At 46.2% G+C, this 72,089-nt stretch overlaps 3 protein-coding genes across 5 annotated transcripts in view; 2 read left to right on the top strand and 1 right to left on the bottom strand.

Annotated features, from left to right (window-relative positions):
• Positions 1-2,259: 2,259 nt before the first annotated feature.
• LOC116942213 (chondroitin sulfate proteoglycan 4-like) lies at positions 2,260-35,701 on the bottom strand. The gene is made up of 11 exons (XM_032953912.2): positions 34,949-35,701; positions 29,126-29,289; positions 24,058-27,750; positions 23,307-23,507; positions 21,881-22,165; positions 21,286-21,462; positions 20,043-20,241; positions 19,170-19,301; positions 17,666-17,838; positions 16,634-16,814; positions 2,260-10,347 (listed from the first exon to the last, which is right to left on the bottom strand). The coding sequence occupies exons 1-11, from the start codon at positions 35,037-35,039 to the stop codon at positions 8,222-8,224; spliced, it is 7,422 nt and encodes a 2,473-aa protein (XP_032809803.1). The 5' UTR covers positions 35,040-35,701; the 3' UTR covers positions 2,260-8,221.
• A 4,487-nt stretch (positions 35,702-40,188) lies between these two features.
• CLK2 (CDC like kinase 2) lies at positions 40,189-52,677 on the top strand. Of its 2 annotated transcripts, XM_032953913.2 has the most exons (13): positions 40,189-40,349; positions 43,364-43,536; positions 43,853-44,090; positions 46,497-46,590; positions 47,532-47,598; positions 48,374-48,490; positions 48,692-48,858; positions 49,289-49,383; positions 49,721-49,850; positions 49,990-50,072; positions 50,165-50,244; positions 50,644-50,734; positions 51,921-52,677. In XM_032953913.2, exons 2-13 carry the CDS (start codon positions 43,364-43,366, stop codon positions 52,104-52,106), a joined length of 1,521 nt encoding a protein of 506 aa, XP_032809804.1. In that variant the 5' UTR covers positions 40,189-40,349; the 3' UTR covers positions 52,107-52,677. The 2 variants fall into 2 exon arrangements, with proteins under 2 accessions (XP_032809804.1, XP_032809805.1); XM_032953914.2 differs by lacking the exons at positions 40,189-40,349; positions 43,364-43,536; positions 46,497-46,590 and having other exon boundaries at positions 44,018-44,090.
• A 5,637-nt stretch (positions 52,678-58,314) lies between these two features.
• The window catches only part of LOC116942215 (uncharacterized), a 30,303-nt gene continuing 16,528 nt past the window's right edge, over positions 58,315-72,089 (top strand). For both annotated transcript variants that reach the window (XM_076066708.1, XM_076066709.1), the window contains exons 1-7: positions 58,315-64,551; positions 66,533-67,235; positions 67,728-67,841; positions 68,689-68,823; positions 69,376-69,510; positions 70,190-70,297; positions 70,930-71,141. In XM_076066708.1, coding sequence (XP_075922823.1) covers positions 62,632-64,551; positions 66,533-67,235; positions 67,728-67,841; positions 68,689-68,823; positions 69,376-69,510; positions 70,190-70,297; positions 70,930-71,141 — 3,327 coding nt within the window. In that variant the 5' untranslated portion in view covers positions 58,315-62,631. The remainder of the gene's footprint in view (positions 64,552-66,532; positions 67,236-67,727; positions 67,842-68,688; positions 68,824-69,375; positions 69,511-70,189; positions 70,298-70,929; positions 71,142-72,089) is intronic.

Raw genomic sequence — 72,089 nt, forward strand, 5'->3', positions numbered from 1 at the left:
GGTACGGCGGTGGATAATTAAAAAATTGAATTGACGGAAACGATTTAGCCGTGTTTCTGCATATTGTTTTAACATGCAGTGTTTTACAATGATAATGACATGTTCCTTTTTTACGTAATCGTGAGAAGCTGCATTTCTTTAACACGCGCCTCAGTAGAACGAGGATTTCTCCACAACTCTGGATGATGATGCTGGTTGTAATTACCGGCGAAACGTCACAGTACTTGAATTGCAAATGTTGTGGGGTTACTCTCCAACACACCGGTGTAGTGCTGTACTAGTAACGAATTGGCACGTTTTAGTTTACGCGACAAACATTACTAATTGGCTGTGTCGGGTGGTGGCGGGTTTAACAGCACATGTTTATATTTCCACGATCTAACCCAAAAACCTCTCTTATGGATAATATTGGTCGTGAAAGCCTACGTGTTAAACGAATATATGGATTATTCAAAGGGTTCCTTGAAAACATTTTCACATGCCCGCGGCCAATGGCGGAGCCAGGATTTTCAGGTTTGGGGGGGGCAACCCCTCCAGCAATGACACGTGATAGAGGAGTTGTTAGTAAGGACTTGTCCCTTGCTTTTTATTTGACGCGTGTGCGGCGATGGCACAGCCATCGATCGAGGGTCGAATTCGAACCGCGTTGTGTGATCGGCAGCACGCTCGCTGAAGGTGAATGCCTTCAGGGAAGTCGTGGACTCTGTATACGCAACTGCGCACAATTCTGAGTCAATTAGAACTTCTTTGCCGTTAATTATTGCCAATTATGGACTCAAACTATTGTCCTATCATCTCATAGAGTCCCTGGCACGTAGTAATATGCTACACAGTGGCAGTGGGGGTCGCAAAATGTCGATTTATTACTAAGAAACTCCAATGATCCTATCGAAATTATGGATTTTGATCGGATCATTGGGGGGGGGGGGGGGCACGTGCCACCCCCCCACTGGCTCCGCCTGCGGTGTGGACGAGTTGTTACGATTCAGGGAAATAATTCGATCATCTTCCTTTTCGTATAATTTGTACCACTTTGAATTGTCTCGTACCGTTTCGTTTGTAGTGCCTCGTTTGTTCAGTTTTTTTTTTATTCACTCCATAACCCCGAGTGTAACACGGCATCTAACTTGCATACACCTGTACAGATATTCGATTATTACGTGCACAATTAGATGCATGTACTGTGAGCATAAGAAATATATTTCAATCAATCAATGCTTTGTATTCAGTAGTAAAAGTGAGATTATATTAAGGACACGTACATGTTTTTTAAAAGATAAATATTTTGATATAAACATTTTACTTTATATTCAGAACGTAATGGTATAATTATGCCTTAACATGAGGAACACAGTGAACAAGTCAAATCCTCATTGCTTACAGAAGACACTGACCCAACGGAGCATCGTTCGGTCACCGCACTGCCACTTCTGAAAGTAACCCACAGCATGACCGAGGATCGATGCACTTCTGCTATCGGGACACCAACCTTAATACAGCATCTGCGGTACAACACAATTTACTGCAGTAACATCCGCAGATCGGTCAGATTTTGGACACGTGTTAATAATTTTGGTACCCATCACACACACCACGCGCACCTAATGATTATTCCACTTCAGACATTTATTTATTGCACAGCTTCATGGCCAATCCGCAATTCATCAGTGATGTCCCTGACTCCAGCTCGGTCACGCGGTTCTCCGCTCTCCAAGGGTCCGTTGGGATCACTCGCATAATGGGTCTGCTTCTCAGAGAACTATCAGCAATGTCTGTTTTTCTGCCCTTGAATCGTTTGGCCCACTCTCACACGCGAAGTCGTCCTTGTATCCAGGACACAAGATCCGATAAACCTCGGCAGCCTTAAATGCCAACGATCACTGTAACTTCGGGCGCAGCTTTCTGTCCGAACATATCCACTCACGACCGCCGGACCGCCTCCATAGGTGGCATTATTTGACACCGCTGTAAGCAAAATGCACTTTTATCAGCGTTATGGACTTTCCATAGCGCATACTGTGCTTGCACGTTGTATAAGAAAATATACCAAAAAGTTAATAATTTGCTTTGATAATTTCAAGACAGTGGTGACAATTGATAGTAAAGCACTTTACCAGATGTGATTGTTAAGTACATGTTTGTTCCATGTCAGAATCCACAACACCCGCGCAGACGGCAATGTGGGATCATGCCTCACAATCATAAGTCCAAGGAGTACCTCGGCTCATCACGCTCCAAAGCACTCATCCACAAAACATGTTTCTTCAAACCAAGTGTATTTATTAAACAATGTGTGTATATGGGGGTGGGGGAGGGGCGGGGGTGCTCATCTCCTCTAGCAGCCCTGAAACCAAGCGTGGAAATTCCACATTCCTTTGGTGAATAAAAGTCTCTGCATAGAACAACCAATGCTAAATAGCCACAAAGTGGTGTTTATTTTACACACCTTGAAAGACTGATGGGTGGAGTCGATGACCACCGAGTGGGACTTCAACTCTTGACCTTTCTATTGTGAGTAGACCACCTTGTCACAGAAACCCCTGGCCGGATATGATATGATTGTAATAAAAATAACAACCTGAAAATGTGGATACGACTTTTTATAAATATTTAGTTTCCCTAAAATGTTTAAAAGACATTATCTGCATTGCATAACGATTGCATAATACAGCACCGGTTATCGGAATCACACAAATGCCTTCATCGAGACTGGGCGGTGGTGCAGTGATTGGCGCACTGAATTCTGAACCGCATGACCCCCGAGTTCGATTCCCTGCCGGACACCCCCTCTCATCAACCCGAGCTGATGTGCCCGTGCGACGTACGGCCAAACAAGCTCCACAATCTCAAGCCATGTGAAGGGCCTCCATTTAGCAGTGTGTGGGTATTATACAGCAGGCCGTGCGTATGCCGTGAATACGTCGGTACGATCATTGTAACCGAGTGATAAAACTTAGCGATTGAACTCTGTTTCCCAAATGGAACTGCCTCGTTCTGTATATAGTGTCGGTGTCAAATGAGCATGCCCTTCTTTTTCGCGTACAATAACGTGGCACACCCGTCAATGGGGAAACGCACAAATTTAGAAACTTGGCTGTGACGGTTGCCAATAAATGGGACTTTGTGCAGCCCATGAACCCTTCTCTTCCGTTAACAGCACCCGGTAGGTAACCTCCCTTCTTGACGGACAGTTATAAAAAAAACACTGATTTCGACGACGAAAGAGTCACTTCAATTGAGCACCACTGTAAACTGGCTGCAAGCTTATTACCCCATAGCTTCCCGCTACCACCGATGCCAGCAAGCCATGGGTGAGTGAACCGGCGAGTGTGAAGCGGCAGTCTTAATCGCTGAATGACGACCTCACAACCGGCCCCGAGCGAACGAGCGGCAATTGGCAGCTGGTGTCGGGCCGTTTCCTTGGGCCGACTCGACCTGAATTTGAGTATCTGGCAGCCGGCGCGTGACACGCGCAAAGCAAAAAGAAAACAAATCAAACGTGTCGACAATGGCTGTTGAAACCACATTTTGAAGCCAATACAAGTCGTGGCAGAGACACCCAGGGGTTAACGCCAGCCCGAACGGGACAAGCACAGTGCAGTATGTGAAGATAGATGACGCCTCCATTCGTGCATTGAGCATCCTACTACGGCATATGCAATACAGATCCGTGCATAGTCGTGCTCTCTCCCTTAGTAGGGAACAACTAGTGGTATTATTGAAAGACATCTTAAATACTAATAATAAAAACACTGGTGCAACAAAGGAAACTCTCAAGGCATTCCGAGTGGAACGTAAGCGGTTGAAGAGAGCCTGGTTTTTATAACCCTTGAAATAATTCTGCACCGAACTAAACATTTCCTGCTGAGAGAAAAAAACATTGCGTCCCACTTCAATTCCGCCGGCCGTGGTGTTGCCTGGCCAACCACAGGTATATCTGCGGCTTAGAATAAAAGGGGCTTTGCTGGGTTTGATTTGTGGCTAGGGACAATGAGGCCACAAAAGTTGGTTCATCAACGACCAACAAATTTGTCATCGGCCCCTTTTTTGCGGGCGACTACACTCGGGCCCATATTCTTAGCCCGCCAAACATCCAGCCTAATGAAGGCAGGAAACCCCCGGCTGATGATGAGTCCGTCACCTACCCTACTATCCACATTGTTTTCCCGAAAAATATTTTCACGTAATCCGATTAGTCGAGTTGGAGTAATCGATCATTTACATAATCGGGATAGCTCAGCTGTAGTTCGATTCAAGAGTTTACCAGAGGACACGCGGCCACACGTTAGCCACTGCTGGATTATATACATCACCTGATAATTATATTCGTGTATATACAGCGAGCGCCTAATGGATAAACATTGACTCACTCACTACCTATTCAGAGGTTTTTTTTGGAACGTAGAGTATAATTTCAAATATGTATTGGCATAAACAAATACAGAAATGTATAAGCCTATTCATGTTTTCGTCTGTGGAGTTTCTTAAATTCTCAAAATGTGGGTATATAACATATACAAATCCAGATTAAATATTTAACACTTATTTTCTACAGCATGTGGATATGCTTGTCAAAGTAACTTTCTTATATCCCACCTAATTCTACTTGCCCACAAAATGTTTATTGGCATTATGTTGATGCATTAAACATTAAAATTGTATAGTACCATAAAACTGTATTGCGCATTTCAATTGTTAAAGAAACATCTTTGGAGGGGAGATTACTGAGACAGGTATGAGAGTGAGCACCCAGAGGCTGGAGACAAAGCATACGGTCTAAAGCCAGATCGTCGCATACTTTAAGAGTTGTGTATAACCACTGCAAGTGAAGTGTGATCTGTTGGAGAGAAGCAATGACAAGTCGTGGTGGTATCAACACCATTGGCCATGATGAACTCTTTTTTTTAATTAAGGCATCAATTTGTATCTCTTGCAGAGCAGTGCAACAACATCCCCATGGAAATGGATACCACAAAGCTACCTCTGAAATGTCTTCAAGTGACCTACAGTGAGGGAAAAAAGTATTAGATCCCCTGCTGATTTTGTACGTTTGCCCACTGACGAAGAAATGATCAGTCTATAATTTTAATGGTAGGTTTATTTGAACAGTGAGAGACAGAATAACAATAACAAAATCCAGAAAAACGCATGTCAAAAACGTTATAAATTGATTTGCATTTTAATGAGGAAAATAAGTATTTGACCCCTCTGCAAAACATGACTTAAAACTTGGTGGTAAAACCCTTGTTGGCAATCACAGAGGTCAGAGGTTTCTTGTACATAATAAACTGAGGTTTCTTGTAGTTGGCCACCAGGTTTGCACACATCTCAGGAGGGATTTTGTCCCACTCCTGTTTGCAGATCTTCTCCAAATCATTAAGGTTTCGAGCCTGACGTTTGGCAACTCGAACCTTCAGCTCCCTCCACAGATTTTCTATGGGATTAAGGTCTGGAGACTGGCTAGGCCACTCCAGGACCTTAATGTGCTTCTTCTTGAGCCACTCCTTTGTTGCCTTGGCCGTGTGTTTTGGGTCATTGTCATGCTGTAATATCCATCCACGACCCATTTTCAATGCCCTGGCTGAGGGAAGGAGGTTCTCACCCAAGATTTGACGGTACATGGCCCCGTCCATCGTCCCTTTGATGTGGTGAAGTTGTCCTGTCCCCTTAGCAGAAAAACACCCCCAAAGCATAATGTTTCCACCTCCATGTTTGACGGTGGGGATGGTGTTCTTGGGGTCATAGGCAGCATTCCTCCTCCTCCAAACACGGCGAGTTGAGTTGATGCCATAGAGCTCCATTTTGGTCTCATCTAGCCACAACACTTTCACCCAGTTGTCCTCTGAATCATTCAGATGTTCATTGGCAAACTTCAGACGGGCATGTATATGTGCTTTCTTGAGCAGGGGGACCTTTCGGGTGCTGCAGGATTAAAGTCCTTCACGGCGTAGTGTGTTACTAATTGTTTTCTTGGTGGCTATGGTCCCAGCTGCCTTGAGTTTATTGACAAGATCCTCCCGTGTAGTTCTGGGCTGATTCCTCACCGTTCTCATGATCACTGCAACTCCACGAGGTGAGATCTTGCATGGAGCCCCAGGCCAAGGGAGATTGAGAGTTATTTTGTGTTTCTTCCATTTGCGAATAATAGCACCAACTGTTGTCACCTTCTCACCAAGCTGCTTGGCAATGGTCTTGTAGCCCATTCCAGCCTTGTGTACATCTACAATCTTGTCCCTGACATCCTTGGAGAGCTCTTTGGTCTTGGCCATGGTGGAGAGTTTGGAATCAGATTGATTGATTGCTTCTGTGGACAGGTGTCTTTTATACAGGTAACAAGCTGAGATTAGGAGCACTCCCTTTAAGAGTGTGCTCCTAATCTCAGCTCGTTACCTGTATAAAAGACACCTGGGAGCCAGAAATCTTTCTGATTGAGAGGGGGTCAAATATTTATTTCCCTCATTAAAATGCAAATCAATTTATAACATTTTTGACATGCATTTTTCTGGATTTTGTTGTTGTTATTCTGTCTCTCACTGTTCAAATAAACCTACCATTAAAATTATAGACCGATGATTTCTTTGTCAGTGGGCAAACGTACAAAATCAGCAGGGGATCAAATACTTTTTCCCCTCACTGTATCGTCCATACGGTAGGAAGCAGAATTTTCCCACCTGTCTTCAACTAAGAGTAATGCTCATGAACCATCAACTCTCTACACTTGAAAAGCTGATTTAATCATAGGCCTGGAGTTGAACCCAATACCTCAGTGGTTGCCAGCTCAGTGCTCTGACCACTAAGCAATCCGGCCACCTCCGTTCATCGTGACCTCTTAACCTTGACGTTTGAAATCCACATGTAAAAATAGTAGTAAAAAAATTACGCTTTCACATGGGATGCGGTCGGTTAGCCCAAGACCACGATGACTGGCAGACCAAAATAACAACAAGAAGTCCAAGTTTATGTTTACGTTTCTCTTCTACAACGCTAGGTCAACAATAATGATGATGAGCAATCCGTTTTTGGGACAATATTGATGCGCAGTGATGCTAAAAACGATTCCAAATGTATTGTAAAATGCTCACACACGATACTCGGTATTTGCTGTATATTCTTATACTATCAGGTAGCATTAAACAGGCAACAACCTATATTCTTGGTTCTTTTGGTAAAGTCACGTAGAAGTGAAACAATAAAATAAAAAAATAATAAAACATAAAACTATTAAATTCTCACGACGTTTCGACTGCAACACAAGCAATCATCATCAGGTGTGAAAACCACAGCAAGAAAATTTGCTTTAAATATAAAACAATAAAATTCTCACAACGTTTCGACTGCAACACAAGCAATCATCATCAGGTGTGAAAACCACAGCCAGAAAATTTGCTGTGGTTTTCACACCTGATGATGATTGCTTGTGTTGCAGTCGAAACATCGTGAGAATTTTATTGTTTTATGTATATTTTATTGTTTCCCTTCTACGTGACTTTACCGAAAGAACGAAGAATATGAATCCCTGCAGTCACGAAAGCTTTAAATTAAAAGGCAACAACCTGTTGATGATACTCAGTAAAGCGAATCCTTGTGAGAGTCGGCCCGAACAACACTAATTTTACTGGGATGACATTGATCCATAAGGAGCTTTGTTTCGTTGAACACATGTTGCTTCATATCAGTAATTACGTTTGTCACAAATTCAAAAGGTGGCACCTATCATTTAAGCCACTGATAACACTGCTCAAATTATAACGCATTTCTTTCTCTCCTGCCCTTTTTATCGGCCGTATTTTTGGCAACCACTGATCGCTAAACGCGCTTTGCACAACGTTTATATATGTGTAAAAACAAAAGATAAATGATACCAACGAGATATGAACGCAGACACAGCAAAAAAAAAGCACAAACACAGGCTTCGTCCTAATATGCGGCCGTCGTAATGCCGCTGGCTTGGTTGGCTCCAGCCAACCGCAACGCAGCAGTCCTTTAGGCAGAAGGCCCACCGGCATGTGTTTGGGTCAATTTACACGAGAAAAAAAAACGGAGCGGACGCAATCGCCCATTCTCAACGGCCCGCGAGAAAACACGGCGGTGGCGGTGGGGGGGTGAGCGACCTCCACGGGACCACCTCGGTCGAGCCCCCGTGACAGGGGGGGTCATACGGGGGTGAACGCCGCGACCCCGCATTCCGCCCCCCCGAAACGGAACGCTCCGCCTTCCCGTGTCACACCCAGTACTGGTTCTTGCGCAGCGAGGGACTTGTGGTTCGGCAGTACTGCAGCATGTCGGCGTTGAAGTGGCACCAGGCGTACGGGAGGGCGGTGGGACTCGGGGGTGGCGACGGGTTTGCCCGGGCATCCGCCACCATGGCTGCCACGATGTCGGCCTCCGCGCACGGCGATCCTCCGCCGCCGAGCGCCGTCACGGTGACGGTGGGCACCGTGGGGCTCCTCTCCGTGTGGCCCGCTGCGGCCAGGCGGCTCGGGCCCAGGTTGTTGGGCTTGAGAGCCCGGAAGCCCTTCGCGACGTCGCGGCTCCTCCTCCTGGCGATCGCCAGCAAGGCCAGCGCCGCGATGATCGCGAGCGCGACGGCTGCGACGACGACGGGGACGATGACGTTCAGGTTTCCGCCGCCGCCTTCGTCCACCGACTCCGCCGCCGCCCAGTCCGGATCGGGCGACCACGACGGGCTGGGATCGAGGGTGTCGTCGGGGTCGGCACTGCTGTTTTTGTTGCGATTGCCCCAGCGGTCCGAAATTTTGTTCCTCCATCGGGGTGCAGGCCTTCTGGCCGGAGCCTCGCTGTACGGGGACACGGTAGCATTGAATGGCGCCGCCGCCTCCTCCGTGGCCACGTTCGAGCCCACGGCAGTAGCGCCTCCCGTGACAGGGGGGGTTACCGACGAATCGTGTTCTGAAAGTGCTTCGAGGTGCGACGTTATATTGGGCACCGCGGAAGGGTCGAGAGGCACTATGCTGTACGCAAACTCACCCGCCGCTGGCTGGACCCCCTCTGCTCTCAGCACAAACCTAAAGGAATCATTTGCTTGACGCGCATCCGTTAGGTTTACGTCTCCGACTTCCAGGAGGACAAGCCCCATCTCGACGTCGCTCTGGGTGAAACGCGTGACCCCCCGTGCGTCCCGCTTGCCGCGGAGCGAGCGGTGCGCAAGCCGGCCATGCCGCGGCTGCCGTAACACCTCGTAGTGTGGCATGTGACCCGTCAGGTTCGCCAGCTCTCGCGCGTCCAGCATATCCAGACTCACGGGGGTGGCCGTTCCGGCGGGTAGTGCCAGGTCCGCCGGAATCTTAACCAGGGGCATCACCGCAATCTTGGCAACCAAGCCCGTGACGTTGCTCTCGGCGGTAAGGGCACTGAACTCGAAGTCGTCCTCGGATGCCGACATGTTGGTCATGCGGTAGGCCAGCGAGCCCGCGTCGATTTCGGTTTGCGGGAAGGTGTCCACCCTGCTGCCGTTGAGCAGCAAGAGGCCGGCCTGCGGGCCGCGCGTGACCCGGTACGTAATCTCGGCGCTCTGCCCGTTGGTCTCGCCCGCGAGGTGGCCGTGCGTCACCACGATCGTCGCTTGGCCCTGCACGAGCTCCACCACGCTGTGGTTCACCAACCGGACGGACAGCGGCTCCACCGCCAGGTTAAAGAGGGTGAAGAGCGGGCGGTGGACTCCGTCCGTCACGCGGAAGTAAAAGACGCCGGACGCGGGACTTCCGTCCTGCACGAACACCACGCGGCCCGCGTCCACGTCCGCCTGCGTGAACTCGCTCACGGCGACGCTCGGGCTGTCGTTGAACGCGACGCGCCCGTTGTTCGGTCCGCTGATGATCGTAAACTGTAATTCGCGCGCCGGATTGTCCAGGTCGACGACTTTCAGGTTGCGCTCGGCTATCGTGGCGGTGAAGCCCTGCACGACGCTCAAGCCCGGCGTCTTGGTCTTGAGCTCCGGCGCCTGGTCGTTGACGGGCAGCACGTCGATGAGGAAGACTTCCTCGACGACGAGCGAGTCGCCGACGTCACCGCTGCCATCCGGTCGGCCGGCGCGTTTGTTTTTGGGGTTGGGAAACGCGACGAAGGTGAAGTTGTCGCGGGCGTCCTCCGAGCCGTCGTGCCGATAGCGCAAGCCGTGGCGGTCGAGGTTCGCCTGGGAAACGTACGGCTTCTCCTTGGTCACGTTGAAGCTGCCGAGCCACAGGAAGCCGTGTCGGGGCAGGACGGTGACCTGCAGGTACACCTCGTGCGAGCCGCGCTGCTCCTTCGCGAGCTTGGCCAGCAGGTTCGAGGCGTCCAGGTTCGACTTGTTTATCGCCACTTCTTGGCCCTCCACCACCGTCGCTCCTGTCAACACGTGGACAACGAGGGACGTGATGTCAAAGGGAGCGTAAGAACACACGGGTATATTGGGAAACACATTTCCGTGGGGAAACACGCCGATAGAGCACTTGAGTAGTCACGGTTGCTCCGACAAGCGTCCCTCGATGGTTTACGTGAACGTTACGTAGCTCAAGAGAGGCGGATGCGACACCTTAGTCACAGGCAGCACGAAAGTGTTGGCTGTGGAACGTTACACCGTTTACAGGTTTTACGTTCGGAGTACGTGGATGTATGCGTGCGTGTGTTTACGGCACGCGTTTATAGTGCCAGCACACTACGCCACGTATTTGGACGCCTACGTTAAGGTCCTGGCCAGGGCAAATGTCAGTGGGTAAAGTAGTGTCTGGGACTCCCCTAGGTTGACTCAGTCTTAAACGGTGTGTAAACAGCACTGGGAAGACGAAGGAAGTCAGCGCATTGTAGACTGCACCGTCAGACAGGCAGTAATAGCTGCTAGTTACTCGCAATTGCCCTCCAGTCTATAAGGCTCAACAGGGGAGCTGTTTTGTGTATAAATTAACGAGGTTTTATGGATGGTTGAAGTCACTCGCCATTGTCCAAGTAATACACGTAACATATGCCTGTACTCCGTCACAAATATGGTTCCGCAAGCTGTTTCCAATCTACAGGAAAACAGCTGAAAATAGTCGTGCTCTGTGTAAACACGTGCAATCCAGCGTGACACGATCGCAAAGTAAAGTACAGTTACATACGTGGCCTAACCCAAAAAAATCTATTATGAATCCCATATCTTCCATTTACAATGATACTCACAAACATTCTCTGTGCACTGCGGACGTACAGCTATATTACTTATAATGTTTCTAACATTTCAATGTACGTTACATTTAAATCTAAACATAAGTGTTTTATTTCCACCCGACCTCGTCGTTGGTGGATTAAGATTGAAAAATTAACAGGAGGAGTGAGGCGACTCGTGTCTTACACGTTTAAAATGTTCCCCAACGAAGCGCACCATCGTATGCACGTGTTAAGGTGGGATGCCGTGCTCAAGGCAGTTTGGGACAGCTTACATAATTCAGCGGTTGCAGCAGAAGGTGTAACAGGACTCTCGATCGTCCGGATAAAGGTCGGTTACTCTCCCGCAAGGAACGACACCGCGCCAGTGGTCCAGCGCTTCGTAGAATTCGTCGCTGCCTCATCTCTGCCTTTGTAAACCACAACAGGCAGGAGATATTCTCAAACAGCAGAGGATGCTGGTTGAGGATGATATTTGCGATCTACGATCTTGCTTCTCGGCTACAATATCGGTTGAATTATGTGCTGCAAAATAAACCCTCTTTCCGGTGAACTTATTAAATCACCTTTTTGGTTCTTTCGGTAATGTCACGTAGAATGGAAATAAAATAATAAAAATAAAACATTATCAAATAAAATTCTCACGACGTTTTGGCCACAACACAAGTAGCCTTGTTTTGGCAAGTAGCCTTGTGTTGTGGCCAAAATGTCGTGAGAAATTTATTTTATTGTGTTTTATATTTATTATTTCATTTCCATTCTACGTGACTTTACCGAAAGAACCAAAACGATGAATCCCTGCAGTCACGAAAGCTTTAAATCGAAAATTATTAAATCACAACAACTGACGCAATCAAATAAACTCTGCTGCCATTCTCTCCCCCCACCCTTGCTAGCTATGTCATGAACCTCGTTCTCCGCCTCCATAAAGGACCCGCACTGAATGGTCTCACACCTATCTGGATTGTTTTGGTCTCACACCTACCAGGATTGTTTTGGTCTCACACCTACCAGGATTGTTTTGGTCTCACACCTATCAGGATTGTTTTGGGCTCACACCTATCAGGATTGTTTTGGTCTCACACCTATCTGGATTGTTTTGGTCTCACACCTATCAGGATTGTTTTGGTCTCACACCTATCAGGATTGTTTTAGTCTCACACCTATCTGGATTGTTTTGGTCTCACACCTATCAGGATTGTTTTGGTCTCACACCTATCTGGATTGTTTTGGTCTCACACCTATCAGGATTGTTTTGGTCTCACACCTATCTGGATTGTTTTGGTCTCACACCTATCAGGATTGTTTTGGTCTCACACCTATCAGGATTGTTTTGGTCTCACACCTATCTGGATTGTTTTGGTCTCACACCTACCTGGATTGTTTTGGTCCCACACCTATCTGGATTGTTTTGGTCTCACACCTATCTGGATTGCTTTGGTCTCACACCTATCTGGATTGTTTTGGTCTCACACCTATCTGGATTGTTTTGGTCTCACACCTATCTGGATTGTTTTGGTCTCACACCTATCAAGATTGTTTTGGTCTCACACCTATCTGGATTGTTTTGGTCTCACACCTATCTGGATTGTTTTGGTCTCACACCTACCAGGATTGTTTTGGTCTCACACCTATCAGGATTGTTTTGGTCTCACACCTATCTGGATTGTTTTGGTCTCACACCTATCAGGATTGTTTTGGTCTCACACCTATCAGGATTGTTTTGGTCTCACACCTATCTGGATTGTCTTGGTCTCACACCTATCTGGATTGTTTTGGTCTCACACCTATCTGGATTGTTTTGGTCTCACACCTATCTGGATTGTTTTGGTCTCACACTTTCACACCTATCTGGATTGTTTTGGGCTCACACCTATCTGGATTGTTTTGGTCTGCGAGAAGAGGTTTGGTATTTATTTTCAGCCGCTGGATTTTCTGTTTGCACAGTCACGTAGTCACTTTAAGATGTTTTCTTGTTCATGTTCATGTTTTTGTTTTTTGTTGCGGTTGCACCCGATTCAAGAGCCGAATGGCTCACAGGGCTATACCAAATAAATGTAACTATGAACTATGAACTAAATAGGCCCAACAATTTTCTGCGCACGAAGGCCCGTTTTTTTCTTTGCCTTCATTTGGCATTGGCGTTACTCTCGCGACTGACGACCTCGTTCATATTATTATTTACCATGACGCACATATATGTATAGTTGTTTATAATATACAAATGAAAGACAATTGTAGCTGTGAATTAGTATGTTGTATTTGGTGACGTGCAGAAGTTAAAATCACGAGCATATGAAGTTTTAACGTAACTGAGATCAAATATATTCCCAATTTCCGTCATCAACATTACAGAAATCTGTGTATTTGCTGTGGGACAGCGCCACACGCTGCTAGATCTCGGGAAGTGATCGCTGCGAGCCACATGAAGCGGATAGCCAATCCTGAAATTACTGCTAGAACTATTATTGTTCGTTCATATTCTTGGTTCTTTCGGTAACCAAGAATATGAATCCCTGCAGTCACTAAAGCTTTATATCAAAATTTATCGTTCGTTCGTTTCTCAGTTCGTTTGTCTGGTGAGGGTCACGGCGGCAGTGCGTTAAGTAGTGGCGGTCCACACCTCCCTTGCCCTGGCGACAGACTCCAGCACTATACACTACACTATACACTACTACACTATACACTACTACACTATACACTACTACACTATACACTACACTATACACTACTACACTATACACTACGTACTATACACTACTACACTACACTATACACTACTACACTATACACTACTACACTATACACTACTACACTATACACTACACTATACACTACTACACACTATACACTACGTACTATACACTACTACACTACACTATACACTATACACTACTACACTATACACTACACACTATACACTACTACACTATACACTACTACACTATACACTACTACATTATACACTACTACACTATACACTACTACACTATACACTACTACACTATACACTACTACACTATTATACACTACTGCACTATACACTACTACACTATACACTACGTACTATACACTACTACACTATACACTACTACACTTTACACTATTATACACTACACTATACACTACTACACTATACACTACGTACTATACACTACTACACTATACACTATTATACACTACTGCACTATACACTACTACACTATACACTACGTACTATACACTACTACACTATACACTACTACACTTTTATACACTACTATACACTACTACACTATTATACACTGCTACACTATACAATACTATACACAACTACACTATACACTACTACACTAGACACTACTAGACTTTACACTATTATACACTACTATACACTACTACACTATACACTGCGTACTATACACTACTACACTTTACACTATTATACACTACTATACACTATTATACACTGCTACACTATACACTACTATACACTACTACACTATACACTAGACACTACTAGACTTTACACAATTATACACTATACACTACTACACTATACAAAGGAAAGAAATGTATCAAGGATCCAAAGAGTAGTTGTAGAAATGTCCCAAGCCACTTGTAATGGCTTCCTTTGCTTAAGAGCTAGTGATCACAACCGCACATTAAGATCTCTGACGACAGTTCCACATCTTGCGACTGTGTGTGCTTATGTCCCTGTCGCCTGCGCTCTACACCATTTAACGCACTACGGCGCCGTCGATTTTTTTCTACGCGCAAGTAGAAATTTTTGCCAACGTGCACCCAGCGGTTGCGCTTAGACGAGGAAAATAACACAGGATGCAGAACACAATGCGGTCTGCATGACAAAGGCGACGCTTGGCACAAAGTGTCCCGACAAAAAACAAGCACGATGCAAAAAGCTGTCCCGCACACTTTCTGTCGTAGCGTCTCGTAAACAAAAATCAACGATGACAAGGATTTGCCCTCTCTGGAGAGAGACACAAGTAAAGCTAGATGTGTCCTTACAAGGATTCAAACGGATGGACGTGATGTAATTAATTGGCCACGTTCTGTTTACGTGACAACCCTTACTAGTCGGCTGTGTCGGGTGGTGGCGGGTTTTAACGACACATTTTTATATTTACACGATCTAACCCATGATACCTCTATTGTGAATTTAACATGAGTTCCACTGTGTGGCCCCACATACAGATAGTCCCCGAGTTACGATATTTCGATCTTACGATGGCAATACGACAAAATTGTAAAATATTTATATTTCGCGCGGCAGGCAAACGTTGAGACGCTGCCGGGATGTACGCATCTCCCGCCTTGTGCGGTGATGCCTCACTCTCACCAGCGGTCGACGGAGTTAAGTTGTCTCGGTGTTAGCGCGTGTATTTTTTTTCTCCTGGGTAGGCTAGGGCCATCTTCGACTTACGATATTTTTGACTAACGATGAGGTCGTCGTAACGCATCTCCATCGTAAGTAGAGGACTGTACTTTACAGAGGGTGTTTCTGTGTTGCAGAGGCTTCACTGATGGATGTTGGAAAATGTATCTCTCTATTCTTCACCCAATTTTTGTTTTTGTTAATCCTTGGGGCTCCACAGAGGGAACATTTTACGAGCCTCTGGCCCCGGTCTACAATGGGAAAGTAAAATGACAGCTTAAGGAGACTTTCACGCGACTGAGTAGCTGTGTAAATCAAATTGTCCAAACTCAGTGGTGTAATGTGCCACCTACGAGGATATGCAGCCACCTAGAAAGGGGAGGCCTTTACAAAGCAGTCGATTGACCATGGCTAAAGAAGACTGATGATGATAGAAAGTGAAAATCTGCTGCATATATTATCAGAGCATGTTTTTTTGCATGTTCACCACAAGTTCTGCGTGTGATTAATGCAGACTTGATGCCTTGCAAAAGGTATCAAATTGGTGTTTGAGCATCTTAACACCTGCTTTATTGCTTTATAGAAGGGGTGGGAAACGTTCGGCCCACGGGCCTTATACGGCCCGCAAAATCATTTGGTGTGGCCCTGCCAAGGCAACCGCAGGTGGGACTCGAAATTCAATAAATCTAGGAGCAAACCCGGAAAAACAGTTGCAAGTAGCAACATCATCAATACCAGCTAACATCACACACGCCTCACCAAAGAGAAGCAGTTCCAGCCATCACATTAGGGGTGAGTTAATTAAATGTTTGACCAAATATAACGGGCTAATTTTTAAGTTGATAATTTTGTATGGCCCGCGAATGATGTTATAAATATCCAAATGGCCCTTGGCAGAAAAAAAAGGTTCCCCACCCCTGCTCTATAGGGTAAAACCTATTATTATTTTTCATACTTTGATATTTGCGAAAAGGTCCCATAGAGATCAAACTGAATATTATTTATTGTTCCGATGATACCGAAATATGCCCCCGCTAATGAGACACAACGGCGGCGGATCGTTCAGTGGTCGGTGTGTGTTCGCGTGAACGTGCTGTTATCTCCGCGCACACTCACCTGTGTTGGCGAGCAGCACGCCGCTCCTCCCGGCCGCGTTGTCGAAGGACACGCTGATGTGGAAGGTCTGTGCGGGCAGCTTGGAGGGCATTGACGAAGCCTGGAAGACGAAGGAATCTGTGGTGCTCCACTGCCCCATGTCGCCTCCCCGATGCTCGTACGCAATCAGTCCCTCCGCCACCTGGCCAATCACAAACGCAGCTCCGATCAGCGCGGTTGGCTACGCACGGTGCGAAAGAAGTTCAACATACATGCATATATAAGTTGCACTTTGGCTACCGCTAGATGGATCGGGGCGTTATCACACCTTTCCGCAGAATGAAAGCTGAACAAACTGCCACGTGGTTACGAGACATTTTACCCACAACGAACTAAAGGTGCAGCCCTGAAATGTCTTTGCTCACACCACTGCGGGCAGAAGGGCCTCCAAGATAGAGAGGCTCTAGAGGGCCCCTGATAGAGCGTTTGCTGACCTACTCTTTGACGCTCGTCAGAAACCTCGGAGGAAGGTGGTGGCAGCACGCACGCTTTAACTCGCATCACGTGACGCGACTGTTTGTGCACACATTGATATGGATGTGTGTATGCGGGTGGGGGGGAGGGGCATTTAAGAAACTTCCCCATTGTTTCAGTGGGAGATCGAACCGGCGACATCACCTCTAAATTGTGAGTTCGGTGTGCACACCCGATACACTGGCGGCAGCATCCCCGTATTTTTTCCAAAGTATTTTATGAACAAAACGATATCAGGTGCACAACACAGAGGATATGAACGGGGGGTTGACACCAGCACCAAGCACATTTCGGATTACAGTGCAATGGAAACCGGTCTGACCCGCATGTTTCAATAAACTGCTTCAATAAACTCTACAATCCCGTGGTGTCTTCCTAAGCTCCTCTGTAGAAGAAGAAGAAAAAAAAGGGAGGGGGGGAGTGCCTAAATGCCTTCATGAATGCCCTTAATGCAGCGTCCCCATAATTTAAAGAGACATTTTGAATGGCCAATAGTTATGCCCCTAAAGGCGCCCGCACCTCCGCTTGGGTGAAGCTGTCTACGGCGGCCGTGGCGTTGTTGGCTCCAGTCCGCACGATGCGGCCCAACCCGGGCTTGTCGATCACGGAGTAGACGACGGAGCGGTTGCTGGGGAACTTGTCGTCGTTGGTGACCACCTTGAGGTCCTGCTCAGTGATAGGGTGCAGGGTCCCTGGACGAGGAGTGCCGCACACGCAGAGAAGCAGAGGCACGCACAGAGCATCTCGTGACTTGAGTTTACAAATCTCTGGAACGTGCAGCTCGATAGCTCTGCTGTGTGGGCTTTACCTGATGAGATGAAACAATTGTTTAGTTGTATTTGTATATTTTTAAGTCATTTGTTCACATAATGGGATCTCCTTTGCCAGTACCAAAATATAATAGGGCTTTCCCCTTTTTTTCTGGCAACAAACAGGTGTTAACATGTCAAAACACCAAACTGAAACCTTTTACAAGGAATCATGTCTGCATTAACCACAATGCTTGTGGTCAGAATGCAAACAAAAAACATACTCTGATAATATGCATTGTCCTTGAAACTGATTGGTCCACACTAAAGACAGCTTTCTTTTGAGCCTCGTCTCAAACGGTGTTAGACCAGAGGACGCCAAAAGGCGTATTGTGCTCCTATCGTGTTTTTGTACTGTTTGTTGTTGTAACGTTCTGACCCCGTGTCCCGACTGGACATCTGTGAAAAAGAGCTTTATAGCTCATCGAATTCCTCTAGGATACATAATATTCTGATTCTGATGTGTTCATCTAATCTCATTGAAAAAAAGAACGTAAGACTTGTTTTGTATTTCAGAATTGGCGAGCTGTTTGTTATGGTCAAAGGCTCTTGTTGGGAACAGAGAGAGTAGACATGTTGATCGAGTTATAGTTGGGAGTTGCACTCTACAGACATCAGTGTAAAGTGTGACCTTCAATATGTCAATGTATCTGCCCTCTCTCTATCGAGAAGAAGAGCCATTGTCTAAAATGTTCGACCATTACATAAATATCTAATTTATATGAAGTTTTAATTGTGAACATGGCGAGCACTTAAAATTTTTAAAATTTGTACTTGTGCATCGCTGCCAACACATTTCCTTTCCGCCTTGTTTGATTCAATGAGTTTTCGCACCACAAGCAAAGACAAATCTGGATAACTTCCTTATTTCATTTTTTCTTCCAAAAATACATTCGAAGGCAAAGTGTCAACATTCATATGCAGCTCAAGGGAGGTATATAAATGGCAGGCAATTTCTGTATACCACAATTTATTTTACTGAAGCATTTTCAATACATATATGACGAATATTTGTTTAATCCTGATTTGTTCACGAATATCAAGCTGCTGCTGCTGCTGCCAGATGAACTTTGCTATACGTGTGAAAATAAACGAAACCAAACGTATCATTTTCTGTCGCCATCAACCGTTAGCGCCACGTGCGTGTCCACCAGGGCACGGGATGGGGCGACACTAAGGGCAAGAGTGAATTGAGAGCGCGCCAGGGCCCTCACCGGGGTAGACGCTGAGTCCGTTGTTGACCTCCACACTGAGGACGAGCGGCTTGGCTGTGATGCTGAAGATCTGACGAGCAGCAGAGTTCACTCCATCCGTGACCTGGAAGTTGAATCCTCCAGAGGTCGCTCCTAAGGGCAGAGGTGAATAGACTATGTTAGATTTAAAGGGCAGGAATGTTTTCTGCGTAGAGGATATGAAATAAAAAAAAAACAATGTAAGCTTTAATTAAAGCACGTGGGTACAGTGCATATAACAAAGCCAGCTGGAATGGCCAGCTGTGAATAAGGCATATATTTATCTAAGTATAGCCGAAGCTCAGCTCAACCACATTGGAAATAGCATCCCGTTGTAGCACAAGAATCCTCTTGTCAGAATCCCATTCAATTCAATGCAGATTTTAACGTAGCAATCGCCTGGAGAGGAATCGCAACTCCTGTGGGGATCATCCAGGCTGGATTCATGTGAATCGAACGCGAATTTCTGCAGGAATCGCATCATAATAGTATTACAAAGGGCAAACAGGCCTGCACTGGCCATAGGGCAGCAGTCCATCGAGCAAATGGCTGGAGGGCCGGTCCATTCTGAGAGCCGGTGGGCCAGTCTGTGTGTATTACCTCTAATGTGTATACCTCATTGCTTATTTTACACTCTCAGCTCACGTGAAGTCCCCGTATATTCAACAGCCGCAAAACATCTTCCTCACCGGTCCCCCCCATTTGTATTTTTGGACCAAGTCCCAAATGGGCGAACGGGATCGCACGACAATTTGGGCCCGGTGTGTTTACAAATTTGCCTTGGGAGCGATTTTTAGTCAAAAGTGCTGCCACTGCGAGCGAGCGACGCAGAGTTCCGTGACGCGGAGGCCTCACCGCGGTGCGCGAAGACGAGCGAGCCCGAGTCGACGTCCGCCTGCGTGAAGTTGAGCACCGGCTGGTTCGGCCGCTCCCTCAGGGCAACCAGGCCGTTGCTGGGAGGGGAGATGGAGTACGCCAACTCTTCCGGGGGGGTGTCTTTGTCCTCCGCCCTCAGGTCGGCTGACGTGATCTCCGTCACGGAGCCTACCCACACCTGCCAACGCATTTGGATGCGCTTATTTTTTTACAATTACTATACGCACTCACGAATAACTCCGACGAGTTCGACATTCTCCAAGCGCTGGAAAAACCAGAACAAGTGATGCAATTTCCAAAAAAAGAGAAGGGGCTGCCCTGAAATTGCTTGCTCATGCTGCCACCATTGGTGGAAGGACTTCCATTGGAGGGAGCTCTAGAAACCGCGTGTTCAGAGTGTTCTGGCTTAACCTTACACGCTGGCCAGACGTCTTGGAAAAAGTAGGAGTACCCACACTTTACCCCACCACACGTAACCTGCCGATCGACTCACTTTGGTGGGTAGCAGGTGGGAGGAATTAAGCAACTTGCACCGCTGTTTCAAATGCCATGCCAGGTGATTGACCCGGTGACCTCTGGTGAGCAAGTCTGGTGTGCTAGCCAAACCGCAAAAATCCACCTCTATAGAAAGTAAACCGATTCGTACAAAAAAACCAAGACAATGTTTATCCAGCCACAGCTGGCAAACGACTCTTTTTGGGGCATGCCACCCTCTCTTTCTCTGCAGTTGGGGGCTCGGGAAGAAGAACCCAAGGTGTTTCGTGGTAGAATCGCCTGACAATTTGACGATTTGTTTTTTACGTAAGCGTGATGTATTACGTTCGCACTACATTGATTAACTATTCAATTAATTTGACCCGTTAATTTATATTTTGATTTAAAGCTTTCGTGACTGCAGTAATTCATATTCTTAGCTCTTTCGGTAAAGTCACGTTGAAGGGAAACAATAAAATATATATAAAAAATAAAAATTCTCACGACATAAAACAAAAGCAAAATACTCGATGACTCATTCTCCTCTCATCTGCTCAATCGAAGGACACGAATGAAATCATCACAGCACTAACAGGTATCTACAGCACTCCGGAACATCCCGCATGATGTAGTCGCTTAAAGCACCAGCGAGTGGCACGGCAGCTGGACGAGCACGTGGCTACGCCACTGTGAACTCACACAGCTGGCCAGCTCCCCCGCGAGGCTCCGCGCGACGACGCCTCCTCACCTTCAGGACCTGGTTGGCGGCGACGACGGGAGGCTCGTCGTTGACGGCGGAAACGGCGACCGGCACGACCATCGGCTTGCTGCGCTTGTGCAGTTCGTCGTCGACGGCCACCAGCGTGAAGTTGTCATCGCGGGTCTCGCTGCCGTCGTGGACGTAGTACACCAGCTCTCGCTCCACCTGCGCAGATGCAGCGGCCGTGGGGGGGTGGAGGGGGGGTGGGGTGGCCGTGGTCATCATCGCAGAGGCCGACGGTGCTGACAACCGTTCCCGATACAAACCAACCAGGGGTGCGGCGATGGAGCAGTGGTTAGCGCACCGCGTCGTTGTGAAGTTCCTATTTACTTATTTACCAGGTTAGGCCAACTGAGCTATGTGGCTCTTTTTTTCAGAAGTGACCTGGCCATGAATGATAGCTCAACGAGGTGGCTTATCATCACGTGCATATTTATAACAGCCAAATACTCCTCCTGCACACCAAGTGAGGTGGTTAACATCTCCCAGCTACCGAGGCGCCCAATCGTCTGAGAGCTTCCCGCCTCGACGACCTCGACCTCATCACGGCGAGAGTTTCGACGCCAAGGAGCGGCCTCCGCACCTGCCGACTGGTGAAGGCGGCGAGGGCCACTCCAGGTTGGTCGACGCCCTCCACGCGCCCGTGCTTGGGTGGCTCGGACACCCGGAACTCGAGTTGACGCCTCGCGAAGTGGGGGCTGTCGGCGGCGACGAGCAAGGCCGCGGAGCCGCCCTCGCGCACCGCCAGCACGCCGCCGCCCGGCAGCCGTAGGGGGATGAGGCGCGGCAGGACGTCGACGGCCACCAGCAGTGCCGGCAGTGGCGCCGACACGCCGTTGCCCACGTCCAGGGAGAAGCTGTCAGCAAGCTGCGGGCCCGTTAAAGAGGTCGGTAGGTAGGTAGGTAGGGCGGGGAGGGGAGGGGAAAAAAAACACGAATTTTGGAAAATATATCGCCAATGTCTTTAATGCTGACGGTTGTTTGCGGATTTATAAACCCCGGTATACAACTTTTTTTTTTACCACGTAAGGCCCACCGAGCTATATAGCTATTTTTCAGAAGCGACCTGGTCACAAATGATAGCTCAACAAAGTGGCTTATCACGTGGAAATGTATAGCAGCCAAATACTCTACACACGTTTCTAAATGTCGAGGGAATAACCGGAGGACCCGGAGAAACATCTATGCAACCGCGGGGAGACACAAACTCCAAATATACAGCAGGCGTCAGGGTTGGGATCGAACCCACGACCTCCCGTGACGCTACCGATTGATAGTTGCTAATTAAACACGTGCTTAATGTGTTTAACTTCGTAGAATGACCGTAGCATTACTACGTGTGGGGTCGGGAGGCTGCCCAGTTCTCTGGCCTCCCGCTTCGCTGAAAGGAGATTGAGGAGAGTCCAAGGATGGCTGTGAGGCCACGAGATGGTGCTATAGCAGTGATCCCCGACTGACTGACTGGGTTGTGACTTTTTATTACCTTCATTGAAGGACGTTTACAGTACGCTTCGGACTGTCCTGCTATGGGAATGGTGACTGCCGAACGACAGTCAAACTCATATTTTAATTCCCAAAGCTGGAATTTTGTCAAATGAAGTGAAAAACCACCGGTTCCTGATGGTGAAATATTGCCATACGGTATGGGGAAGCCTCATAAAATGTGACACTCAGGGCACCCCATTTTGTGGACACATAACACTCACATGCCACTCACTTGAAATTCACCACTCACCAGTCATCAACCCACCTGACCCTCACCACTCACTCGATACCAGTCACCAATCACTGGACGCTTGACATCGGAACATTAAATATATCCGCTGTATATCACAACGCTCGTATACGTACCACGGAGTGATTAATCCAACCTAGAAATGTTGCCATTTATTTCTGCTCGCGCGAGACCATGAGAAAGCCATCGAATGCCAAATTCACGAAACCTAAACCTGCGAACCCCGTGGCTTGGTGGGAGTCAAGACTTACGGAGGGTGCGAGCGAGCGCCTACCTGTCCAGGCGAGGTGTGGACGTACTGCACGCGGTTCAAGTTGACGTCCAGCTGCGTGAAAGCCTCCAGTTGCTGTGCTAGCGAGCCCTCGTACTGTTCCTCCTCCTCCCCGTTCGCCACCAGACGACGCAGGAAGCCGTGCTGGGGCGGCTCCCTCACCGTGAACACCAACTCGGCCGGCGGGCTCACTTCGTGCGTGACCTGCCGCACCGCGGGAAACGCAGCGACATCAGACGCGTGTAACTCGCGCTGACGAAGCGTGGAAGGGAAAGGTAAGGGGCGCGGCCCCCAGATGTCTCTCCTCAAGCCATCGCTGGCAGGAGGGCCTCCGCTAGAGGGAGCAATTTTGGCAACTCTTCCACGCTGGCCCACAATTTATCTCACCACATGCGAGCTGCTGACCGACAGTGGTGTACCCGTTTATACTGCTGCGTGGAGAGGGGGTAGGGGTTGGATTTAGTGGGCAATTTTCCAAATTTGGCAAAGTTAGACCGCGCACATGGCCGGCTCTCTTTCCACCATGTGAAGCAGACAGCGTGGTATTTTTGGTTCATAAAACCACAGAATTAACCAGGGCGGCTGCTGGCATCGATTTGTAAATCTCTGCAACAAGTGGAAAACGCGCTATCGCATCGTCATGTCGTCAGCCTGGATGAATATCACACGCACTTTGTCATCTCTGCGCCCTACACCGACGCTCGTGCTGAACTTTGCAGGAGCAGCGCTGCAGCAATCGTCACCACCGCCGCACCTGAAGGCTGGCGCTGCCGATGGACACGGGCTCCTCCTCTCCCACGACGAGGCTCGCGTTGCGCACGACAGCGGGTGGCTTCTCGTGGCTCTCCAGGAATATGCGAATGGACAGGGAGCCCTCCACCGGCATCCCCGCTCCCTCGCCGTGCCCTCGCAGCTCCACGGCGAATCGAAAGCTATCGCGCAGCCCACCGTGGCCGCCGTCGTGCCGGTACATCGCCCGACCCGTCTGCAGGTCGCGCCGCGTGAACGACTCGGCCGGGTGGCCGTCCAGCAGCAGCCGCCCGTGCCTCGGCGACTCGGTCACCCGAAACGTGACGTCGCCCTCGTCCCGCACGTCCACGTTGGTGTCAACGCTCAGGTTCGCCGCGGCGATGGCCTGCGTGTGTCCCCTGCGCACGAGCAGGCCCGTGCCGTTGTTGACCCGGGCGTACGGCTCGCTCGCCACGACCTCCAAGAGCGCGGTCACCTGGTGCTTCCCGTCTGACACCCACAGGACGAAGCGACCCTGGTCCGCGCCCCGGTGCGCGAAGAGCACCCGGCGCTCCGCTAGATCGCCCTGGCGGAACTGGTAGAGCCTCTTGCTGGGGTCGTCCGCCGCCACCAGCTCGCCGTTTGGGATGCCGCGCCTTGTGTACACGAGCGCGGCGTCGTCCGAGTCGACGTCGGCATCGTAGTAAGCCAGGTCGGAGAGGGTGAGCAGCTTGTGGCCATTCCGCACCACCCGGAGTACGCGGTCCACCATGCGGGCGGGCTTCTCGTCGTTCCGAAGCTGCACCGTGACGTTGAAGGCGTCGTTGAACGCTGACGAGAAATTCAGGTCCGTGGGAGTGGCGGAGAAAGTGAACCGGTCTTCGCCGGTCTCGGAATCGTCATGAATGTACATGAGCCGTTTGTTCACTATGTCCTCGTTTGTGAAGGTTGTTACATTGTCGTTACTATCTGCAGAGTCGGAGAGGTTGATTTTCTTGAGTTTTCCATGCCTTGGGCTTTGTGTAATCTGGTAGCGAAAGTTTTGTGTGTTTAGGGTTTCCAAAAACAGCTCGTTCTTCGTAATCAGTTTTCCCTCACCTTCTATGACGCTAAGCCCATTGTTAGTAACTTCAATGGCCTCGGAATCGGCTTTTATTGTAAAACGAAAACTGTGCAATTTGGACTTGAGGCGCTGGGCCAAAACGTGAAACCATACGGTGTCTTCCATGTCGGACTTGGCTCTTTCCTTCAGCAAGTAGGAAACGCTTCCACTCCTCACGTCGCGCTGCGTAAACGACGCGTTGGCCGTCAACTTCACGTCTCCCAGGTACAAATGACCTTTAGCGGGCAGGGTAATGATGTCGTACTTAATGTCTGCGTCACTCACTTTGGCCCCCTCCACTCGCGTCTGCAGGTTCTTCTGTGTCAAGTGCGCTCGCTCGACCTTGTCAAGCTCCAAGGGCCTGTTGTTCGCGACCTTGAGCTTCGCCGGACTGACACGGATCGCGAATTCCTGCGGCTCCTCCAAAACCTTTCCGAAAACGGACACCTTGAATCGGAAGCAATCGGTGACGCCGGCGGCGGCAATGTTGGCGCCATCGCTGAGGGCGTAGCTCACGTGCTTCCTCTCCATCGCGCGCTGTGTGAACGACTCAGCCCTTCTCCACCTCCCGTTGGATTCGTACAGCCGCTGGATTTCCCCGTACTTGGGTAGCTCCGTGATGCTGTACTGTATCTCCACGTCCTGGTCCGCTGCGTTGGTGCGCACCGAGAGGTTTGCGGTGAGAATCAGCGCCGATCCTTCCAGCGCCGACACGGATATCCCGGTGTTGTTCTCCATGCCAAACTCACCGGGGATCGCGAGGAGCCGGAGCACCACGGTGTTGCTCACCTTTTCCCCGTCGCTCACGCGCAAAGCGACCCGCGAGTTCCTGATCAAGCCGTGGTGCACAAAGTACACGTCCCCCGCCCGCATGTCCGCGTAAGAAAAGTACGTGATGACCTTGCCCGGTTCCCGTGTGCTCTCCAGGTGACCGGCTCCCGCGTTCAAGTTGCCCAGGACGGAGATCTTCAGTTCGGCGGCGTCTGTGTCCGCGTCGATGGCTTGCACTACGTCCGGGGTGAGCTTTTTCCTACTCTGTTCCACAAGCGTGAACAGGTTCCCAGTTGGAAGCACCAACTCCGGAGGATCGTTTACCGGCAACACGGTTATGTTAAAGACGTACCGCTCCTTCAGTCCATTGAGGAGGACGTTGGGCATTTTATTACTCTTGCCGGTTACGTAGAGCTCGAAGGTGAACGTGTCACCCGGGGCCTCGGAGCCGTCGTGCACGTACACCACCCGCTCCTGAGACACGTCAAGGAGGTTGAACACCGCGTGTGCTGCGCTCGGTGCATCTGACTCCGGCAGGACACCACCGACCCTAATCTTGCCGTGCCACGGCCCGCTCAAAACTCTGAAGAACAACTGCGATGGTCGATTTCCCAGCAGCTGGAGGTTCACGTTCGTTCTGATATTTTTGGAATTCAAGTTTGCTTTCCCCCCTTCCAGTAACTCCAGCTCGTGCAGGAGCAGAAGAGGAGGCTCCATGGGCTTAATGGTGGTGGAGGTAGCGGCATCCGTGGTGGCAACAGTGGTCGTTGGCGCCTTTGTCGGCGGCGCTGTCGGCTTCGCGGTGCCCTCAACTCTCCGCGGTTTGGCTGTCGGCGCGACGGGCGCCTTGAGTTTGGCGGTCGGGGCTGCTGTCGCCACGCTTTCCCGACAGCCCACGGCGATGTCCTTGGACACCAGCACGTCCTGCAGGCTCCGCCGCTCCCCGTCCACCCTCAGGTCGCGTAAGCAGCCGCGCAGCGACCCGCCCGTTCCTCGGCTGCTGCCGCCCCTCAGCGAGGCCAGGCCGTTCCTCCGCGCCTCTGCTCTCGTGCTGGAGTCCACGCCGCCGATGAACAGGGGCTCACCGCTGCGCCGCAGCTCCAGGAACTTGCGGTTGTCAACCACCATGAAGCTCTGTATCACGGTATAGTTATCCACCCTTAACGTGACATGCGAGGCGGTGAAAGAGAAATGGACGTGGTGCCAGCGGCTGTCGTTCACCCTGGTCTTGGGACTTATGACCACGGTTCTTTCGCCGACGTTGAGGAGTGACCACAAGCGGCCCTCGCGTATTTCGAGCGCTGCAAACGGAGGATCTTTGCCCGCCCGGAAGTGGTAGAGCAAGATGCCGCTCTTGACACCCACGCGCACCTGGAACTCAAAGACCACCTTGCCGCTGTCCCCCCAGACGGGTGGGAACGCCAAGTATGACCACGGGCTGAAGAAGCTGATGGGATCATCGGGGTTGGCCTCGAACTCAGGGCTGCAGCCTGCCGAGACCTCGTGCACCGTCTTGTGACCGGCGTACGACCGCAGGGACGCCAGAATGTCGTGCCCATTGAACACCGCTTCCTCCACGCAGCCCCTGAAGGACTGCACGCCTCCGCGGCCGGTGAGGTAGGGCCGCTCCAGGCTGCCAGTCCCACCAAGCAGAAGGCCGTGCTGGATGTTCAGCTCCTGCAGCTGACCTGGGAGGCGCGCTGAGCTGGGTGCGCGGCCGTCCACCGTCATGGTAACCGCCTCCCCCTTGCGCTGAACTCTCACGCGGTGCCACTCCAGGTCATTCATGCGCAAGCCGGGCTCGGTCCTTAGCACGCCCTCTCCGGAGCCGAGCTCCATTCGCAGCTGCATCCGTGCAAGACATACGAGGAAATGGGAGAAAAAAAGAACATAAAACGTAGATTGCAAAAAAAACCGTTTAGAGCATCAGTGTAGTAGATTGATAAAATATTCAATGCCAGTTCAACGATCCATTCCCGAATACTGAAGAGGTGTGTGTTTTCGTTGATGTTTCAAGTTAACAATATCTACAATACTGTAATTTGACTTTACAGTATTGTAGTTTGTCACCGTTCCATCCCAGACCCCCTGGACTTGGCATACGCCTTTGAAAAGTGGACGGCGAACATGTGCCCCTGCCAATAAGTGTGCATAGGTTATTTTTAACTCACTGGCTAAAAATACAGTTGCAGATCAGTGGGAGTTCGCCGCAAAGGTTCAACAATGTCAATGTTATGGAGGCCTATTTTTCACGGACTCTCCCTCGACTGTGGATTGCTATTCCATCCATTAAAGATGTTCATTTCTGCGAGTGTAAGGATGGAACACCTTTGCCACTAAACACTACTGCAGATTCACCTTTACATGTCAATGTTGGTAATTGGATTGTTAGCGCACTATCCTATGAATCCAGCGAGCTAAGTTCGAGTCTAGGTCCATGGCTAACATCAATGGTGATATTTTAAGCAGCCTTGTGCAACCGCATCACCAGTCCACGTTGATGAGCATGGCCAAGTACGGTCAAACACTCTCCATGACAAATACGGTATGGGAAGGCCTTTGCAAATATCTAAACATTCTTATTTTAAAGGACAATTAATCTTCATTAAGCATGTCATTCTCCCTCACAGAGAAACTGTGAATACAGAGATGAAAGGCAACACATTTTCTGGGATCCGAACGATCTATTCGTGAGAGATCAGATGGCGGACAACGCAAAGCTGATCCTTGAAATGCCGTTTTTGAATCTTATTTCAAGGTGTGTGTTTTAAAGCAGTATGAAGAGAGTGCTTTACAAACGATCAACAAAGCGCTATCAATTGTTAGAACGAGACAAAAAAAAGTGTTTCAAGGCGTGCAATGATCCCTCAATCGCTTACAAGGTTTCACCTGTCATCGGTACTCACAGCTTTCCAATGCATTAAGTCAGCCCAGATGTTTGTGCGAGATTAGTTCATCATATCGTGCTGTGCTGCAGAAACAAAGATGATCCCCTGCTGTGGGTGGGCTAACTAATTTGCTCACTACACATGTGTAATAAAGATTACACCCCTCGATTTTGTAATTTAAGGTGGCCGAAAATATTACGTACATTCTAAAAGTCTGAAGCAAAAACAACACAATAATCCCAGCCTATACTGTATGTTGCAAGCACAACAACAGCAACGTACAAATTAGTTTATTTTCCTGTAAAAACAAAAGCACTTTCCCAGGCGCCCACCTGCAAGCGCCCGGCGCGTAGCTCCAGCAAGCAGTAGTCGCTGCTGCCTGCGGCCAGGAACAGCAGCGCGTTCCGCTGGTGCGTGCGGAAGCGCAGACTCAGCTCCGTTTGGTCAGACGCCTCGGTCAGCAGAAGCTCCACGTAGCTGTCTCCGAAGAACGAGGCTGCGTGCACGCAACGCACGAGAGTGGCTTGAACAACGCACGAGAGTGGCTTGAACAATGCACGAGAGTGGCCTAAACAATGCATGAGAGTAGCTTGAACAACACACGAGAGCGGCTTGAACAACGCACGAGAGTGGCTTGAACAACGCACGAGAGTGGCTTGAACAACGCACGAGAGTGGCTTGAACAACGCACGAGAGTGGCTTGAACAACGCACGAGAGTGGCCTGAACAACGCACGAGAGTGGCTTGAACAACGCACGAGAGTGGCCTAAACAATGCATGAGAGTGGCTTGAACAACGCACGAGAGTGGCTTGAACAACGCACGAGAGTGGCCTGAACAACGCACGAGAGTGGCCTGAACAATACATGAGTGTGGCTTGAACAACGCACGAGAGTGGCTTGAACAACGCACGAGAGTGGCTTGAACAACGCACGAGAGTGGCTTGAACAACGCACGAGAGTGGCCTAAACAATGCATGAGAGTGACTTAAGCAACGCATGAGAGTGACTTCAACAACGCATGAGTGACTTGAACAACGCATGAAAGTGACTTGAACAACGCATAGAGTGGCCTGAACAACGTATGAGATTAGCTTGAACAACGCACGAGAGTGGCTTGAACAACGCACAAGGGGGCACCTGGTTGTACATATGCTTTTAGTGGCATTTTTTAAAGTTAAAGGCCAATAAGATTCACCATCTCATTCGCAAAGGGGGCATGTGTAATAATTAACAAAAATATGTATAGCATGACGCTAATATTATACTGTAATGACATATTTTTTTCCAGAAATCTGATTGGAGAATAAAATATTAACCGTCACAAATGAATAATGACATTCATTACAACACATTTTTCCCCCATTTATGCGTATTGGGCTTACTTCAAAACGTGAAAGGGGATTTTCGGAACACACTGTATATTAATATAGTACAGCTACTATATTAATGCACAGTACTGTATATTTATCTGCAGGCATCTGCTTATCATAACAAGATCCCTGGGTGATATGTCTCTCTGCAGCATACTTTAGCCTTTTGTTGTTTTGCCAACGTTTGAAGTGGAACTTTCACATGTAATCAGCAGTCAGTCACGGAACACCACACCTCTTCTAGACAGACCCATCATTGTGTGCACACCAGTTGCTTCACACACGTCTCTCACACAGCTCTGGCACAGTGCATTAACGAGGTCACAGTGGACATGCCAATTCAATTGAAGATGCTTTGTTAAAATATACACACCTCGAAAGATAATTGCAGTGACATTTTGCATTTTTTTCATCAGATTGGAAAGCTTTACGGTAATCACATCACACCTATACGTGTGAATGAGTACAGCACCCTTTATGCTCTTTTGAAAAGCTTCTGAAAATCAGTTTCTGCTCCCACACTTATTCGGCAATATATGTTTGAATACAACTGCAATGTAGCAGGTCAATTAGCGTTTCAACTGCGTTTAGAAATGTCATTAATTCACTGGTTTACTTGCAGAATGACTCATTCGCCGCCCAATTTAGCAACGGAGTTGTTGCAAGAACGTTCACAGCTGAGGCTCTGGAGAAGTCGGTTCTTAGCCTGGGGTGCACGCTGCATCCCCTGCAGGTGCGAGATGCCCTTTCTGGGGGTGCGAGACGTGCAGATTTTTTTTAGAAGGCAAATCATCGAAACAACAAATTAAGCACGTAAGTGCAACTAATTTTCGATTTAAAGCTTTCGTGACTGCAAGGATTCATCTTCTTTGGTTATTTCGGTAAAGTAATGTAGAATGAGAATAAAATAATAAAATAACAAAATAAAATTCTCACGACGTTTCGGCCACAACGCAAGCGGCCGTCTTCAGGTGAAAGGTACAGACCTGTCGGGACGACAGAGCTTCATTCTACGTGACTTTACCGAAAGAACCAAAGAAGATGCAACTAATTTGTTTCAACAAACCCTGTATATTTATTAACATAATGCATGTTGTTAACGATTAAGAACCAAGGCTGTAGAAAAGGTTAAGAACCACTGCTCTAGAGCGAAAGGTAAAACCGCTGATCTTGTGTTGCATGCCAGGAAGGCATAGTGGGGGTGTCTGAGAGTGTTTAAAGGGTGGAAGGTGGAGAGAACTGTGGTTAACGCATTCCTCCCATTCATAGTTCACACCTGTGCCTCCGTGGGCCCCAGGAATGCTGCCGCCGTGGCTTTCCAAAGTTCCCCAAACACGAAGCAACCAAGCTGGACACAAAGGGAAGGCCACGCGATCCTCGTCGTTGCAACCCCCCCCACCCCCCCGATTTGCCGAACGAAATGGTGCTGCGTGAAAATCTCGGCGAGCTTCTAGAAATGTATCACGAATTGAGAAGGTGTGCTGTCTTAGATATATTAGTCTCGCACAATTCGAGTGGGGCCTCATACTTGGCACGATATTTATCACTTTTTTATGGACTGTAAAATGTACAGTTGTTTTTATTGCAGTGGCTGGGCACGGAGCCGGAGGCATTCAAGGCAAAGTGGGCAGCGAATGAAGAGTATTCCGGTAAACATAGAGTAGTATTAAAGGATACATTTAGTTTGTATTGAGCAAAGTTATAGGAACATATGTATCAGTGAGTAAGAAAGCCAGAGACCCCATGCTTGCAGATGAGGGCAGACACCGCACGGCAGCAGCTTGGCAAGGAACGCCTGATGCCAGACACGATTGCACGCTTTAGAAAAGTCAAAAGAGATAAACACGGATTCTCCAACATGCTCACAACACAAGAGGTCCAGATATGAGTTCCATTGGCTAACATACTTACACAGAAAGCATGCTCGTTGGAAATTTTACTGATGGTCATTCACAATTGATAATAATGACTCCAGGTGATAAAGAATCTCTTTATTATTGACAGATTCAGGGGCAAGACAATTTGGAATCACAGGAAGTGGATCGCCACTCACACAAGATGGATCGCTCTTTTCTTTAGTTGGCAAGAATTGAGATAACTTGCAGATTGTTGGTGCAATATATCTGCAGCATGAGAGCTCGACGAGCTAATTCATAACTGACGCATGTTCTTGAGTAAACATGTTAAGCACAACACCTGGTATGACGTTAGGAACCACAAACTCTGGAATTTGTTATACTGTACTCAGACAGTACAGCGAGGCTTAAGTTGCTTCGTGCGATGGTTAGAATGAAACCACAGTTGGTAAGTTATAACTCTGGCCTTCATAACACGAGCGTTATGCAACATAATCGGCAATTTTTTCCCCTTTGCGTAAAAGAAAAATCACGGACCCAGACTCATCCATCGTATTTTAGTGGAAATTATTTTTTGCAGAAGTTGTTGGAGACTGCTGTGGCAAAGGAGGAGAAGGGGTGAAAACTTACGGAAATCAAATGCCAGGTTTTTGCAGGTGCAGTTGATAAAGTGGAACCTTGTATGCTTGATGACACGTTTCCATTTGTGCTTTTTCATCTTTGCATTTGTTAATCCAGAAAAGCCTCACCGACACTCGAGACTTGCATTAGAATGTTTGGCCGATTAAACTGAATTACCCAGAGATTACCTGTACATTGTCGGGGATAGAACTAAAAGTTCTGCACAGATGGATTCACAAACCCTTTGTTTCCATACTGCAAACATTGGTTGACATTGGGCCAATGTCCCACAAACGTTGACATGTTTACCATACACTGTACATGCCAGGACATAATTTGTAGAAATTATTAAATGGAACGGACAATCTTCATTCCGCTTGGCAACCCTCAATTGATCAGTTGGTTGAAATTCTACATCCACACTCAAGCTTTGCACAGATGGATTCAGGAACATTCTTGCCCTACCTCGTACTCTCTTTGTACAGCACTTCTGAACACGTATCACAGTTTTAACTGACACTAAACTATTGCAGGAGAAGAGAGTGCTGCTAAACTTAGCACGTGTCAGCTTCCTTACTCACTCAACCATCACCACCAATGTCAGATGAAGTTGCTCGAGAGCAGTGCAACTAATTTAAACATATTTAATTGCAGGCATGCAACAACAACAGTCACGACATACGTACAAGGCCCATATCTGAGTGTTTAGTTTTCGGTTTATTAGCCAGCAAAGATGACCTAAGCCTATGACCGAATCACACGGAATGCACCCAGTCTCGTTAGAGCTCACAAGTAGCAGCTGGATTTTGGCCTGGATAGTGCTTGGATGTGTGACCACCATGCACAAACGGCTTGTGATAGGCTCCGACGAAGAATTAGTTGTTAGCAGTAGATCGGTGAAGGCAAATCCATTGCTGTTGCTGTACTGCTACGTTCTCGTGTCTATAATGACTGGCTTCACTAACCCGCACTGACCAGCGTGGTGAAGTATGGTCGATAAACCCTCCCTACAAACCCCACGGCGCGGAGAGTCCCTCATCCAGCAGCGTATTGACAAAGGGGCGTGTGTGTGTATGTGCACGTACAGAGGTGACCAAAATGTCCTCAATTCTAACTCGACAGCCAGTAAAGTTGACTGCAACGTCTGTGAATGACCTCCAACTCTCGACAGATACAGCAAACGACTCCCGTTGGTTCTCGGGTTGCCACGCGTGTTGTTGGGCAAGATGCCCCGAGTTCCACTCCGCATTACTGGGAGCTTCTTCAGGAATCGAAAAGGCCGACATCGCGCCGACCAACACGAAAACACGATCCCGACTGATATTCTGCAAAACCCATAGCCTTCATCAGACTGTTGGGGCAAGTGCTGTTAGCGAGCACCTATGAAGGCCGACACACGAGAGGGTGGGTGGCCAGCACCACGGCCGCCTTTGTCTCCCTTGCTGTCGGATGTTTACACACCGCACCAGGTACTCATTTGAGGCTGAGTCGACCCAGAGGAGGCCCATAACCGGTCTCTGATGTTGGCCGTGAGCGGGAACCGAACTCGGGCGGCTGGGTTAGTAGCGCAGCGCGCTAACCACTACACCACCGCTCCCCCCGACAGCACCACCACCATCAGCACCACCCGAACCACCAACAAGGCGAACCAGCAAATGTGACCACAACACCACCATCAGCACCTTCACCCAAAACAACAAGGCGAACCAGCAAATGTGACCACAACACCACCACCATCATCAGCTTCACCCGAACCACCAACGCGAACCAGCAAATGTGACCACAGCACCACTACCACCATCAGCACCACCCGAACCAACAAGGCGAACCAGCAAATGTGACCACAACACCACCACCATCAGCACCACCCGAACCACCAACAAGGCCAACCAGCAAATGTGACCACAACACCACCACCATCAGCATCACCCGAACCAACAAGGCAAACCAGCAAATGTGACCACAACACCACCACCACCACTACCATCAGCACCACCCGAACCACCAACAAGGCGAACCAGCAAATGTGACCACAACACCACCACCACCATCAGCACCACCCAAACCAACAAGGCGAACCAGCAAATGTGACCACAACACCACCACCACCCGAACCAACAAGGCGAACCAGCAAATGTGACCACAGCACCACCACCATAATCAGCTTCACCCGAACCACCAACGCGAACCAGCAAATGTGACCACAACACCACCAACACCATCAGCTTCACCCGAACCACCAACGCGAACCAGCAAATGTGACCACAACACCACCACCATCATCATCAGCTTCACCCCAAAACTCACCACCCAGCGAAGGGTCGCTCTGGCTCAGCACGGTGACCACGGCGAACGCGAGAAGAAGACTCCGACTTCTGGCCGAGCGTTGTGAGCCCATGGCTGGCGTCTTGAGACGTGGGCCGGGAGGGAGGGAGGGGTACAGCCCTCTCCTCCTCCTCCTGGCCGGGCGAGGCGGCTTCAGCCCCGGGTAGCTGCAGCCCGCGGCGGCGGGGTCGCTTCTGATCCTCCTCCTGCCTCCTCGTCCGCGCCGAGTCGCAGCGTTGCCAACTCCTCGTTAGGTCCGAATCGGAAAGTCACAAAAAGAAACTTAAAAATGAAAGGTCGCTCGATAGCACATTTATCTCTCATCCTTATCACCAGCGGCAGCAATCAGCTATGCTTGATCCACTGCTGGATAAAGGACTTCCCAAGTCGCCGCCATCTCTCGCGATGCTACGATGCACGAATCCCAAGCCGTCAAAAAGGACACAGTACTTTTGACAACCGACCACGGTTACCATCATCGCCACGACGCACCGCGCATCAACCAAACAAACACTGACGCGCTATCCTTCATTCAGCGCGTATCGATCCGGTCGGTATTCGCTCCCCCGGCCTCGATCATTGTGTTTGTTTGCAGCGATAAGCAGCCTTGGAAGTTACGTCTGCCGCTGGAGATGGAATAAAAAAAAGATGCAAAGCGCTAACATCTACAGCGACACACAAAAAAAGGTGGCCCGAGTCAACGTTGGAAGCCACCCCCAGGAATGCGGACACGTGACGTTGAAATCCCAGCCGGGCTCGGGTGGAGGGGTGCGGGGGGACACGCGCGGGGCTGTCCGGGTGGAGCCCCGCGGGGGGGCTTGGTGTAGACGGCGCACGTGGGTCAAAGGGGCCACTGGTGGCTACGCAAGGGGTCACCAAGAGGGAATGACAATAAGAGCTACGTTTTGTTGTTGTTTTGTTCGAATTGGGTAAAATACAATGAAACAATTCAGTATTTCGAGAGCCGCAATGTAGAAATACGAGACCGGCGGTGATCCTTCGTGCACAAGGTCACGGAGCGGCCCGCAGATTGTCGAGCCCTGGCAGTGGCGAGCGTGGGGCATGCAAGGGGGGGTGGGGGGTGCCTTGGCCCCCCTGGTGGCCAAAGCTACGAGTTGGGGGCCTCCTTAAAATCCACTGTTAGATGTTTTCAACAGCAGCGTAGAGAACAACAACACTGGATTAAAACGCGGCTTAAAACGTTTTTCGTGGTAATACTTTCATTTACGTTACACGTGTTATTTGAATTTAATTAGAGCGCTAACGTGTTTGGCGACCGTGCGAGACAAAATCGAATATTGTCGCACCAATAACCCCCTGAGCTGAGAGTGGAGCTGCCATGTCACTGGTGGGTCGGGCAGTGGTTCTTCACTGATTTTCAGACAGGGTGCCACTTTCACACAGATAAGACATCGTCAGTGTGAGGGCCGCCACACATTTGAAACCGTTGGGGTTTGACAGCAACGTGATGATGGGGGGGTGTTTTCCCATGCTGTGTATTGTCGGGCCCGCACTATGAAGAACACTCATAATAAAGGTGTTTTGGTTAGATCGCGTTATTATAAACGTGTCGCAACCTTCCACCACCTGACACGACCAATCAGTTAAAAATGTGTCACGTTAACAAAACGCCAATTAGTTATTTCTTCAGCCCACCAGTGTGTTTGAAGAATGAATCCACAACATTTAGAATTTGAGCACGACGAGTAATTACATCCAGCATCTTCAGGCGATTTGCCAGAATAGTGAAACCATCCACCTGCTTCCGATAGCCGTGTTGGGTGGTGGAGGGTTGCGACACAATCATAATAACGCGATCTAACCCAAAAACCTTTATTATGAATAATACTGGTCGCGAAAGCCTACGTGTTAAAATGAAGAACACTGTCAGGTAGGGGATCATCCAGCAAGGGGAAGAATGAGGGTAAGGGTAGCGACTATACACGGGCACTTGAGTTATACATGCAAGTTACTTTATAGGCGAGCAAATATGTATCAAGAGTATAATATCATAAAATGCTGGTATTGCATGCGGAGCTCTATAAGTAACCTCTGATGCCCCTATGGTTTGGAATTATCTTCCAACAGCCGTCCGTTTGATGTCGATTCCCTGGCCTTGTTCAAATCCGGGCTCAAATCCACGTTTTTCTCTGGTTACGACTGCCTGCCTGCCTGCCTCTATGTGTACAGAGGTTATACTTAGATCGTGATTTCAAATTATGTTGTACTGTACGAGACGTGTTGTCACGCACCTGCCTCACAATGGGGTTCTTGAGTAGGCTCCATTAACAATGCCTAATAAATTTTGATTTAAAGCTTTCGTGTCTGCAGTAATTCACATTCTTAGCTCTTTCGGTAAAGTCACGTTGAAGGGAAACAATAAAATAATAAAATATATAAAACAATAAAAATTCTCACGACGTTTCGACCATAACACAAACGGTCGTCATCAGGTGCGTCGGTTTGCATCAATTTATTTGTAAACGGTGTATTTATTTATTTATAATTTTAAAAAACGTTTGCGCCACGCGCAGCGATTTGGCAGTTTATTTAGAAGGGCGAGTCCATCTATGTTCTGAAAAGAGGAGGGGGGAGACGAAAAATTAATGTATGCTGTCTGAAAGCCACTGTAAGCGTGAACAATCAATTAAGACCTGAAATGGTCTATCAAATCCTTCCAATGATTGCTAAGCCAGAATCCATATGCTCGGTTGAAATTGTCTCTGTGCTTGTATATGTGGATAGCCTCATGAACGTTTGTGTTATGGTCGAAACGTTGTAAGAATTTTATTGTTTTATATATATTTTATTGTTTTATTGTTTCCCTTCAACGTGACTTTACCGAAAGAGCTAAATGCCTAATAAGGATAAATATACATGTAGCAGCCGACGTTTTGGGCAATGGCCCTTTCTCAAAAGCCATTGCCCGGAACGTCGTCTATAGTAATAATTTTTCCTCTAAAGGCGGTATTATTGATAAAAGTCTTCAGTTTTTGTTATTTGTGCTTGTTTACCGCTGACAACGCATTTTCATCAAATAATTTCCCGTATTTCTGTTGCTTTTGTTTGTAGCTGCTGATGATGACTTTACTTTGAGCAGTGCTGGATTAAGCTAGTGCGGGCCCTAGTGGCATATGTTATAAAGGGGCTCTAAATAAAAAAAACACGTAAATATTAAAACACATTTTTTTTACTTGCATAGTAAAGTAATTGTATTTTTTTTATTTGCTATACAGCCAGATGAAACTAAAAATCGCTAACTTTAAACACCCAGTCGTTCATAAAAAGTTGAAGGCAGTGTAGTACTATAGTTTTCGAGCAAGTGTAGAATCACTGAACCGGAATTGGTAGCTTGAAAGCATTTAGCGCGGGGCCCTTGAAATTGCGGGGCCCGTATATGTAGTAGCTACTACTACTACATATGTAGTAGCTATATGTGAATGAAAAAATACATATGCAAATGACAAAAATACAATATGTAGTAGTATGTAGCTACTTTTGCTACTGGGGTAATCCGGCACTGACTCTGAAGCTGAGTGGTCGCGTTGCCACCAGCTCAGCGTCTGCTGCCCACTGGCGCTGTCCGTCAGTGCTGCCACCTACTGACGATTGACGATCACGATTTCGCATGGCCAAAGAAGATGAACGTATCCCAGATTCTAATTAGAGTGCCCCGTATACGTTAAACAGCATTCAGTTCGTCAGCCTATATTGATTTGAGATCTCATGAACCCGACTGTCGATGAGATATAGAAGATTTAAACCGGCCCAGAGTGCATTTGCTTAAAACGCGGCTTTATTCAAACCTGGACTGCTGATGATGCACTGAATGTTGAAACGACGGTCCAGAGACCAGTGGCGAATCGAAGGGAGGTCGGGGTGTTAACCCTCGTCCCTCCACCTTGAGACACCCAATAAAAAATATATTTTATTGATAGTTACCAGGGTAACTGCGATTTAACGAAGGACCCTGAGGTTTGTTTGAAAAGGTCCGACGTTTTAGGACCGCCTCCCTCCTTCCCCTGAGTTTGGAAGTTTCGAGATCCCCCTGTGGTATTGCTTGCGTTGAACCAACGCTGATGAAATGATTCACTCAGAGGGGGGCCCGTGGATTAATTGGCTTGTGTGTAAAACAAACAACACACACTTTGACGTGCTTTATGTGCAGAGATAGATGTGTGGAGCGGGCGGATCGTCGCGTTGTCGTTCATCGTGAAGGTTTTATTGGGGTTAGATCGCGTATAAATGCGTCGTTAAACCCGTCACCACCCGACACACTTAGTAAGATTTGTTGCCACGTAAACAAAAACATGCCGATTAGTTACTAGTACAGCACACCGGTTGTGTGTTGGAGAGTAAGCCCACAACATGGCTGTGTAGGGTGGCGGCGGGTTTAACGACACATCTAACACCCCCCCCTCACCTTTATTATGGGCAATATTGGTCACGAAAGACTACGCGTTAAACTTTTAATTTTGACTTAAAACTGTTGTGACGGCAGGAATTCATATTCTTTGGTTCTTTAGGTAAAGTGACGTAGATATAAAAAATAAAAGTAAATAAAATAAAAACTACGACGTTTCGATCACAACACAAGCGATCGTCTTCATGAGGAAAAAAGACGATCGCTTGTGTTGTGATCGAAACGTCGTGGTTATTATTTTATTTACTTTTATTATTATTATATTTTTTTATATCTACGTGACTTTACCGAAAGAACCAAAGAACATGCGTTAAACGTTGTTGTCCCATACTCTTTGGTTCTTTCGGTAAAGTCACATAGGTAAGAAAAATTTAACAAAATAAAAATAATATCACGACGTTTTGATCGCAATTTTTTCCACTGCTGGATTATTTTTCCCGCCTGTGGACGACCGCTTGTGTTGCGATCGAAACGTCGTGATATTATTTTTTATTTTGTTAAAAATTTCCACCTACGTGACTTTACCGAAAGAATCAAGAATGTCATAATCTTGGTTCTTTCGGTAAAGTCACGTAGAAGGGAAATAATAAAAAAAAATATAAAACAATATTGTTTCCCTTCTACGTGACTTTACCGAAAGAACCAAGAATATGAATCCCTGCAGTCACGAAAGCTTTAAATAAAATTTTGTTGTCGTTTAAACATTTTGGCGCCATCGCAGCTTCACCTCACCCCCACCCCTCAAACCCCCCACCCCCGCCCCTCAAACACCCCCTCCCTCCCCGTCTCGCGAGCGGTGACGTCGCGCGCCTCGTGACGTCACGCGCCGCCGCCATCTTCTCGAGTACGGCAGCGGCGGCTCGGACGGTGAACGGCGACGTTGGCGAAGCGGCAGCGGCGGCCACCACCACCACCACGGACTTCCTTTGGGACAAGCACACGGGCGTTGCGGCGCACAAGGTGAGCGGCCGCTGAGGTTACTCCCGAGGACCCGTAGACGACGGCCTGTCGTGCGCCGATGCCTTTAATTCAATGCGGAGGAGGAGGGGAGATTTTATTTATATAAAAAACCCCCAGAGACGTCGCAGCCCTTAAAACTCAAAGATGGCGGCGGTTGGAGCGGGAGGGATCTCCTCGCCCTGCTCTCTCCTCTTCCGCCAACCGAAAATCAAAATGTTAAATTCTTAAACCTCAATGGAAACATTGTTTTTTTGTATAAGCCATTAAATAAAGCGGCTCGTCGCTCTGGGTTTTTTTTTTAGCATGCGAGCGAAGGTGGGGGTGGCGGAGTTGGCAAGGCTGCCGCTCCCCGTTTAAACCGCGGTTGTTGTAGTAAGGAGGGGGGGAGGGAGGATTGGTGCTGTGATGGAGCCGTTGTGGGGCGGCCGCGGTCAGCCACCGTGCCGCGGTCGATACCGCTGCTGGGTGAAGGCCCTCGCCACGGCATCCTCCCCTCACCCTCAGCCATGTCCCGCTAATAGTGGGGTTTACGTTGTGGCCGTGTTGTTCAGCGCGCCATCGCACACGACAAGTCTTTTCGGGAGGGAGTGGCGATGGCCGTGGTTGATGTGATAATTACGGCTCGATGGTGGTGATAATGAGGTTCGCAAGTAAGGTTGTTGTTGTTGTTGGTGTGAATGGTGGTGGTTGTAATTCGTAATTGTCCGTTGGTAGAGGAGCGAGGCTCACAACTGCCAATGGTGGTCTCGCTGCCAAAAACAGCACTGCTCGTGCATCTGCCAATCATCTCGGCCATTAATTTCATAACACTTTGGTCGCGTGGCCTCGAGGTGCACCTAGCCTGACACAAGCACCGTGTTGACGTCGCGCGTCCATTAATTGGGGGCAAATATGGCAGTGGATTGTTGGGGGCGGGGGGTATGAAAAGGAAGCACTGCGAGCTGTTATGTAACTCGGGAAACTTATCTCGCTCAGTAAAAACAACGTAATTATGTAGGTTGGCCCGTGAAGTCAATGGTACACTGAAGTTCTCGAATATTCCATTGCCTTGTCGGTGTCATTGTGCTGGGTTACATGTGGCACGATAACCACAACATGCGAAACTTAATTTAACACGTAGGCTTTCGCGACCAATATCCATGATAGAGGGTTTTTTTGGCTTATGTCGCTTAATTATAAATGGGTGTGGGCGGGTTTAACAACACATTTACAAGATGTAACCCAAAACACCCTCTATTATACCAAACTTGCAATGCTGGTGTCGGGGGGAGTTTTGTTTTAAATACCCCACTTTTGTATGCCGCCATTTGCCCACGTGGTGCTTGTGGGCAAAGCCGCACACTGGGAATATTGAGAAAAATGTAAAGCCGAATTGTGGGTTGATGCAACCCATCATAATCATCTTCCTGGGGTCGATAAAGTGAATGCCACTTTGTGGGAATTAAACTGGTTGTCTGATGGAGATGTTGCTTCTCATAAATGTGAAATTTGCTGAATTCCAGATGTCGGCGTACATTAATTAGTATGACATGCTAATTTGAGCGGGGAAGCACATTAAATTTACTTCCAAGGGATTTTTTTCTATGGTTAGTGGGAACCGTACTAGTTCAGTGTGGACATGTCTGAACATTGATAGGATCTGATATCACTTCTACACTTAAAATCAAAATTATCCACACACTTCTGCCATAGTAGTCTCCACTTTACTGGCATCACTTTGCCTCACCTGCAGCCGTGAAATGTTCATTATTGCTCATCTCAACAGCAAACTATAACTGCTTTCCCAGCCATTCTAAGGGCCCTACTTTAAATTGCATGCATGATAGAACTGTTTTGGCATGTCAAACCTTGATTCATACCTCGGGTATCAAATGTATTCGCAGCTTGCGGTTTCCCAATGAGAACATGTTCTGAATAGCATCGTGGTCAAGCTACAGGACAGTTGGCCCTTTTCACCTCTTCTGGTCTGTGCAGTTATATGCTGATCAGCGTTGCCCATATCTCCATCCTTTAATTTTTTTTAACATTGCTTATACATATGCATTCAAGTCTACTCATCGGCCATATACAACCTTATGCAAGAACTCCTAATGGTTTTCTTTTTTAAATTACATTTTCACTGACACGATCATTTCACCACCTTCGTGGAGCTATGAGTGGCATACAACTGCTTTTGAATAACATGCTGCATTAAAGGCAGTTGTTCTTTACACAGTTTTACACTAACTTGTGATTTATGATGTAACTAAATGCAAGGGTATCTTAAAGTCTCTACTAGATGCCACGTCAGGACCCCTGTTTTTATTGCAAGATCACATGCTTCTGATTACGAGGCTTTCCTTTGATAATCCTGCGTAATAGACCTTGCCACCACTCATTGAAACTAAAGTAATACCGGAATGAAAAACTGTTTTTCTTTTACCTTGGAAAGTTGTACTTGTACATTCCACTAATTTCCAAAAGTTGTACGCTTAAAAAAAACTGTTCCAATACACTGTAAATACAGATGATGCATTAACGATGTCCTCGTGCGCACAAACGTGTCGCATGGTGCTCGTTTCTGTTTGCATCCCTGAGCCAGTGCTGGACAATATAAATCCAGTGTACATTCGTGTGTGGCAGTCTTCTTCATCAGTTAAGAAATGTTGATTTCATTGGTACCATAGGCCAGTCTTCATCACTTTAGCCACTTTTTTCAAATTTTCTTGCTGTGGTTTTTTTCTCACACCTGATTATGATTGCTTGTGTTGCAATCGAAACGTCGTAATACTTTTATTGTTTTATTTTCCTTCTACGTGACTTCACCGAAAGAACCAAGAATACAGTCTTCAGTGAAGCAGTGTTGATTTTATAGGTACCAATAGGCCAGTCTTCATCAGTGAAGCAGTGTTGATTTCATAGGTACCATTTGCTTGCTGATCCCTGGCAGGTTGCGCTCTGGTGAACACTTGACAAGCGATGTGGAATGTGGGCTGTGTATATGGCTAATGATGTGTGTTTTTTATTTGTTTCAGATGCCTCACCCGAAAAGGTTTCGGTCATCGGACCGAGACAGCAGGGACAGTTACAGATACAGAGACGATTACAGCAGCCGCAAGAGGCATCGGAAGAAATCCAGTAGCAGGGAGCATTCTCCAAGACGCAATCGTCATGACAGCTGCTACACAAAATCGCAGCGATCTTTCAGGTAAAACATTTTGCCGTCTTGACCAGTTTGTGTAGCAACTTTCACAATTTCCCACAAAGTCCTAATATAGTGGCGATTGTATGAATGTTGTGTTCTCCAGTCACGTTCCTTTTCGTAAACGTTGGTGCTGGGTGATCCTGCAGGAATGTTATGTTATACCATGTTTCTATCATGGGCGATTATTTTATTGGTGGTTTCCATTTGGACGCCTGAAGCAGTAAACATTTGTCATTACCCGAATGTTCATACGTCATCTGCTCTTGACTTCCTCCGGGTGACTGTTTATCTAAGTGACACAATTATTATTCTCTTTCAGCTATGTTCGTTCATGCGAGCAGAGAATGTATGACGACAGATACTACGCTGACTACAGAGGAGACTACGTAAGGGATAGAGGGGATGGTTTCTACGAAGAGGCCTTCAATTTACCTCCTCAGTCATTCGATTATCGTCACCGCTCTCGTGATTACGATCACGACGAGAGCTACCGCAGCAGCCGGCGACGGCTGAGGAGGAGAAGACATCGCACACGCTCGTACAGTCGCTCCTCCTCGGTGAGTACTTTCTCGAACCGTCTTTGGTATGTTCAATGTTAGATGCTCGCTTTGTTCAGGTAGCATGCCTTAACAGATATATTTTTTTGCACGAGGGTCCAGTCGATGTGAGTTCGACTGCTTGTTCTCTTGTTACAGACACGAACACAATTAAAAAGCGAAACTAGTGTGTTTTTTTTAATATATAGATTTGATGAAGAGGGATGTTCTTAATTTCCACTGTGGCCTTCAAGTGTGCAGCTCATGGTGGCTTTGCCTTTTATTTTAGTCACATTTAATGACATCGAAATAGTCGGGCGAAATGTATTTGTTTGCTCTTAAAGTATTGGCAAAATTATGCTTTTGATCAAATCACCTTAGAATGTGCCCGATCTCATGAGATCTTGGAAGCAAAACCAGGTATTAGCCTAAATAATGCTTGGATGGGTGACCACCATGCATGACAGGTTGTTACACGATGTGGGGCTCAATAGTGGGCAGAGTAGGGTGGTGCAGCATAACCAATTGTTGCACTATACTTCTGTTGCCATATCAATGCTCAGGCCTTCAACATGCATTGACCAACATGGTGAAGTATGGTCAAATAACTTATATTGACCGCACAGTCGGAGAAGGCCCTCATCCTTCATTGGATTGGCAACTTTAGGGCTGTATATGTACACTGAAATGTACTTTGCTACAATTGCTTTTTGTGAATGAACCCTTAATTAGAAAACAAAACTAGAAGTACATTTTAAGACATTTAGTTATCTTGTCTGTTTTGGTAAATTTTGTTATTTGAAAAATTCGTAATTTTTTGTAACTTCTAAATTTGTAAGGTAAAATTACTTGTATATGTGGACTTTGCACCCTTACTCAGTTTTCATAACTACTTTATCCATATTCAACTATAAATTTGCAGTACATTCCATACTAAGGCTTTCACGATCAATATTATTCATAATTGGTTTCTTTTGCGTTCAGTCGGGTAGGTATATGTCAAATAGATCTATAACTCTGAACCACCTGCCAAAGAGTCAGTCAGTTGATGTTGTTTTTCAACAACCAGCCATGTTGAAAAGGAAAGCAACAATTTGACAGCTGTATACGATGATGGTTCAGTCGATAATTACAACCAGCATCATTAGTTGTCACTTGAGAGCTTAGCATTTGCAAAACAAAACTTTGTAGGCACATTTGCACGTGTGACAACGCGATTTGTTTGACTTTGTCAGGTGGTGGAGGGAATAGCTCTAATTGAGATGCCTGCAAGATGTAACTCAACAGAACCCAATTGATAAAATTATAGTAGTTAACATGTTCGATTATGCAATGGCCACTTATGGTGTGTAATAAAAACTGGCCATTTCAGGTTGAAAGCTTTTAAGGCAGTGGTTCGCAACCCATAGTTCGGGGGTGGCACAGGCTGGTTGAGTAGATATACCGTACAGGAAAAACTACTAATTCATTGTTTAATGGGCCACTACTTCCTACGCTCAACCGAGTGTTATAAACTCTATGCATTGAAGAGGGACATCCCAACAGCCAGTGTCACTTTATTTTTTTGACTTTGGAACAACATCCGCAGCATCTTGGCCAAAACTGCCTCCTGGCAATAACGGGTACAAAGGTGCCTCCTTTCAAAATATCAAAGCTACGATCCAATAATGGTTTTGTGTTTTATTTTAAGCTAGGGTGGTGGACAATAAAGGGATGCTTATTGTTGAATCCAAAGGAAAGTAAGTGGTGAGCTTGGGCAGGACACACGTCGCTAAAAGTAATGATGGCCAATGGTTGAGACCGCCACTGGAGTGGGCAGTCGAAGGAGGGATCGTGCCCACTTGCACTTTGATCAGTGTTTGACAAACGTACACTGCCAACGTTGAGAACCACTGCTTTAAGGAATTTCTGCCTTTTTGAAATTTTAATTCGTTCCACACGGACCTTAAGCAATTCAATTTGGTTCATACAAATGTTTTATACTTATTAACAAGCAATCCTAGGTTTTGGCATAAATCATTAAACAGCTTTGAATAAAACAAACTGAGATAAGGGTGTTTTATGTAGTATAACTATTAACAAAATACACTTTCTTTAATCAATTATTTGTTTTTATTTGATTTTACACTTATACAATTTTTGCAATATGGAAGATCTTGGTTAATGATTGTGATTTATTTCACTGTTCTGTTAATTGTAAGCACGTGAGGTATGTAATGGTGTATGGAATAGTGATGTTTCTTCACATGTGCCTTGCAATATCCTTATTGTTACATCCCATGTACCATATGACATCGAATGATTGGCAAACCGGAAACTCGCGGGCTACCCACCCTTGAAAATGTGCTTTGATGCCAACACCGGGCCGTACGTGCTGCCGATTGTGTGGCCTCGGGAATGGGTTGGATGTTGCACGGCCTGGTTCAGCGGAGCAAGCAGAGCACCAGGAGGGCAAAGAGTGTGGAAGATGATGAAGATGGCCATCTGATCTATCGGATCGGCGACTGGCTACAAGCGAGATGTACAGCGTTTTTCGTAACATTTAGTGCTCTTTAGTTGCATAATGATCCCAATGTACAAAAAAGTTGTTGTCTTCTGTCTTTAAATATGCTGTTAAAGTTAATATGCTATGTGCTATCTGGTAGATAAATTAAGCTTGATTATATAAGCGACAATAGGAATGCAATGTCCAATACACTTATCAATCAGAGCCATTCCATGTCAACTTGACTACAGGTCCACACCTGAACATCTGAGATTTAAAAAAATGCATATTCATGAAAATATTAACATGCCCATTATTTTAGGTTCCTTTGACAAAAATTACCAAGATATTAAAATTATTTAATGGGATTTTTTTTATTACACCCTCACGACAATGGGCATATCACATCAATGCCACATTGATTTTTATTACTCATGAGTGATGAACTTGGATATGTAATAACTTCCTTTAACAACCCATTACCCCTTATTAATACTAGTTCACTGCATCAAGGTACGGTAGTTGCTGGATATAAGCGCACCTTAGAGAAGCAGCACAGCTCTGATGTATAAAACATCCTTACACTTGGGGGGGGAGGCAAAGGGAAACTTCTGATACAAGCACACTTCTGATGTAAGCACATCCGACTTTGCTCTCAAAGGGCGTGCTTATATCCAGCATCCACTGTAGTTGACATTTTTTCATAGTTTTATGTAGTTGCATGAAATGATGGGAAGGTTGTTGGCTTGTATCAAATGCATGACATGACAACACATTTGCACATATTGGCCAAATGTGCACAGTGTAGTGAGCAATCTTATTCGATTAACAGATTACGGTTGGCTGGAACCTTGCTAATGTTTGCAATTTTTACAGTATTTGTTATTTATCGAAAGAGAAAATCAAGCATAAAATAAGTTATGTCATGCTTTTTGCAGATTATTTGATGTGAAACATTAAATACTTTTTTTTTTTAGATGAGATCATCAGTACCTTAGGTGAGGGTACCTTTGGAAAAGTGGTCCATTGCATCGATCATGACCGGTAAGCCTGTCTATATATATAAAATGGAAATTGGTGAATGTGTGTTCAAAATGTTTAGCATACTTCCCGACATGCAGCAAACTTGAAATTTGCCATGTGGGTACTTTCCAGACTGTAAACCATTCAAAAATTATAAAAATAGACTTTTGTATTTTTTTTTGGGGGGGGGGGGCGCAATAATGCATATATTTTGCACGGCAAGTGAGTGGTGACGTCACATTTGTCATGTCACCCGCGCATCTGGAAGCGTAACGCAGTGTGCCTGCTGACGTCACACATCCCCCCCAACCCTCCGTGAGTAAAGTGCCATACAAATGTGTTGCAGGCCTAAGGCGTTCTTCGCGCAGCATTGCTTTATTGTTTCAGTCGTTTACTGCCGTACGCACCCTGAAAGTTGTCTGCAGCAACCACGTGTATGTGTACCTATGGACGTGCGCGCGTATATGTGTGGGGGGAGTGGTAGTGTCGTGGTTAACGTGCTGCGCTACAAACCTGGCGACCCGAGTTCGATTCCCGCTCACGGCCACCACCGGTGATGATTATTTGAACCGGTCCTGGCCTGGGCCTCTCCTAGGTCGACTCCGCCTCAAACAAGTATCTGGTGTGTGTGAACATCGCCACTGGGGAGACGAAGGTGGCCGGGCGTGGTGAATCCAAGTCCCGGGCGAAACTGGGTAGTAAAGCTAGTCTTGAATAACCAAGAACTTTGTTGTATTTTGCACTGGAGTAAGAGTATGCCATATTGCTTGGTTGTGGTCTGTGTTTTGTATTACAGGGGGAAAGCAAAAATTGCACTTAAAATAATAAAAAATGTAGACAAATACAGAGAAGCTGCACGGCTGGAGATCAATGTTTTGGAGAAAATCAATGAGAAGGATCCACGAAATAAATAGTAAGTGATTCATTTACGTTTCATATGAAGGTTTGAAAATATATTTTTTATGTGCCTTTTTAAAATGTGAAAGCACAAGTGCTGAACTATTTCAATGCAAATAAGCATTCAGATATTTTGTAACGTTTTAGTTTTTCAAAACTTGCCGTCTTTTTTGTTGCCAAACACTTCTGAAAGCGGAATCCTTTTGTGTGCTTGTAGTCTGTGCGTACAGATGTACGACTGGTTTGACTACCATGGGCACATGTGCATTGCTTTTGAGCTGCTCGGCCTGAGTACATTTGATTTCCTCAAGGAGAACAACTACCTGCCATACCCACTGCACCAAGTCAGGCTCATGGCCTACCAACTCTGCTACGCCATCAAATGTAAATAAATGAGCGTTCGTGCTTTGAGGCAAACACAAGTGTTATTTGTTTGTCAACACGAGGTTGCTTTGATTTGTATTGTTTTATGTAATCTGTGAGGAAGTATTGACTTTCTGAACATAGAAACACTTACCAAAGGTGCTGAAAAACATGTAGTGAACTGGATGTTTATATAGTTATGAGGGCATTGTGATAGTGTAGAAATGAACATTTTGGTTGAGTGCTAAATTACCCAACTTGAGTGGTAAATTCCATTTTGCCAATCTACACTGGTAGATGATTTGTTGGTCATATCTTGTGAAGTTGCTCTGTAAATGTGAACGAGATTAGTAACATTGAGCACCATTTTGAGTATGGGGGGACAGATTTTAAAAAATGATATATTGATACAAAAGTTTGCAAAATACTAATGTGTTCTTTGCCTTCGCAGTTTTACACGACAACAAATTGACCCACACAGACCTGAAGCCTGAAAACATTCTGTTTGTGGATTCAGAATATGACATCAAATACAACCCACAAAAGGTATGTATGTTAAGCAGTTGTGCATTTGTTAAGGTTAAACATAAGAGTGCGAGCACCTTTTATACAGTAAAACACTTGTTAGTCGGTGCTGAGTAATGTAGGGCCATTAATGGGTAATTGAAGACATGGATAACGAGAAACATGACAACCCTTCAACAAAATGATTACAGCATGGCAGATGCATATAAAACTGCTGAACATCGGTCTAACCACATTTATCGTTTTGCACTTTGAGACATTAACATCATGGGTGTATTACATATGTAAGTTCATGAAATGAGTTTGGCGTGTGCATTTTTGAAACATACACTTATTTGAATGTGTTTTATATTTACAGAAACGTGATGAGAGAACTGTGAGAAATGCAGACATTCGGGTGGTGGACTTTGGAAGTGCAACCTTTGATTATGAACATCACAGCACTATTGTGTCAACAAGACATTACAGAGCGCCAGAGGTCCTCTTGGGTGAGTTCAGTTGCCCAGTAAATATTTTATGTCAACATTGATTATTGTAGTGCACAAAACTCTTATCTCGCTGATTCAATTGTGCATTTTAATGAAGGTCTGTTCATGAAGTACATGTTATTTTGTCTTTTATTAACAGAGCTTGGATGGTCGCAGCCTTGTGATGTATGGAGCATTGGATGCATTGTTTTTGAGTTCTATTTGGGGTTCACCTTGTTCCAGGTGCGACACAAATACAATTACACGTTGCATATGAGTGTGGCCTGTGTGTCTACATGCATTGCAATACCTTGTGAATTTATCTTATTCTGCAGACTCATGACAACAGAGAGCACTTGGCCATGATGGAGAGGACCTTGGGTCTGATTCCTTCTCGCATGGTCAGAAGGACCAGGTAATTTTCTTCACCACTTTGATCACGTGTAGTTTGTGGAAAACGCGCAAGCATCGCATGTGCGATGCATATTACCGTGTTAATATGAGATGACCGTGTTCTTAGAAATGTTTGTTAGTAATGGTAAAAAAAAAAAGCCACAAGTCATAATAGCACCTTTTTGTAGACTAGCATTTGATACGATTCAAACAAAATTATAGCTTGATCACATCAAATTATTAGATGTTAATTAACCGTATGTACTGCAAATTGTTTAGAGTTGTGGAGACATCACTAGCTGTCACCTAATGTTTTACCCGAGAATGCAATACATCCTGGGACTCGGTTGGAAGTGAGTTTTCATTTCTAATACTTGGAACAAAATTTGTGCTATATTGACTGTAATGACTGTTACTACAGGAAGCAGAAGTACTTCCACCATGGTCATCTGGATTGGGATGAAAGCAGTTCTGCTGGAAAATATGTGCGGGAAAATTGCAAACCACTGAGGGTAAGTCTATTTAGACTTTGATTAACATTTCAATTACGAACATGTTTTAAACCAGTGAATACAAATAAACATTTCTATAACCATGGGAAATTGTATAGCTTTATGTAATTGAAAAGTATGATTTTAGTTATAACATTTGTGAAGTGGGATACACGTTTACAAGAGATGATCTTTTTTCCCTTTTGGTTGTCATAAAATTAATGTGTTTTTAATACTAATAGGGTTTTCCCCCTTTTTTCTGGCAACAAAACTGAAACCTTTTTACAAGGATTCATGTCTGCATTAACCACTATACCTGCAGTCAAAATGCAAACGAAAAACATAGTATGATAATATATGCATTGTCCTTGAAACTGATTGGTCCACACCAAGGGATGGCTTTCTTTTGAGCCTCGACCCAATTGGTGCTCGACCAGATGACGCCAAAAGGCGTTATTCATACGTTTTTCATATAGCTGTTGGCACTGTTTGAAAAAAACACTACTCAAAATCAGATGGTGGTTAGTTCAAGGGGTACAACTGAGAGTCATACCTCTTTTAAATACAATAATTGCAATATTGTGTCAACTTGGTAGTGGTTGTCCAATGGAGACACTTGCCCCCTATCCTGGGATTTTGTAATTTTTACCGTTTGCATCCGAGAAGTTTTTTGTCATTGGGTGGCAAGGTTGTGTGGAAGGGTAATTGTGCCTTGGCAACAGCCCCCCCTGGATTTTATTCCAGACTCTGGAACCTTTTTGTGGAGTTCATATTCTCCTCTCCCCCTGTTCTGCAGGGGTTTCCCTCCCATTGCTAAACTAAACACTAACTGGTATTGGCCATTCATCATAATGCTGAAAAATGTGCAAATTATCCAATTGCGATTGCATTTTGCGATGGTGGCACCTACTGTAAAGGCTGGGCAGGACTCTCCTGAAAAAGGTTTGAGACAGGTTTTTCTTAGGTAAATAAGCATAATTATAAAACAATGTTACTTTGAGTGTAGATATTGACTTGATAAACCTAACAATCCTAGTTGAAGGCCCTTGGCTTGATGGATGTTTTTTTGTGCATTGAAAGAGCAGATGGGCTTTTTATTTTGTCACCCACACAATGCTGTACAACATTGCATTTTGTGTTTTTTAAAATATAATCCTAACTAAAACGGCAATGTTATTTAACGGGTTTGTCTCTTCTATTCCCGCAGAGGTACGTAGTGTGCGATGATGCCCAGCACCACCAGCTCTTCGACCTGATTGAGAAGATGCTGCAGTATGAGCCGTCAAAGCGCATCACGCTGGGGGAAGCTCTTAAGCACCCTTTTTTTGACCTGCTCGCACAGGATCAGCGCTCAGCTGTGCGGCGAGACACTCCGAGAGACCTGAGCAGATGATGTGAAGCCACAACTCGCTAATGGACACCCACACCTTGTCACACAGGCAATCGAGGGTTACAAGTGTGGCCCATTTTTATGGGAATTCCTGACAGTAACATGTTTTGTCTTTTACATGATGGTGCTTGGTCTGGTTAGATGGATTACCTTCCTTGTTTCTGTATTTTGCATCAGTGTTATGTCACAAAATAGCCTTTGCTGCTGGGTTTTTTTTGCCCCAGATTCCGTTATTTAGCCGGTGACAAAGCTATTTTTAACACTGCTTTTGCCATTATATTTATTCAAGATATGAAATGCCAGTTCAGATGTTTTTTCCGATCATGTAAATAACATACTGACTAGCTTAATTACGTTTGGGTAAAAATATCTTTTTTTACTTAAATATAAAAGAACCCAGCAATAATTGGTGTAAGTTCAGAAGATACATGTAATTTTTTTGTTATCTACAAATTTAGGCTGGAGGAGCTGAGTTATTTATGTGTGCCTTGTTGGGCCATTTATATGTCATTCTCATACTTTAAATGTGAGCTCTGCACATATGTACTTTTATATTAAACGCAGATATACAGTTTCTGTTTTATTGGTGGCTTCTTGTCATACTTTTCATATATAGCAGTGGCTGAGGCTAATAGACAATATTCTTAAAAATCATGAACAAATGCATGAACCTGGCATATTGTTGAAAACCAGGTTAACGTTACAATAGTAAAATGTCCAACGAATAATTAAATAAGTAGGCTTTCGCGACCAATAATGGTTTTTGGTTAGATCACATAAGTATAAGCAACACACTGGGCTGAAGTAACTAATTGGTGTTTTGTTTACGTTAAAATCCCTAATTGGCTGTCGTGTAGTGGAGGGTTACGACACTTAAACTTGCGCGATCTAACCCAAAAACCTTTATTAATTGACGATTGTTTCACTTATTGCTGGATGCTTCTGCCACTTGTTCATTGGGCATGCCTGCTCTATATTCTGCAAACATTAAATGCTAATGTATTATCCAAATGGACGGCCATGTCAACACGCAGGCTGCAATGGATAAGTTGATTTCATGCTTTTGAGAGAATTCCAGCAAATGTGCGAATTGAAGAATGCAGAGAAGGTCCTATCTACAAACTTGTCATCTGCCTGCCAAAATGTGGCATTGACGGACAATCGCTGTGTGAATGCCCCCCCCTCTCCCAGTGTTGTGCGTGAGCTACATTTAACTGGCCGATGCACAATTAACGTTGCCGACATTTGCATCGGCTCGTTGGATGTACATTCATGCGGCGGTATGTTCTTTTAAACATGCATTTAAGATTTTGCTTGCTTACCCAGTAGGCTGCAAAATGTATGCAGCTTCGTTGTGTACGCGGGCCAGTGTGTGCAAACGGGAGTTCGTTTTGAGAACCCTTGAATTTGCCTTAAAATTAAACCGGGATGTAATGTTATATAGCCCCCCACCCCCAATTCAATGAATTGTGATTCGGTGTCACCAGTTGCATCAATTTGTTGCGTCCCCAAAGGCAAAAGAGGTTTATAACCTCACAAGGGGTGTATAACCCCTCAAGAGTTTTTACACCTGGTTAAAGGTGAAATCAAAAATAACATTCAATAAACTCTTACACGGTTCAATACTGTACATGTATAATGTTACTCTTTGGTTCTTTCGGTAAAGTCAAGTAGAAAATGAAACAATAGAATACGTTGTTTCGATTGCAACACAAGCAACCATCATGGGGTAAGATTGAGAAAAAAAACAAAGTAAACTTAGAAATATAATGCAATACAACACAGTCGGCAAACAACAGTCAACACCCCACCTGGTTGATTACGTTCTTCCAAAGAATGACGGCACCACTGTCGAGGCCTTAAACAGAGAGGAGGGGTTGGGGCAGAGGGGGGGTAGAGGACAATGAGAGAGTTGTGGAATTCCGGACCATAGTGGCCGGAGGAGAATGGATTATAAACAAACCAGCACGGCAAAATGTAGAGCAAGAAAATCGGAAGTTTGAGAAAGTAAAATTATGAAGTAATGCATGCAACACAGTCGGTTAACACAACGCATAGCCTGGTTGATTACGTTCTTCTAAATATTTCTAAATTAGAAGTTAAGTGTGAAACAGACAAGCGAGGAAAAATTGAGAGAAATAGGAAGTTTGACAAATTTAGTAAAATAATATGGTTTTTCCCCTTTTCTGGCAACAAAACTGAAACCTTTTTACAAGGATTCATGTCTGCATTAACCACAATACCTGCAGTCAAAATGCAAACAAAAAACATACTTTAGTAGTATATTTGATAGTGCATTGCCTTGGAGTTGTACGCCTTTTGGCGTAATGTGGTCGAGCACCAATTGGGTCGAGGCTCAAAAGAAAGCCGTCCCTTGGTGTGGACCAATCAGTTTCAAGGACAATGCATGTGTTGTCATAGTATGTTTTTTTGCATTTTGACTGCAGGTATTGTGGTTAATGCAGACATGAATCCTCGTAAAAAGGTTTCAGTTTTGTTGCCAGAAAAAAGGGGAAAACCCTATTATTACATTTTGGTACTGGCAAAGAAGGTCTAATGATGTAAATTTAATTTTCGATTTAAAGCTTTCGTGACTGCAAGGATTCATCTTCTTTGGTTCTTTCGGTAAAGTCACGTAGAATGAGAATAAAATAATAAATTGACAAAATAAAATAACAAAATTCTCACGAGGTTTCGGCCACAACACAAGCGGCCTTCAACCAGTGAAGCGAGCGCTCGCTCCAGCGCTGTCCTCCAGACAGTCTCGTCCCTTCACCTGATGAAGGCCGCTTGTGTTGTGGCCGAAACGTCGTGAGAATTTTATTGTGTTATTTTATCAATTTATTATTTTATTCTCATTCTACGTGACTTTACCGAAAGAACCAAAGAAGATGTAAATTTAGTAAAATTAGAGAGTAATGCAATGCAATACAGTCGGCTAACACAGTTAACGCATCGCCTGGTTGATTACGTTCTCCCAAAGATTGCTAAATTAGAAGTTGTGTGAGTTGTGAGGAAACCATCTCCGTAGAGGTGGTTCAAACTAGATTTGAAGATTTCGTGATTGCAGGAATTACACTTAGGTAAATGTTCTCATTTATTACCTGATGTTTGCTTGTGTTGCAATCGAAACGTATTCTGTTTGATTTTATTTTCTACGTGACTTTACCGATAACCAAAGAGTAATTCCTGCAGTCACGAAAGCTTCGAATATATTATGTATGTTGCTTTATCATTAAAAAGGCATCGTTTCACCACAATTGTATGAACACAAAAGCGGTGTACGCATACAGAGAGACAACCTAAGAATAGTGTTCCGGGAGTAAGTAAAACATTTGAAGGCACGGCCCTACAATTGCTCGCGTCACTGTTGACGAAAGGGTCAATTTGAATGACCTGGAGAGTCCCTACGGGGCATTCTGGACTATTCCTTGCTCGCCAGACGTCTTGGACGAAATGGGAACACCCGCGCTTTACCTCGCCACACTTAAACTGTTCGACTGGTGCATTTGTACTGCTTGGATGGGCGATCGCTGTCGGGGGGAACAGAAGAACCTTTCTTACAAATGCCTGCAAGGTGAGCTGAGTTTATGCAAAGAGGTGAAAATATGCCCATGAGTCACCACGAGTAAAATCAAAGCGGTAAACAGTTGCATGCTCGGTGAGTGATGGCGAGAGGCATGCGAGACCAGTGTTGAGACTTGCAAGAACGATTATTCGTGTCGGTCACAAATTGGGTGGGGGGGGGGGCTTCAGATCTCGGCAGAACGAGTACATAAAGGTGTGTTAAATTAAATGAGGCTGGTGAGAAGAGAAGAGACTTCGCTTTGGCATCCCGGTCAGGCCGGGATGCAGTGTGTGTGGAGGAGACGCTCCTGAGGAGGGGAACTAAGGTCAGTAACAAGCAAATAACTCGGGGCTTGCTTAGGTTTGGATGTGACGTGAATTGATGTCACTTCAAGTCTGCATTTTCTATGAATGCGAATGGCCGTGGTGAGCAGTACAATTGATTTCGTACACCTCGGATGAGCACGGTTTGGCTACATACGATGCGAAAGAAGTTCAACATACAAAATAAAATGTTAACCGTTGAGAAAAAAGTCTTAATATGAATACATTACAAACGGATGTTAAAAATACTGTTTGATCAGGTTGATGAAAGGCTTTACATGCAGTCCACATCTCTGTGTGTGTTGTTAAATCTTAATTATCTTGTCTGCGCTAACATTTCTCTTGTGATGGGGTTTCTCGTCATTTAAAGATCTGGAATTTGGGCACAAGATTCCTTATACTGCACTTAAAACAAATTTACTGCGAATGTTCGGCTGTGCCATATCGCAGAACGGACTTATTGATCTGCCTACAGGGCGGCATAGCTTTTGTGTGTTTGTAGCCAGCCGTGCTAATCGCGCAGGTTACGGTAACCGCGATATGCATTTGAAAGGGGAGATTCGGTGCTATTTCAAAACAAATCTATCCAAATTCCAGGTCCGGCGGGCAGATGAGAGAGCCGCAATTCCTGGCGTGATTTCCCCAAGACTGGACCAAAAGCTAAACCATGCGTCCCACAATTCCAGTCTATTAAGGGATCAAAACAGAACTCACCCCCCATCCCTGATGAGGAAGACAAGGTGAGTCGAACCCCTGTGCTCATGTTAATGTAAAAGAAAACGTATTAGGAATGCAACCAATATTTAGTAAAACGGTAAAGATCCTCAATCATCAACGGTTCGTCATGTTAGAGTACTGTCCACGTAAATAAAAGCAAACCTGTTATGGGTAACATAACGGAAAAAAAAACATTGGCAACCACAATACAACCGCACTCAAACTGGCACCTTAAGAATTGGCCTCGTTAAATTAGAATATACTGGAGGAATCCGATGAGCTGTAAAGCTCTTTTTCACAGATGACAAGTAGGGGTGGGTAAGAACGTTACAACAACAAACAACGCAACACGCGACAGGAGTGCATAGTATAGGAAAGGTAAACCACGAATAAATACAACTTTATAAGTATATATTTTATCAGGTAAAGCCCACTAAGCTATTAGCTTCTTTTTCAGATGCGACCTGGCCACATGATAGCTCAACGAAGTGACTTAACGCGTCGACATTTAATTTTTTGTAAATCCTAATCTATAATTGTATAACAATGCCATCAACACAGTATAACAATAGGGGTTTCCCCTTTCTTCTGGCAACAAAACTGAAACCTTTTTACAAGGAATCGTGTCTGCATTAACCACAATACTTGTGATCAGAATGCAAAAACACACCATACTGATAATATATGCATTCTCCTTGAAACTGATTGGTCTACACCAGAGACAGCTTTCAGTTTCAAGGACAATGCATATATTATCAGAGTATGTTTCTTTGTTTGCATTCTGACCACAATTATTGTGGTTAATGCAGACATGATTCCTCGTAAAAAGGTTTCAGTTTTTTTTGCCAGAAGAAAGGGGAAAAACCTATTGTTATATTTTGGTACTGGCAAAGGAGGCCTCGTGATGTACATCAACACAGTAGTTTGCTCCTATGTTGTGGTACTTGTAACGTCTCATGGTGCCATAGGGCCCATTGAAGTATTGTAGTCTTTGCAATTCTTGTGTGTGATCATCAGCCATGATCGATCCACTGCTGGATGAAGGCCTCCCCAAAGCGTCGCCATCTCTCAGTGCTGCAATGTAGCGAGTGCACACAAAGATCATGGAGAGGTGCATGCTTGGAATTCCGCTGCTGGACAATAAAAGAGGGAAAACGTGGATTTGAAAACATATGCAGGTTGTAGACGTCATACAGTATTGCCTTAAGAAAAGTAAGGGAGCTTGGTCAAGATACTTTACTCGAATGGATGGTCGCCGGTGGCTGAGACTAATGACAGTGTAAGCCGAATGACAGAACACTCCCAAGAGGACACCCACAGCAGATATTGAGTGATGGAATGGGTGTGCCAGAGCTTGATGTATTTTGTATCACATTATTTAATATTACGAGTATCTGTAAATAACAATCATAATCATGATTTAAAGCTTTCGTGACTGCAGGAATTCATATTTTTTGGGTCTTTAGGTAAAGTCACGAAGATAGGTTCAAAGAAAATAACAAAAAACTACGGCGTTTCAATCACAACACAAGCGATCGTCATCAGGATGACAATCACAGGATGACGATCGCTTGTGTTGTGATCGTAACGTCGTAGTTTTTTTTGTTATTTTCTTTGAATCTATCTTCGTGACTTTAGCGAAAGACCCAAAGAATAGCAATAATCAGTACATCGTTAATAAGAACATGTAGAGGCAAAAACGGGCTGAGTGTATCTAGATAGCAATGTGCAAATTGCGGAGCAGGGTGTTGTGAGAAGAGTTGTGTTTATGTAAGACGGTTGGTTTTTCAAACATTGTGAAGATGACAAAACGCAGCTTTGTTTTGTTGTTAAAATAGTGAATTTGAGGCATGATGGACATCTGTTCGTGTATTGGTAAGTGATACGGAACTTTAACAAAACGACAAGAAATACACTTATAGCTTTGATTACCAGCATATGTGGAAGATGAATAGAATAATGGAAAAAATATAGTCGACAATTTGGAAGTTTAGAATTGAACTTGGTATAAAGACAATTGAGAAAATATCGAAGGCTTTGCTGATGATGGTGAGAAAAACGATTGTGATTGGCAGGATGGAAGGAGCTAAAATACTGACGTGACTTTACCGAAAGAACCAAGAATAGGTAACTAGAGGACATGGCAAGATATATTTATATAAACAGGCGGAATACGCGATGGTGCGACACCATAATTGCAGACCTTAAAGCTTTGGTGTTGGCTGGGCAGCAGCCCTGGTATGATGGCATTGGTGATATTTGCTATGAGGACCTCTTGATCTTAATCGAATTATTTAATCGTATTGTATTAATATCACTTTTCAATAATGTAAAATAGCAAATGAATGAAATATTTTGGTTGCCCCAAATAAAATAAAAATTGCATAATTATTTGAAGAGAAAAATGTGTACAATCTAAATGTACTGAAATCATGAACATAAAGGCATATTTATTTAACGTACACGTTAAGAAAAAAATATATAATTCAGGATAAAAAATCCCAATGCTTTTTTCAAAGGTGGTTCTCTAGACAGCCTGCAAATGAAGATAGCACGGTAGATGCACACATAAGTGATGTAGACATAGGTGATGTACACAAAGGTTTGTATTTACCTTGGTAACACGGAAGCCTGAATGTTACTCTTTGAGTTACAATTTGTGATTCAAATAGAGGACAAGAGAACATTCAAGAAAGCGTGACTTTTTTTTGTAAAATCAACAGTTTTCCATCGGGTAACTATTACCGGTCATTGCTTGTATATATTAACTAACGATACTATTAATTAGCATGCAAGCATCTATCTCTCCATTCAAAAATAAGATAACATTTCAGTCCAACAGCCTATTGAGCCTTCTCGAGTAATGCTTACACAGCAGAATTTTGTTTAAGGAGACACTTTGTTGATCAGTTTTGATTTGTCATGAGTTCAGTTGGACTTGTTGCGACAAGAGCGTGTAGACTTCCATGTGTTCTAGACAAGAGTCCAGGGAGCTGTGGGGTCTTTTCAGTACACAACAGCCAAATTATATATATATTTTAATTGTGACAAAAAAAATCTTAACAACTAAATATATGCTGTCAATTTCTCGCTTCATCAATACTGCATTCACGTGTAATTACTTTCTCAAAATACATACATCCACCAATTTTAACTAGGAACAAATAGCTTTTTTTTTTCTTCCAATCTCGCTAATTCTATCCCTGCTGATAATTTGCGACCCGCCGTAATTTGCACGCGAAGGAATACAATCGGCTTACGCCGACGTTGTGATTTTTTTGGGAAGCACGTTTCGGCGCGCGGAGTCTTTCCTCAAGCGAGAAGCTCGCTGCGCGTGCATTCCTGGCGAACCGAGACCTGATCAGACTCGTTCAGCGGAGCGCTCCGACGCACTGACACCATCACATGTCAATGCGGCTGAGGCAATGGTCGAAGCCTGCATCGGACACCCACAGCGCCAGCGCATGCATTCGAAACAGCGCAAAGTATGTCCGAATGCGCATGGCTACGCGCGAGCGCGTCCGTGTTTTGACATCGCCGGCTGGGTGACGGCGAATGTTTGTTGCGAACGCGTGCGGCATGGGAGGGGTGATTTAGTCGATTTGACCCCCAGTTAAGGTGTTGTGAGTCAATCGAACGGCCACCTATTCCCCCAGTGCCTGCTGGGGCGAATATGTAGCCCTGTCACTTTGGACGAAGTCCACCACGAGTATGGAGAAATTGGTCACTGCTGCCATAGGGATGTGGAATGTCCACCACTGGCAGAGGACTTCTAACATTGTAAGAGACGTTTGGTGCTCATTGGGGCATAGATACACTTTGAAACCACAGTTTCAAGATAAAATACTTGAATTACATCATCAAATTGAGATTGTAATATCAAAGTTATTGCTTCACAACGCAATCTCTTGAAATTATGTTAAAGTGTTTGTGAAGTCATTACATGATTTTTGAATGGTGAGCTTTGTAAGTTATATTTTTAAAAAAGGTGAAAAAATCTCTAGTTCATGTATAAAATGTCAGCTCTTAATATGCACGCAAATATGTTAGTAACGGACACGTATTTACAATGTGACTTTAAACTCCTAAATAACTTAAATCACAGCAATGTTTAAGTGTAATACATGTGCGATGCCATTGCTATAAAAAACACAAGTCCTGCGTGAAGTCCAGCAACTGGCAAGTGTCACACACGCACACTTAAGTAGAATCACACGAATATGTCCCTACCAGAGCGATATCAGTTTGCCTTTAAAAAACAAATCCAAACACTAAATCTGACTCTTGAACACTATTGCTCACAATCGTCTTGCACTTCCATCCAACTTTAAATCGATTTTCATCAGTCACGCCTTGTATCAAGAGTTTAATTATTTGTTTTACCCTGATTGTGTTATCGGCATCAATTTGTGAGACAGATAATCCATTGGCAACTGTCAAGGGGCACGGGAAAGCTCAGCTGTTGTCAACACCTGATAATGCTGGATGTAATCTCCAGTGAAATGTCACACGAAGTCGTCACATTTCTCTTGCTTTTCAACCTTCCAGTTTGCTGAAAAAAACAAATCGATTGCTAAATTTGCCCCCACGTGACAACTTTATTTTATTGGCTCTGACAGGTGGTGGAGGCTTATAGTTGAAAAAAAACATTATATCTACACGGCCATCTAACCCAAAATAAACAAATTCTGAATTGTAATATTGACCGTGAAAGCCTACATATATGTGTATAAATCTCACACAGCAGTCTGTTCGAGAACAGTCTTCAGAAGCAGATATCACAGAAGTACGACTGAGATCCCTTGCAGTGATACCCTACCCAATCTAGGGGGCAGACATTTTTTCCACCCAGCCTGCTACACTCCCCGGCAGCGGTGTGGAACCTTTTTTCTGCCAAGGGCCATTTGGACATTAATAACATCATTCGCGGGCCATACAAAAGTATCAACTTAAAGATTAGCCTGTTATATTTGGTCAAACATTTAATTAGCTCACCCCTAATGCGATGGCTTGAACTGCCAAATGATTTCGCGAGCCTTATACGGCCCGCGGGCCGGACGTTCCCCACCCCTGTGAGCTCGTGTCAAGTTTTTGTCGCTCAACTTTCGAACTGGTAAATTTTTATTTTTAGAGTTGGAATTTAGCCAAGTTCAGTGCATAACCAAATTTAATGCGATGGTTTTTTTTTCGTGTGTGCAATAATTGGTAATCGAGACCAGCAACTCACTATACTGCATTTGAAGCCAGCACAGCAGCAGTGATAAGCTCAGCGCTCTGACCTCTGAGGCCACCATGGAGAGTTTTAAAAACCTTGTTTGGAAAATTGTTGTGAATTACTCGGAGTGATCTTTAACAAGGTTTGTGAATACAAGCCAACGTCATAATGTGTGCCTGATCAACCAGAACATGTATAATTCACGATCTAATTTACATGCCAGTTAATAATGTGAGAAAGGTGGACATGATTGATTGTTGTCTACGGTAGGTAGTGTGTGTTTGCATTCCTTAGTGCAGTGCATTATTGCTTAGCTTTGTCATGCTTGTTTTTTCTATCTAAACCATTACTGTAACAATATGTATAAACCTTAAAGAGATACATTCAGAAACAAACCTCCCAATTAAATTGATCGCTCCAACAACAAAAAGGTTTTTTTTTGTGGATGCCTAAAAAACACGTGCACACACGCACGCGCGCGCGTACACACGTGCACACACGTGCACACACGCGCACACACGCGCACACACGCGCACACAACCGACGGCGCGAATTCCGACTCTGTAACCCTGGGGAGCAGCGGCGTGGCAAAGGAAGATGTGAGACGACCGGAGAGCGTGCAGGCACCCCTCCGCCCCGTCGCCGTCGCCAGCGTCGCAGCAGCGGCAGCAGCAGCAGCAGTGCAGCGGGGGACCCCGCAGCAGCATGGAGCGGTTCAGGTCTCGCCTGCGCTACAGGACTCGAGAGAAACTCAGGGGGAGGCTCCTCGGCCAAGATGCATCTCCCATTCCCGACCCCGCGCTCGTCGGCTTCTATCACCAAGACGCCTCGCGAATGTCGGGACAGAGTCTCGTGGGCTTCTACAGGGAGGCCTCGCCCATTCCGAGCCCACCCCTGGCAGCACTCTATCGAGAGGGGTCTCCCGTTCCGGACGACGGCGCGTACGGCATCTTTAGGAACGTGTCGCCAATTCGCGACACTGCGATGGCTGGATTTTACAGAGAAGGGCCGGGCCTCCAAAACGCACTGCAGCTCGGCTCTTATCCAGAACACTTGGCCCTTCGTGACCCGACCGTGTATGGCTTTTACCATCAGGATGCACGGGTCCAGGATCCCGGGTTCTATGGGTTTTACCGGGAACTCTCACCGTTACGGGACCATTTGTACCAGCCTCAAATAGCAGAGGCAAGCCCCTACAGCTTCCTCCAGGAAACTGCTCCCGCCAGCGAATCTATGTTGAGCAGGTTCCATCACGGCAGCGGTGTTGAGTTGGCAAGGCCGTTTACCCCTTGGGAGACCCTCCAAAACCCAAGGCCAGAGACACCGCACCAAGCCTTCTCATTGCCACCAACAAGCCTCGATAGATCCTCACCATCTGCAAGCAACAGCACTCCAGAAAAGCGGCAAATGGCTCAGACTACCCAACCCACCAGAACACCAGCACACCGTGCCGGCGTTGATTTGGCAAGGTCATTCACCCCACGCCAGGCTCCTCGTGGCAAAGACCCTGTGTTGGAGAACCTACGTCAAGCCTCCTCAATGCCAAGAACAACTCTTGACACGTCCTCACCTTGTGCAGGCAAAAGTACTCCAGAAGATGGGCAGAAACCGCAGGCCACTCAAGCACCCAGGATACTAGCTCACAGTGCAGGTGTCGAGTTGGCAAGGTCGTTTGCCTCTCCTGAGATTCCACAATTTCACCATCCAGGATCAGAGACAATGCATCAGGCCTCCTCAATGCCAAGCGCAAAACCTGATCAAAACGTAACCTCTCCATCTGCAATGAAGACCACTCCAAAAGTCGGGCAGAAACCTCAGGCTGCTGCTGTTGATTTGGTAAACCCATACAGCCCTCATGAAGATCCACAATACCAAGACCCCATGTCAGAGAACCTACGTCCAGCCTCCTTAATGCCAAGAACAACTGTCGGCACATCCTCGCCTCATGCAAGCGAAACAACGCCAGAAGATCGCCAGAAACCTCAGCTGACCCAACCCACGAGAACGCCAGCACGGAGCGACGGTGTCGAGTTGCCATGGTCAAAGACACTGCCAAGGACGAATCTCAACACATCCTCACCCTCTGTGAGCAAAATGACTCCAGAAGATGGTCAGAAAGCTCAGATGACCCAAGCCCCCGGGACACTAAAAAATGCATACGCCAAATCAAAAAGTCTGAGCCAAGAAGAGATTGCATACCCTATACACAGCACACAGTCCCAAAACGTAGTTTCACCTGGCCCAAAAAGCACTAGAACCCTACCACCGGACAGGGACATTGTGCCACCAGGCGGAGACGATGCCGACCTTCCGAGCGTTGGTTCTCGACCGGCTGGTGCGATGGGTTCGCAAATATCTACTACTCCAGAGGCTCCCTATGCGGTAATAATGCAAGCAAATAAGCCGCAGCGGATGCCGTTGCCATTCAAGCAGCTCGCCAACAAGCTGCAAGACATTAAACAGGCTGCCTTCACTCGCAGGCCCGCGTCCTTCAGCAAGCTCACTGACGCCCTGATAGCGACACGGAAAGTTGGTGACCAAACATCGCTCCGTCTCCACGATGCTGATGTGGGCAAAGCTCAGAGGCAACCGGATTCCAGAGAGAGAGAATTCCCTGATGTGACGGTAAGCTGGGTGATTGTACTATGCATGCTCTTTGGGAACAATTGACTCTGTAGATCTTAAGCTGATGCTGTTATTGGCCTCAACTGCCATTGAATCCATTTAAACACGGTGCGAGTAGAAGGTCATTGTATCGCATTAGCATATCGCTGCATTCTGATTTCAAATTCCAAAGTGAATAAAATGGGACAAATTACTTTGAATAAAAACAACACCAGAGTATGATACCTAAGACAGTTACTTAAGTTGGAGCGAGATCAAAATGGTAAACAAAAACTTCTAGCCAATAACAGGTTGGAGTGATTTTGTAAAAATTTACTTATAATTTCAGGGGACCAATATGCTGAGCCGGGTTTTCTTTTATCAATGCACACCTGCTGTGACATGAATGAGAAACATGGACATTGACAAAGATATGGAACAAAAGGTTGAAAACTTCACAAAGAAACAAAGGTGCATGATTGGAATGACACCCGAGAGACGTAATGAGGAACACGCTGGATTACAAAACATGCGTAGAGTTAGAGACGACGTCTCGAAGGTCAAGGAAAGTAAGTGGGCTTGAACAGGATACGTCGCTAGAAGGGATGGTGGTCAGGAATAATGACGAAGTGGGAGCCAAAGGAGCGAGCACACCGGAGGTGATGGCCACAGCAGAGATGTACACCGAGTGTGTTAAACTTCGTTCGCACCGTACGTAGCCAACCGTGCTAATCGGAGGTGCGGGGGAAGGACAACAAACTAAACACAGAAAATAAGTTCTATAGAAATTAGTTTTCAATCTAGAGATAGAGCGATGAGAGCTTCCAGGTTCTAAATGGACTGTTACATCGCTGGTCCACGAGAGATGTTCATGGCTTGAGGAGGCCTTCATCCATCATAATTATTATAAAATCCTGAATTCAAATTTCCCAAGTGACTAAAGTGATCCGGAAGGATTGTGAATTTCAACAAAAAAAGTTTGCTCTTATCCCGGTAAAAAATGGCTGCATAGATGAAAAAAAGCGACTACACGATGAACATTTTGATATTGTTGATCTGAAGTACATTACGCTGAATTTCGATTTAAAGCTTTCGTGACTGCAGGGATTCATCTTCTGGGTTCTTTCGGTAAAGTCACGTAGAATGGAGATAAAATACTAAAAATAATAATAACAGAATAAAATTCTCACGACGTTTCGGCCACAACACAAGTAGCCTTCCTTATACATTACGCTGCTCTCTGGATGTCACGGGTCCGGCATGAACAGGGCTCAGCAACCTGCGGCTCCAGAGTCGCATGCGGCTCCGACAGCTTCATGAGGTCATTTATTAAGAAGGACCACCGTCTCGTATTCAACACACAGTGCATTGCGGCTCTTGAAATGTTGCGTTTTAAAAATTTTGGTTGCCGACCCCTGGGCATGAAGCGTGATGAGCAGGCTTTGGGAGATGCCCTAAAGTGCCTCGTTCACTCACTCTTGCTGTAAGGCATTGAGGTAATGAGACTCCTTCCGTGTACGGTCACTTGTTGAGATTCATTAAGTGTTTTGCCAGAAGCATTAAATAAAAATAGGAACAGCTGCGAAGGGGACAATATTGCAAATTCACATCCGGATGTTGAGAAGTGTGGGATTTCAGCATTGATTATTGCAGACAGTGGCCTTCTCTTGCAAATGGGAAATTCCTTGCGTCCTAGAAATGACTGCGGGCTGCAGACGTTGGCCTGCCGACCCATGCAATCTGGCTGTGCTAAGTGCAACGACCATCACGCCGTTCAGCCCCTCACTTAACGTGCAAATCACATTTATAGCTGTCGCCGCTTTAAGACTTTCTATGATGAATACGTTTCTTTTTTTTTACTCTCCATTGTTTTTGTAAATTCAGCCGAGTTGCATTGAACCAAAAAAAATGCACCGTTGTACAAGATGGCAACAAAATAAAAAAAACATGATGGCATATTCGATGTGAATTGCACACGCGTTTGTGTGTTGTTGTTTTTTAGGACGTCCGTGAAGCAGACAGTGACATAAATAAACCCAAAGGTGACAAGGATAGATCCTCTCCAAAGCTGCCCAAGAGGGCATCGCCCAAAGCCAGCCCCAAGCTGGGAATAAGGCGCAACAGCGGCAAGATGTCACCCATGATGGGCAAAAAATTCTCGCCGATGCTCGAGAGGGCGGCTGCAAAGGGCTCCCCGAAGCTCCGGGATCGCTTCTCGGCGTCCGACGACCCGGACAACAACCCCAAGAACAGGAACTACCTGCGCGCCATGGTCATGATCCACGTGCGCCGTCGGACGGGCAACGAGTCGTCTGCAGAGAAGCTGAAGCGGCTTCGCGACGGCACTCTGGACGCGCTGCAGCACGCGCCCCCTGACGCCACCTTCCCCGCCCGCGATGGTGCCACCACCTCGGAACCCGCGCCGCTGCCGGCGTCGCCGCCACCTCGGGCAAAGCGCGAAGGCGAAGCGGTGGCGGTCCCGGGTGACGGAGGGCAGCAGCAGCAGCGGCAGCAGCCAGAGGTCTCGGAGGAGGAGCGCCGAGGATCTGGCAGCGCAGCCGGGAGGCAGGGAGAGGTGCCGGGTGGTGCCAACTACGGGCTCCAGCGGGGTTCGGCGTGGAGCGGAGACCGCCGGCAGGACTCCTCCACCTCTCGCGACAAGCGGGAGGCTGCTCGGGGCGGCTCAGCGGCGGGCAAATCCCTCGGTGAGATGCGCGCCGAGGGGGCTCCCGCCGGCTGACGTTCTGCGAATCCGTGGGCAATTTTGATGGGCGAGTCTGGTGGCTCGGATCATTGTGAACCCGGGGAGGTCGAAATTTAAAACTCATTTCTTGAGCACTGCGTTTTGTTCTAAGTTTGTTGACCCCCCTCCCACCACCACGCCGCACCTCAGATTAGCACAGTTGGCTACATACGGTGCGAAAGAAGTTCAACGTAAATACCTGCCGAGTTTGCTCACTTAAACAAATGCTGCATGATAATATTGGTCTCGAAAGCGAATGGGCTGACGACTAAGAATAAATACCGTATTATTATTTATTCTTTTAGCCGTAATGCTTGAAAACAACACGTAATGTAAAGTTTGTGTACGGAACTGTTTAATGAGGTAAGTTACTCGAGGTGTACAATATACTAAATGGGTCTGCTGTGCCAGTCCATTGCTGGATGAAAGTAATGCATGTCCTGTGTTCTTACAGACGATGTCACGGCAAGCCCAAGGAGGTCTCTAGAAGAGCCTTTGCCAGAGAAGACCAGCTACTTGCAGTCTGCAGGAGATGTCCAGAGGACATCCCCTCCAACCACCAGAACTGGTGAGCGAACCAAGGCTCCACTTGCGCGATTATATTACAATTTAACTTCGAAAAAAGAGTCCCGCCAAGTCTCGAGACTTTTGCAAGAAGCCAGCTGAGGATATTGGCCATTCATCCTCTCGTTTCGAGGTATCGTTGTGTGTGCAGGAAACCTGGAGCTTGAAGAAAGCCCCGTGCATGTTCACTAAACATTCGTGTGGACATTACATCAAAGTCAGACGATGGTGGTGATGCACTAGTCTGACTATGTGCGCCTTTAAATCTTGAAATCATTGCAATCTGTAAATTAATAAATGCATTTATATAACGGTGAACGTGAACCTGTCTGTGTGCATGTATACATACATACATGCGGCCACGTGACTGTGTGCACGTTCGTCTGTGTGCGTCATGCGTGCATTTGTGTAACGTTGCTTGTGTACGTGCGCGCTTGTGTGCATGCATACGTGCGTTTGTTTAACGCATCTTCTGTGTGTGTGTTGGAATTTGTGTAATATAACTTGTTGTGTATGTGCAAGTCTGTGGGCATGCACCCTGCATGCATATGTGCAACCCTGCGTGTGCATAGACGCGTGCGCATAGACGCGTGTGCGTGCATGCATGCGTACACACACACACGCACAGCTATCGACACCGCAACTGGATGCTACAAAACTGTCCACTGCACCGCAACCCCCCTTCTCACCTCATCTCATCTTTACCGATACATTTTGTATGAATACAATTTGTGTTTTTCTCAGAATCTTCGATACTATATCTCGGTGGGTTGTTCCCCATCCCCACTTCTTTACGGATGACAGAATTACTACGCTATTGCAAATTCCAACAATGTCGTGTCCCCTTGCAGACGATGTCACGGCAGGCGGCCAAAGAAGGCCTCTTGAAGAGCCGTGGCCTGAGAAAACCGGCTACTTGCAGCCTGCCGGGGATACCCAGAGGCCTTCAAGATCGATGGAGAGGAACGAACCTCCAACCAGAGCTGGTGAGGCCATTGAGGATCCTTACAAACGACGAAACGCAACATTTACGATCTAACACGGAGATTCTTGTGTGTGCGTGTGGATGCACAAATATTAGCATTGGGGAGACAAAGGCGGCCGGGCGTGGCACTGGCCACCACCCCCTCGTGTACCGTACTGGCCCTTCATAAGTGCTAGCGAACAGCACTTGACCCAAAAGTATGTTAAGACTATATGGGGAATATTTGTCTTTGTCTTGCACACACACAACGGATGACACTGCAGCCGTAAGTTACTCCACTGTACTGCACTGGTGGTCATCTAATTTTGTTATCCATTGTTTGTTTTTAAAGATAATAGGAGTTGAATGTCAAATGCAACTCCTATTATGCACGATAATCCGTGACTGCTGTTACAGAATAAATGAGTGATTTAATGACATCATTGCACAAATTTGTTCATCATCGATGGGGCTTTCCCATCTCCACTTCATCTCATGTACACAGAAGTATCGCCGCACTGGCAAGTGTCACACACACCAACAGTGCCGACAACAATGCCTTGTATCCTTGCAGACGACATCACGGCATCCCTAAAGCAGTCTCTAAAAAAAGAGCCTTGGTCTGAGAAGACCAGCTACCTCCAGTCTCCAGGGGATATGCAGAGGTCATCCAGATTGATGGGCAGGAATGAACCTTCAACTACACCTGGTGAGAGGGTCGTGGGTTCAATCCCAAACCTGATACCTGTCTATTTGGAGTTTGCGTGTCTCTCTCCCCGTGGTCACGTGGATTTTTCTCCGGGTCCTCCAGTTTTCCCTCCACATTTAGAAACATTCGTTTAGAGTATTGTTGGTTGATCTCAATTTCATGACGTTTAGCCACTTCGTTGGGCTATCATTTGTGGCCAGGTCGCTTCTGAAAAAGAGCTACGTAGCTCAGTGGGCCTTACCTGGTAAAATAAAGATATTTTAGTTTCGAGAATTGAGGAATCTTTACAATAATTATTCCTTGACTCGGGAAGTCTTACCGAACCTTAAGACTTTTCCCAAAGGCCCGCTTTTAGTATTTGTGGCCATCGCCTTTGCTGAGTATTTGTGAATGCATAGGAAAAAATCAAGGGCCTGGCAGAAGCGCACGCATGTGCGATCAACGTTAGTGTGGATATTTTTGTCAAGATCTCAGTCTAAGGTGGGTTAGGTGCATTCCTACAATCCAGGGATTCTATAACTCTTTGGATTATGTTGATAGTCCTTCTATTTGTGTTTTTTTTAAAACTTATATACATACACGCATAAACATTTATCTTACAGTTCATGCGTAAATGCATTTGTGTAACGTTGCTTGTGTGTGCCTCTCTGCGTGCATGCATGCATGCATACGTGCACAGGTACTCACACAGAGCCTTGGCCTGAGAAGACCAACTACTCACAGTCTGCAGGGGATGCCCACAGGCCATCGAGACCGATGGACAGGAACGCACCTCCAGTCAGAACTGGTGAAGGGACGAAGGCTCCTGAGAGTCTCAACACTTTTTTTCTAGGCGCGTCCTGCTTAGCATGTTGGCCATTGTCTATCTTGAGTATTTTTTGCAGGAACTCTGAAAAAACCCCATACATTCATAAGTAAATTGATGTGTGTAATGTTGTTTGTGTATTTCTGAGTATGTATGTATGTTGAACATCTTTTGCACACCGTACGTAGCCAACCGTACTAATCGGAGGTGCAGTGGAAGGACAACAACACTAAACACAACAAGCAGTTCTAAAGAAATGAGTTTTCAATTTAGAATGAGTTTTCATTGCATGCATGTATTTTTGTGACTATGCTAACAGCACTGTTATGACTACACGGGGGTCGGGGATCTTTGTCTGTGTTTGGTTTGTGTGCTGGTACGTTCATCCGTCTGTGTTCTGGGCCTCTCCCAGGTCGACTCAGTCTCAAATTAATACCTGCTGCGGTGGATAAAATCATCGCCACCGGGGAGACAAAGGCGACCGGGCGTGGTGCTGGCCACCACCCCCCCTCGTGTGCCACAGTGCCGGCCTTCATAGGTGCTCGCTCACAGCACTTGCCCCAACGGTTTGTTAAAGTCTACACGGGGGGGATCTTTGTCTTTGTGTGTTCCAGCGGAGGGTGGAGGACCTGGAGGCGCTGGCTCCCTCGCCGCGTCGGCGGGCGTGGTGACGCTCTCAGAGAGCGACTCCGGGCACGACGAGAGGCGGCCGACCCGCGTGCAGTCCCCGGACGAGGTACCAGCGCCCTTCGCCGCTGTTGCCGGCGACGAGAACCGGCGGCCCTCACGGGACCGCTCCTCCGTCGACGTCGTCACGGACGCCGAGGTGCTCGCACGCCGACCCACATTCGCCCGACGTCGCGGCCCCGATCAGCGCGGTTGGCTTGCGTACGGTGCGGGAGAAGTTCAACGTACATGCAAGGGAGCGCTTCAAAAAAATGTTAACACTTAGGAGAATTTGCAGCAATACCACGAGAAAGGTGCCTCCGGGCTCTGGAGACCACCTGGGGAAGATCCCAGACTCTTTGACGTTTTGAAGCTATTAACATTGCATTTGTTATCATGTTACAGTGCATTGTCCGTTCTTTTCCCATTAAAAACAATAGTCCCATATAAGTATTAAAACATTTTATTAATTGCGCCCTGTACATCAGATTCAGAATATGTATTTATACTGGAGGAGGAATCCGATGAGCTATAAAGCTCTTTTTCACAGATGTCTAGTAGGGGCACCGGGTAAGGACGTTACATCCGCACTACCTGTGAGGATATTGGGGACATCCTGGCATGAGTAAATTCATGGAAATGAGGAGCTTTCATCCGGCCATCTAATAAATTCACTCATTTTATCCGACCATCTAATAAATTCACTCATTTTATCCGACCATCTAATAAATTCACTCATTTTATCCGCGGGAAAGGGCACGGATTGTGCCATGCAACTCTTGCAATCTGTAAACAACAATCTTGATGTGACAAGTGGTGTGCTGGAGTGAGCACATTGCGGGAATCTAATCTGAATAACGGGTGCTGAGCACATAGCCCAAAGGTGCAACATGGCAAGCGACACTGGTATAAAGAGTCAAGAGTCAAAATGTTTCTTAGATTGAGAAAGGTCGTGAGAACTCAGGAAAAGAGCTGAGCAGTGCGTTGAATGCATGAGAGCGATAAAGTATTTGGACGCGCCAAGTTTGGTGGTGGAACGCAGTGTGGGTGACAAGAAGCGGTCCCTCGGGTGGACTCAGCAGTAGCCCTCAGTGTCCTGAAGCAGGAA

Source organism: Petromyzon marinus, chromosome 13 (genome assembly GCF_048934315.1).
Source record: "Petromyzon marinus isolate PM22_M1 ecotype Great Lakes invasive population chromosome 13, UKy_Petmar_22M1.pri1.0, whole genome shotgun sequence".
Taxonomy (NCBI): Eukaryota; Metazoa; Chordata; class Hyperoartia; order Petromyzontiformes; family Petromyzontidae; genus Petromyzon; species Petromyzon marinus.

Coding starts and splice junctions, on each gene's coding strand:
- CLK2 (XM_032953913.2), top strand. CDS start 43,364: ATGCCTCACCCGAAAAGGTTTCGGTCATCGGACCGAGACAGCAGGGAC. Junction 44,091..46,496: donor CGTACAGTCGCTCCTCCTCG/GTGAGTACTTTC, acceptor GGCCTGGTTCAG/CGGAGCAAGCAGAGCACCAG. Junction 48,491..48,691: donor AAGGATCCACGAAATAAATA/GTAAGTGATTCA, acceptor GTGTGCTTGTAG/TCTGTGCGTACAGATGTACG.
- LOC116942213 (XM_032953912.2), bottom strand. CDS start 35,039: ATGGGCTCACAACGCTCGGCCAGAAGTCGGAGTCTTCTTCTCGCGTTC. Junction 27,751..29,125: donor TACGCGCCGGGCGCTTGCAG/GTGGGCGCCTGG, acceptor GCACGGATGCAG/CTGCGAATGGAGCTCGGCTC. Junction 21,463..21,880: donor CCGCCTTCACCAGTCGGCAG/GTGCGGAGGCCG, acceptor GCATCTGCGCAG/GTGGAGCGAGAGCTGGTGTA.